This window comes from Nycticebus coucang, chromosome 12 (assembly GCF_027406575.1).
Source record: "Nycticebus coucang isolate mNycCou1 chromosome 12, mNycCou1.pri, whole genome shotgun sequence".
NCBI classification, from domain to species: domain Eukaryota; kingdom Metazoa; phylum Chordata; class Mammalia; order Primates; family Lorisidae; genus Nycticebus; species Nycticebus coucang.
Window position 1 is genome coordinate 61,559,105 of NC_069791.1, and position 70,531 is coordinate 61,629,635.

The 70,531-nt window shown below is 52.3% G+C and overlaps 1 protein-coding gene across 1 annotated transcript; it reads left to right on the forward strand.

Moving 5' to 3' along the window:
• The first annotated feature begins 1,726 nt into the window (after window positions 1-1,726).
• FAM20C (FAM20C golgi associated secretory pathway kinase) lies at window positions 1,727-58,687 on the forward strand. The gene is made up of 10 exons (XM_053556293.1): window positions 1,727-3,871; window positions 5,596-5,774; window positions 15,496-15,574; window positions 46,389-46,481; window positions 48,033-48,148; window positions 54,372-54,552; window positions 54,715-54,824; window positions 55,091-55,172; window positions 55,790-55,849; window positions 56,987-58,687. The coding sequence occupies exons 1-10, from the start codon at window positions 3,279-3,281 to the stop codon at window positions 57,234-57,236; spliced, it is 1,743 nt and encodes a 580-aa protein (XP_053412268.1). The 5' UTR covers window positions 1,727-3,278; the 3' UTR covers window positions 57,237-58,687.
• Window positions 58,688-70,531: the final 11,844 nt, after the last annotated feature.

Here is a 70,531-nt window from a genome sequence, read left to right on the forward strand (position 1 = left end):
CAGCGTTACCTCCAGGTGCCCTCCCTGGAAAGCCCAGCCTGGCCCAGTGGGGCCTCTGTCCATGGAGCTACAAGGCAGAGGCCTAAGGGCAGTCCCTGCCCTGTGTATGTGTCTGTGTCTGCATCCACGTGTACCACTGTGTCCTTGTGTGTGTCTGTGCGTGTCTCAGTGTCTCTGCAGGTCTATGTGTGTCTGTAACTACTTGTGCGTGTCTATTTGTGTGTGTCTGTGTGTAGCACTGTGTGGCTGTGTGTTTGTGTGTAGCACTTGGTGTCTGTTTGTGTCTATGTGTATAACCGGCTGTCTGTTTGTTCTCTGTGATTTCCAAATCAAATTATGAATTGAACCAAATCAAATTACTCCTCACAGCAACGTACAAAGGAGCCAAGCAGAAGATCTGGCCACAGGCACAGCTTAATTTCACTCTGTCTTTAGACTGCTGTCACATCTTCCCTTAGCCTGTTACCCCTGGTCCCAAGGTGGGTTGTGTGTGGCATGTGGTCCCTTCTTTGAGCGCCTGTTCTATGCCCAGCCACAGGCGTTATTGGAGGCTCCTGTCTCATTGAACTGCTTCCATTTTGGGAAAGATAATAAACAGGAATAGAAAGAAGTGTCTTTAGGCAGTGGAGTGGCAGGGAGGGAGGAGGCACCTCCAAATGACCTGGTTAGTTAGCCAATGCTGGTCCAAAGAGGACCCAAGAACTAAGCAAGGGAGCCCTCCAGTGGTGAGTGGAAAAGTCCAGACTTGATAGTAAGCACCCGGGGGGGGTCTCCTGAGGCCCCCACACCTAATGGTGATGGTTCATCCAGTCAAGCCACCCTACCGCTGGCTGAAGGACATCGGCCACAGCTTTGGTATCCAGGGCCTGTGGTCAGGGAGGGATGGGGGTACCTGGGGCCTACAGAAACCGGAGGCCAAAAGAGAGACAAAACCTGAGTAAGAGAGACACTTGCTGGGTTGGGGTGAACACAGGCTCAGACCCAAGCTCCTTCTTGTCACAGGCATCTGCAGCTGGTCTGGGTAGAGGGTGGGGGGGCTTCCTTCCCACCCTCCATAATCTCCTTGGTCTCTCTGGGTAACCCTATCTGCACCCAAATGTGCTTGCTGTCCACACAAGCAGACCGAAGAAAGGAAGGGCTGAACTCCACTCACCTGGGTGAGCCTATGTCCTCTGGGTGGCCCATTTCCAGGTCAAACTGACCTCTGCCCTCCCCCAACATCTCGCAGCTCCAACTCCTGGAGTTCACACTTCTTTCACGGACTAGCTGCTTGGGGCCCTTCCACTTCACTCGACAAGTATCTAGAGGGCACCTACTGAATGTCAGGCACTGGGCCAGGCACTGAGATCCATGCCAAGTCCACAGGAATGATATACTCAATGTCCTAAGTTCATGTAAGAGGAAACTGGGATGAGTGAGGGAATGCAAGAGAAGGGGCCCAGCTCCGCGCCCTGCCCTCCCAGGGGCCCCACCCTCTCAGTCTTGCTGCTAGATCCATGCTGGGTAGGGAGGGGCTCTTCACCCATCTGCTTTGGAAACCTCCAGCACACTGAGAGCAGAACCATTGTGCTGGGCGGTAGGTGTGTGCACGACCCCTCCTTTCAGCTACATTCACATTAATTAATATTCCTCGTTGGAGGCTGGAGATTCAGACATCGCAGAAGAGGCCACGTGTAGCAGCGTCTCTCCCCATGTTGCGGGGGGGGGGGCAGGCGGGGGGTGGGACCTATTTTGCGCATTGTGGAGGCAGATGAGAACACACACACACACACACACACACACACACACACACACACGGCCTCGCCCACAGCAAGCGAGGCGTCTCCCCCAGCACACACCGGGTACCTCTCAGCGTCAAGCAGTCCCAGCTGTGGGGCAGGCGCCGCCAGGCTTAAGGCGCAGGCGTGTCCCCTTGGGCTGGGGTGGGGCCTGCGGGCAGGGCCCTCTGGCTTTGGGCCCCGAGCCCCACTCCTCTGGCCCCTCCCGCGGCGGCAGCAGCCCGGTTGTCTTTACCGCCCCCTCTTCCTCGCCGGCTGAGGGGCCGCCGAGACCCGGCCGCGGGGCACAAGGTCGCCTCCCGGCGGGGAGCTCATCCGGCGGCGCAGACGCCCAGCGGCTCCGGGGAGGGACTTGGCCTGGGCTCTTGGCCTCGGCTCATCTGGGGAGGAGCCGAGAGTCTGCAGCTGGCGGCGGCCGGCACTGGGCGGGCGGAGGTCGGTAGAGGAGCGGCCAGGCCAGAGAGCCCTCCTTGGCAGGGCCCGCAACGCCGCTAGCTGCTTGCCTGCCGCAGAAGCCGGGGGCGCGGGCCCGGCGCTCTCTTGTCTTTCTCTCTGGGGTCTCTGCTGCTTCTCTGCAAACCACGGGAAGAAGGCGCCCTCTCCTTAGCGGGCCGGGAGCTGCAGAGGCATCGCGGGGCGCGGTTGATGGGAGGAGAAAGGAGAGAGGGAGCGGAGCCGGCCCGGGCCCAGCCGTGACTCGCGGGGCTGCGGCTCCGCCAATCTGCGGGCGCTGACGCGGGGGGCGGCTCCGCGGTGCTGGGATATCTGCCCGCCCGGGGCGCGGGGCGCCGAGGCTCGGCCGTTCAGGAACTGCGCTCCGGGACCGCCGTTGCACCTGCCCGGGGACCTCGCCGGCCGCCCCGTGCGCCCCCCTCCCGCTCCTGTCCCTTCCTGCGTCCCTGCGGCCCTTCACTCTCCTGGTCCTCATCCCCGGGCTACACTGTGAAACCGCAGAGCCCTGCCCGAAGGAGCTGCCCCCTCTCCGCCTGCCCAGCGCCCAGCGCGGCCCACCACTAAGCTCACGGAGAGGACCGAACTGTGGATTGGATCGCTTCGCGCAGCCCCTGCCACCGTCCCTGGACAGTCGCGCCCCAGCGGGGATGGGCCGCTGCGTCCGGCCCCCGGGCGCCTGATGAGCGTAGCCGCAGCCCGGGACACCCGCGCTGGCTGCTCTGTGCGCGGGGCCTCACCCGGTTGCTCCTTGCACTTCCAGCTCCGTGGAGCAGGGCAAGTGGGCCCGGCCGCTGAAGGCGCGGCCGCCCAGGAGAGACTAAGAGGGCACGGTCCAGAGATGGCCCCAAGAGCCGGCGCTTCGGTGGCAGGCGTCCTACACGTCGTGCGGGCCCAGGGACAGCCCTGGAACTGGTAGCTGCCTGGGCGCCGGATGGACCTTGACCCGCGAGGCAGCGCCGCGTTCCTGCCAAGCCGAAGCTAGAGGAGCGCGGGAAGAGAGCGCTGTAGGAGGCTCCCGGAGCCCCAGGCCCCATTGCCTGCGCGGCTATGAAGATGATCCTGGTGCGCAGGTTCCGCGTGCTCATCCTGATGGTGTTCCTGGTGGCCTGCGCGCTGCACATCGTGTTGGACCTGCTGCCGAAACTGGAGCAACGCGCTGCGGGGCCCTCGGGGGAGCCCGGGTGCTCGTGCGCGCAGCCGGCTGCCGAGGTGGCAGCTCCCGGATGGGCTAAGGCGCGGGGCCACCCCGGGGAGCCCCCGGCCGCCGGCGACGCGGGCTGGCCCAACAAGCACACGCTGCGCATCCTGCAGGACTTCAGCTCCGACCCCTCCTCCAACCTCACGTCCCACTCGCTGGAGAAACTGCCTCCCGCAGCCGAGCCGGCTGAGCGCGCCGTTCGGGGCCAGGGTCCCGGCGCCCCGCGACCCCGAGACCCTGCTCACCGGCCGCTGCTCCGAGACCCTGGCATCCGGCGGTCGGTGCCGCCCCCTGGCCCAGGCGGGGACAGCTCCCTCTTGGCTAGGCTATTTGAACACCCGCTCTACCAGGTGGCTGTTCCGCCGCTAACGGAGGACGATGTCTTATTTAATGTGAACAGTGACCCCAGGTTCAGCCCAAAGTTGGCGGAGAACCCGGACTGGTGAGTGGGAGCTAAGAGTCCAAGGCACTGTGTACACAGGTTGAAGCACACCCGTGACAGGAGCCCTCAGAGTAGAGGCTGGACCAGGGGAGTGTGTGCCTTTGGTTCAGGGCTCTGCCTTTGTCTCCAGCAGGACCCACTGGGAAGCTCTGGGAGCTGTTCCCGTGACCTGCACTGTGGAAAGCAGACAGGATCCTGGGAGCTAGGGCAGTGCCACACTCCATTTAGAAGAAAGTGTTGGCTGGTTCCTGGCTTGGGGTGTGGAGTCAGGCAGTGAATGAATGAGTTGAGGACTCGGGGAGTGAGAGTCGCCTTTCCCTAGGAAGATGCTGGGCTGCAGGCCTTTTGGGGACTTAGCAACACTGATCTGGGTGGACACCTCAGAGAAGGTCTGGGTGTGCCTGATGTCTTTTAAAACGGTCACTGAAAACAGAATAGTCAGGGGAATGTGTGGCAGCAGTAAGTACAAAGAGGTGCCCTCCCAGCCAGGGCGCAGACGGGTGTGCCCACTGCAGAGGGTGGTGGCTTCAATAAATGCTTTGAAGTCACCCTGGAAGCATCTTTTTAACTGTCCCGGTTAAATCCTTCCCCGGCAAAGCCCTTCCCACAGCTGCACAGATCAAAACAGGCAGATGCTGCAACCCAGAATAGTGAAATATTAACCACCAGCAAGGCCAGGATAAATAACTACCTGCAAAAGGTTACCCAAGCAACAGAGGGGAAGGCCAGACTTCCCAAACATCTCATTGGAAATCCTTTCTCTCCTGAAATTTGACCAGGCCCAGTGTTTTCTGTCTAAACATGCCAGGCTGTTTGGTAGCCTCTGAGCTTTGTCTGCTGGCCAGGTTCAAGGAAATGCTCAGAAACTTGAGAATCAGAGCAGTAGCCCAAGCCTATGGCTCTCACAGGGGGCGACGGGCTGCCCAGAGTGGTCAGGGAAGTGGAGCCTGGGAGGCTTCTAGCCCACTCTTCCTGTCCATTGCAGGACAAGACTTGAGCCAAAAGGGTCTGAGCTGCAGGGGAATTAGAGCTGTGATAAGATCTGCTTTTCTTCAGGCCAGCAGGCAGATGGAGGGTCTGTCCTTCCTCTAGAGCTGTCCCTTGTCCCCAGAGATGTGAGGGAAGGCCACGTGGGCGGCAGGCCCTTAATTTGAACCTGGGCTAAAGAGAATGGCTGCCTCTTTCCTCTCTCCCCACCCAGACTGCCCTCATTAAAATCAAATTTAGCCTCTTGCATCATTCCATCCCAGGTTGTTGGAACAAAAGCAGAGAGCCTGGGCAAGGTTTCTGACAGACTGGGTGTGTCTGTGGTCAAGACAGGTTCTCTTCTCTGCTCACAGGGAGGGCTGACAGGCCCTCACACCCCCAGATGACATCATACTTGCTGGACAGTTTTGGTGACCCCAGGACAGATGTGGCAAGGCAATGGCATAGCGTTAACATTTTGGGGTTAGTCTTGCTATATTATAGCTATCCCTGGCGTCTCCCAAGGGTAAATAAGAATTATAGGCCGTTAGCTGTGTTATTAGTTGGTAGAACAACAGCCACAGAAGAAAGTGCAGACATCGTGGGGCCCTCCCTGAGCAGAGGCACCTTCAATAAATCTGCACTTACTCAAACCTGAAGTTAAAGACCTTGGTGTCAATGATCAGCTCCCCTCATTCATCCTGATCTTGCTACGCTGTCTGTTTTTGTTGACTCTGGATCATCTTTCTTGTCTACAGGCCGCGTGAAGGTGCTGAAGGTGAAGGGCTCTTGTCCACTGGGGAGGCGACTGTGGACTCCTATCCTAACTGGCTCAAGTTCCACATTGGCATTAACCGTTATGAGCTCTACTCCAGGCACAACCCAGCGATTGAGGCTCTGCTACATGATCTCGGCTCCCAGAAGATCACCAGCGTGGGTAGGTGCCTGTGGTGAGCACTCAATGGGTGTGTGTGCTGGCTCCAGACAGTACCAGGGCTGTCTAGGCTGGCTTTTCTTTAGTGAGCTCTGGGAAGCCACTGCTGGCTACTGGATTATTGCCACTAGTGCAATTTGCACGGGCAGTGCGGGTTGAGGAGTCTGCAGGCCTCTGAGGAGGAATGGGCACTTCACATGCCCTCAGCAATAGGTGGGCTGCTGTTCCATTGCCAGATGAGCAAGCGAGAGATGCCACAACTGCCTTGGTATTGAGCTCTGCTTCCTCACTTGCAGAGTCGTCCTGGGCGGACACTGACAAGACCACAAGGTCTCCCCTCACCTGGTGAAGGAGTAGAGGGTATGTCTGGTGGCTGCACCCCTCTCTCAAAAGCCCGTGCACAGGGCTTTCTTTCTCCTTTTCTGCACATGACCTGGCTTGGTGGAGAGACAAGGACAAGAGCCAAGGGGGCTGCTTCTTGTGGCTACGAACCAGGTCTGCACCAGGGTTCAGCCGGGTGCTATGCAAATTCCTATGGACAGAATGTAAGCAGTGATCCACTCTGTGCAGGACAGAAGCCTGGATATCCAAGAGGGAGTAGTTTGAAGGCAACATCTCAAGTACTTTGCCATCTGCTGAATTGGACAAAAAAGGGCATCTAATTGCTGATTTCAGGAAAAGGTGTCAGCAGCAGTTTCACAGTGTGGAGGTTTGGTGCCATTGTTCTTGAGCTTGTGGGCGATTGTTTGTGAAGGTCCCCATTAGTCACCAGTGGCTTGGGGAGGCAGTGGTGGTAGGCTGTGGCCCTTCAGCAGGAAGAACTGCTCCCTCAGGCTTTGTAGGGAGCTGTACTGGCTGCACACAGCTTGGATGAGGGGAGGGGCCAGTAGGAACCCAAGGACAGCTCTCTAGTGCCAGGCACTGTTTTCATGTGTCTACAGAGTGATTCTGGTGCTGAGAGGGTTCCAGTAACCTCCGTTCTGTGCAGTTGCTCACACAGAGGAATGTTAGGTGCAACCTGTCAGGCCAGCAAGTAAGTTTCCCAGAGTTCTTGAGAAGCTATATGTGGCTCCCCCTGCCCAGTGCTGAGTGGTTTGCTGGGTGCTCACCTTGCTGTGGGAAGGCAGGAGGAGCTTGCAGCTTTCTGCCTGGCTCATGGTCAGGGTGCCCTAAAGGAAGAGCACTGGTTAGCATGAGGTTCACTTATACCTTCCCAAACCCAGGCCTCCCTGCTGCCCTTTGTAGGGTCCAGAGGGCTTTGGGCTGTGCTAGGACTATGCTGGGGCATCTCACACAGCTGCAGCCAGGGTGCTTCTTCTCTGAGAGTCAGCATGGACCTTAGGGGACTATCCGCTGCATTGACCTGCTTGCCTGTCCCTCTGGCAGGTTTTACTGGGTACCTTCTGCATTTCAGCCTCCTTCTGGGTAGTGAGGAGTTGAGGGTGAACCTGACAGTCACAGGAAGACAGGTGTCAGGCGCTTTGGAGAGGAGAAGGCCTCCACAGGGTGTGGGGATGGGGAAGCTCCCCAGGGAAAGGCATCTGGCATAGGAGGGAGGGGGACGGCAGCAGCACTGCACAAGTGGAAAGGCTGTTGGGGAAGTGCAAAAAGTGCCCCTGCTTGGTGTGAGCCTCTCTGCAGCTCAGTTTCCCCATCTGTTGGATGGGGTCATGCTGCTCCGGATCACAACAAGGATGGGGTGAGATGGGAAAGCGAGCACGCTTGTAAAACATTAACTAGTGTCTTGTGCCTTTGGCTTCCAAAGCTGTCTCTTGTGTGTCAGGAGCAGGGTCTGTGCACAGAGGGGGCTTTGTGGACACCAAAAGGCCCCTTGCTGGGCACTGCAGCATCCCACACCCCCCAGGGACTGGTCGCCTCCCAACACACGCTAGACATCTGCTCTGTGCAGAGGGAATTCTGTGCCCAGGATCTCAGAGAGCAGCTGCAGGGAGAGGGCAAGATCTTGGGGCAGCTTTGCTCACCATGGGGATCTTCTGTCTGTCCCAATGTGCTGGCCTTGGGACATCCTCCCCACTGTGGTCTGACTATCTAGGACTTTGATGCCTACACTGCCTGACTTCAAAGTGCAGTGCACAGAGCCTCTTGCCAGGGAATCCCAGCCCCAGGGCTCTGGCATGGCCTCGGCCTGGCCATGTGCCCTGGTTACGTCCGGTGCCTGTCTGCTTGCAGAGGGGCCGCCCAAGCTGCTGTCTCTTGATCTCCTAGATCACACCAGCTGGGTTGGTTCTCATCCAGCCTCCTTGGGGTGGGGCCCATCTGAGAACCGGCTGTTTGTTCAGTCCTGCTGCAGGTACCCAGCAGGGTTGGAAGGCAGATCAACGGATGGGGCAGGACCAGAGGATCTGCACCAGGGGGTCTGCTGTGCTTCCCAGCTCCACAAGTCACTAGCCAGAGGGACTTTGGGAAAATAGATTGGCCCTCTAGTGCCTCTGGTTTCTCACCTGGAACACGGGGTTGTTAGAATCTAGACTCTCAAACCTCCAACTTGCAAATCTGAAATCCCAACAAAACTCATTTGACAGCAGAACTTGACTCATCCTGAACTTATTTGGAGGCAAAACCTAATTGTCCAGGCTTGTTCTAAATCCTTATTTTTCTGTCTTGGAGTGAATCTCACACGTTCCTCTGAGGAACAGGCGTGTGTTTGATTATGGGTTTCTGCCCCAGACTCACAATCTGCAGTAGGCACACACCATAGTCCTCTGGGTCATGCCACATAGTTGAAATCATCAATCCTTCTGCCCCCAGAGATTTTGAAGAAGAGCATGAACTTGTGATAAGTGCTTCTCACAGGGTTATTGGGAGGCTTAAATGAGCAAATTGAACGAAGAGGCAAGAGCAGAGTCTGGCAGCTAGTTTGGGGGCAGCCTACCGGCTGGGGAAAGTCTCTGGAGGGAGCAATGTTCCTGGGTGAGTCAGGGTTGGGTGGACACCTGCTTCTTCAGGGTCTCACGCTGGACTCCAGGCCCTCCTTTTCCTATTGCCTTGGGACTGGGGACACTCACAGGTGAGTTTGATCCTCATCTATGAGCACAGCAGCCATGTCAAGGCCCAGGTCTCCTCATCTGGAGGCTGCAGTGTCCCCAGGGGACACAGCTGATCCGACTCTGTCATGACTGCTCTAAGGGTGAGTGTGACCATCCAGCTGGAGGTTTTGGTAAAAACCCGGCTGCTTGAGATAGGGGACAGGAGCTGTCTGCAGTTCGGAGGCCCCTGCACTGCTGTGACCCAGAACAGGTGGAGCCCTTAAGGGCCATCCCTGCCTTCCCACCTCTTTCCACAACTGGGAAACCCAGGCCTCCAAAGGAGAGCCACCAAGGCTCACACCTCCTGCTCTTGGCTCAGGGTTCTGTCCTTGGCCATCCAGCCACTGGGTGGTCACTTCAATCTTCAGTTATTCATCTCACTATTAAATGTGAGTTCAGAAATATTGTTGTAATGGAGAGTGATGCCTGTGAGGTTCCAAAGCCTTCTCAGAATGGTTCCATTAAATCTCCCCTGTTCAGAGCTACTTGATCCAATTCACGGAGCTCTGTGTGGTCTGCAGCACAGCCGGTATGGCCAGCAGAGATTTATTTATAGCTGGACTCCTGGCTGCCTGGTAACTGGTGCTGCTACCTTTAAAGAGGCTGAGGATATTATCTACCTCTATTCAGCTTGAAACCAGGCATGTCGAGCCTTCGGCTGGGGCTGGTGATAATTAAATCGCTATCATGCACAATTATGGATGCAAAGAATAAATGACACAATTAACTACTCTGTTCTTGGAATTACTTAAAAAAAAAAATCAAGTCACACAGGCCTGTGAGGATTTGGGCAGCCTCTGGCCTGAAACACAGACTTCGCAGTTGCTCCATCTAGATTGGGACAAAGCCGGCGATCAGGAGAACGTGCCTGAACAAAGAGAAAGGAATCCACAGGACAAAAGTCCCTAACATTAATTGATCTGCCAAAAGGGGAAGAATGAATCTCTCTAGAATCCGGGACTAATTGGCTCTGAGCTTGGAGGAACAAAGGCCTTCAGTGGGGCAGCTGCCTGTGGGTTCCTAGGGTGGTGGTGGTGGTGACAATGTCTAACAAATCAGAGGCAGGACTTCTTGCAAGGCAGTTCCAGCCCAGGGAGGCCACGGTTCCCTTCCCACTGCCATTACAGGCTGCGGTCCCAGGCCTGACTCCGCCAACCTAGAGAGTGAAAACTAAAGGTGCCCTATTACCTGGGTGCCGAGGGTCCACCGAGGACAGCGGCCACCTGGAAAGGACATGCAGCTTCCTTTTTAAGTAAATGTAACTTCCAAAATAAAAGGGAGCTGCCACAAAGAAAAGCATGTGATAAGTAACAATCTGGGCTGGAGGCAGTTATGGTGAAAGCATCCCAAGGGTGGTGTGTGAAGGTCAGGAGTTTGGGTGGCTTGACGTAGCCTCGAGGGGAGTCCAAGGCAGATGAACCCCAGCTCAGATCAGGTGTTGCTCCTGGTCAGCCTCTTTTGGCCTATTACATGGGAGCAGGTGCTCACAGCTCTAGCCTCTTCAATGCTGGCCCAGGGTGCCCACCACTGTGACCGGCTGGCAGATACACTCTTTTCTCCAGAACCAGGTCCCTCAATGGTCAAGGACAGTGGCCTCAGAGCCTGAGATAGTAGGCAGACTTCTTCTCCAGCCTGGGATGTGTGGGGTAGGGTGGAGAGGACAGGGTGACCTAAGTCCTCCTGAGGACACATTTTCCAAATTTGAACAAGGCTTGGGCAAGGCCCTTGTTTCTAGCCAGACACTGGTCCCAGAATAACAGTGTTTTATTCTGACCCTTAAGACAGTGGCTGTGAAAAACAGTCCTACCACCTGACCATGATCCCCAAAGACAGTTGTCAATTGCATTTGCAGATGAAATGACCAAGGGCAAAGGTGGCAGTGTTAAAGACCCCACTGATGGCTGGGCAGTGTCCCACCCTGGACATGTGTATGGTCCACAGGCCTTTAAAACATGGGATTAGTTAATTTAAAAGTCAGAGGATGGCTCGTCCAAATACAGGTTGAGGTTCTTGTTAGAAATAGGGAAATAGTGGGTGCTGGCCCGAGATCCCACTGGAACAAACGGTGAGTGGTAACTGTGCCCAGTGTCCCAGGACCCAGTCCCTCCTGCCCCCTTTCCCCATCCTACACACCTCCCGGCCATCTCCTCCCAGGGCCACTCTCCATCCTTCCTTTGGGGAATTCCTAGGGTATTGCTAGAGCTGTCTGGAGGTCAGGTGACTGGCCAGCGTCACACAGATTGGAACTAGACGCCTAAGCCAGTTAATGTTTCATAAGAAATGTCAGCATCTCCCAGGGTTCTTCTGAGGGTGAGTGCATGTCAGTGTCCCCTGTGCTGTTGTGTGTTCTGGGCAAAGAGAGCAGGTCCAGGTTGGAATGAAAGTATAGGGCGCTCTGTTAATGTGTGCCAGTGTGTCATGGTACTGCGTGGCGCCACCTATCATTGGTGTTCATTGGTCATGTCTGCTCAGGTCTGTCTGGGAACAGGGCTTTCCGGGGTGCCAGGGAAGATGCGTAGATGCTGTCTTTGGCCTAAAGATGGGGAGAGTGTCCTACAGGGGAAGAGAATTGGGAAAGCAGTAGGCCCCTTCCCGCATGCATGGAGCGGATATGTGGCTACAGCGTGGGATCACACCAAGGAGCAGGCTGGAGGTTTGCTGATGGTGGCTAGAGAGGCAGCTTGAGGAAGTGGGAAGTGGCGGAGATTCAGGGGGCTTGTTCAGGGAGCTATGTAACTTGGGGAGAGCCACGACAATTGCCACCCAGACTGGCTCTCAGCTTTGGTGGGATTGCCCCTCAGGTGGGTCACTCCCAGGCTGAGGCTGGCTAAGCTGTGACTGGCTAAGCTGTGACTGACTTCTGTCCACTGGAAACCACAGAGGCCCGTGGGGGCAAAGGGACATCTCCATCTGCGGGGCCTTTGCCTCCACGGCTGGCCTTCTCCCACATGATGGGGTGAGACGTCCTCCACTCATGACATTTGCTCTGTCTTTAAGAAGAAGGCGCCAAATTGTGCTCTCATCTTCATGGCCTGCCTGGCTTAGCCACCTGCCTGGACCCCTTTCCACAGTGGCAGAGTGGGGACCATCCACCTGGCACACAGGCTGTCGGCAGTCTGCACCTCCTGCCTACCCCAAGGAACACAGCCTCTGCCACACCTCAAGGCAGCTTGGGTGTTGTGCAGGGAGACCATGCCCAATTTTAGATCAGAACTCCAAATGTCTCCGGGCAGTAGACCAACTAGAGGACTTAATGGTGAGGCCAGGCAGGAGGTATGGTGAGTCGTTAGTCGCTGCAAGATTTTAATGCCCTTGCTACATAGCACAGGAGGTCAGGAGAGCGGCAGTGCAGATGGACTTGCTTCCAGAACAAGAATGACTACACTGCCCAGATTTACACAATATTTTGTTATTTAGCAAACTGGGATTACAAGCCAGCAAGGAGCTGATGCATCTTCTCCAGCTGTCTCAAGAAGGAACAATTGAATCCAGTGACCCCAGTTATTAAATGGGACATCAAACGGAGCTTAATTGGGCCACGAATTTTTAAATCATCACTTCCTTTTTTATCTTACCAAATATGTAGTAAGTGTTCATTATAGAAATTTAGAAAGCATAGATAAGGAAAAAACAGAAAAGTAGATTTTTTTGCAGCTCTACTCTTGAGAGAGAGCCATTGAGCATTAGGGGCCTGACCATGTATCCCAATTTTGGAACCCTGTGCACTTATATCCATGTTTTCCAGAAGAGAATGGTTCAGAGAGTATAAATGTTTCACGAACTGCCTTGCTTAATAGTAAAATCATAAGCAGTTTGCAGCGTCGTTAAGAATCTTTAGTGCCAGCTAGAAAGGCGGGCTAGCCTTCCACTGCACAGTTATGCACGTTGCTCGCCTGCCCCCCAGGGCTGGGCACTCAAGTTATTTCCATTATTCGGTGGGAGTGGAATTTGTGCTCTGGCCTCATTTTCCTGAGGAGGGCATGTCTCCAGACAGCATCACCAACAGACCTGGCCACACAGTGGTTCGGGGGTGCTGAGTCCAGTCTCCTGGATGTCAGGAGCAGTCCCGTCAGCACAGCATAGCGAGCTCCGGAGCAGTGGCCAGAGAAGATCCTGGCTAGAAAGGAGCAGGGCAGTAGCCTGGCCAGGGTCTGGACTTGCACTCGGGGCAGCGAGAGCTACTGGGAATATTGAGGGGACTTCCCACTTGTGATGGCAGCTGGCCGAGCACTACCGCTGGTCTAGGTGCTTTGCTTAGCCCTCAAGGCAGTCCTGGTACAGAGTGCGAGCACTGTCCCACCCTGCAGGCCTGGGCCAGAGGTGCTGACAAGCCCCACGATGCATTGCACTGTTTTGATTTTGACCCCACCATAACCCTGTGAGGAGGCTGTGTGGGTGTCTCGAAGAGGAGACTGAGGTTAGAGTGGGTGGGTGTCTAAAAGAAGAGGAGACTGAGGTTAGAGAATTCTGAGGGAATCCTTGGAGAATGAGGATGACTGGCAGCACACCCAGGCCCCCCGGAATCCTTCCTAAGTGCTGTCTCTGTGGCCCCAGACAGCTGCCATGTGAGATGGCTCTTCCTTTGGGGCAGTGTGTTCTATCCCGTGGAGGACAACAGGGGCTTCCTTCCACCAGCTCTCCTGAGACTGTCTGCAGGCAGCTCCCCCAACATGCAGTCTTTGCCCACAGGGCCAGCCCTCCCCAAGCTCTGTGCCCGCTGTCAGCACATGCAGGTGTCTGTGGGCCCCGTCACGTGGAGGAACTGGGAAGGGGAAGGGCATCTGATTCTCATCATCTTCAGCTTCCTGATGGGTCCCTGAAGCCTCTAGCCATGTGCCATGCCTGATCTGCTCCATGGCCCTTGCTGGGCACCCCCTCCCGGGGATCCTGCATGTGACTGGGGCTCCTGGTTGGACTGTTCTCATCTTCTTCCTGAACTCTAATTATTCGAGTGTTCCAGGCCTTGGTCTTGGGCCCTCATTCTCCATGTTATGCCCTGCATTATATCCCCACCCCACTGTCCCCAGACCCTTGGGCCTCCTGCCCACCTGGCACCTCCCCAGGAATCCCTTGGGCACTGCAGTGTCCAATCCTGATTGAGCTTGATCTTTGTCCTAGCCGTCCACTTGCTCTAGCTGAACAGGGCGACCTAGTCTCTTGCTTTGCTCCGCACCCTGCATCCCTCCACCAAATAGTTCCTCATAGCTCCAGAACTTTCTTGGGTGTTTCCTTTTTTTTTGTTTGCAGTTTTTGGCCAGGGCTGGGTGTTTTGATCTCGCCACCTCCAGTATATGGGGCTGGCGCCCTACTCCTTTGAGCCACAGGTGCCGCCCAGGTGTTTCCATTTTTCATGTCTATTCTCTTCCCAGCCCACTGCTTTCTATAGCTGCCTTGCCCCACCCCAAGGCTTCTACCCTTGGCCCCTGGAAGGCTGCCCACACGGCAGCCAGGGATGGTGTCTGCATACATCCCTGATGCTCTGCTGCCCAGTGCTGTCTGCTCTTGCCCTGCCACAGGCCCCTCTGTGACCCCTACTCACCACCCTCCCACCCACTGTGATATGTCGGCCACACAGCCCCTGCCAGTTTTGCAAATGTGCCAGTTGTCTCTTCCAAGGGCTGTGTGTCTGCTCCACTTCTGTGAAGGCCAAGTCCTCCTCTTTCAGAGAGCAGCTTAAATGTTACCTCCTTGGAGAGGCACTGCTGAAGCTGACCCCAGGACCCCCACATTCCCTCCTTTTTGCACCTGAGCAGCCAGAAGTTATCTTGCTACTTGTCATTTGCAGACTGGTCTGCCTTACCCTGTGCAATGCAGATTCCAGTGGGGATTTGTGGCTCTTGTTCATGCTTGTGATGTTAGTGTGTGACCAGTGGCCAGTGCCTGGCATGGACACACGGTGGGTAAACCCACCATGTGATCTGGGTGCAGCCGGTCTGCACCCCACTGCACGTCTTGGGTGGTCCAAGGCCAACACCAGCCTTCCCTGGTGCAAGGAAACACATGGTAGTCCTTTCCTTCTGCTCCATCAGCAAAAAAGAAAAGCTGAGGTTGGGGAAAGGGACGTCATTTGGGGAATTCTGTGCCCTTCTGAGTTGGTGAGCCGGACAGAAGCCAGAGTTATGCTTCCAGAGGCTTCCACATCCCCTGCGTGCTCATGGAGCTGACGGACCCACTCTCAGGAGAGCTGGTGTCCCTGGATCTCCTCATAGTGGCTCTGCCCAAGCTGCCTCTGGGACCCTAGATATGTGGGCTGAAGGGGCCTCTCCTATTTTTCCTGGGCCAGCAGTGAGGTGTTATATGGATGTGGAGATGTGTGTGTGAGTGTGTATGGGTATGCGTGGATGTGTGGGTATATGTGGGCGAGTGAAGGTGTACAGGTGTGTGGGGTGAGTGGAAGAGTGTGAGTGTATTGGGTGTGCAGGGGGCAGGTTTCGCCAGCAGATAAATGCACCTGGCCCTCCTTCTATAAGCCAGGCCTTCTGGTCTGGGGTCTGACTGTAGAAACTGCCCAGCTCCTACCTCTGAACACTGGGGATTTGCACCAGCCAGGGCAGGAGGGTTGTTGCAGAAAACTCCAAACTTCCTGGGCAGAATGGGGCCCTTCAGGCCAAACCAGGGAGCTGGCCTCACCTTGCCAGATCAGGTGTGCTGACCATTTCTCTCTCCCTCCCCTACAGCCATGAAGTCGGGGGGCACTCAGCTGAAGCTGATCATGACGTTCCAGAATTATGGGCAGGCCCTCTTCAAGCCCATGAAGTAAGTGCCTGAGTCAGTGGGATGGGTGCAGGGGATGTGGCCGAGCTGGGCCTAGGAGTGTGTGGGCACCAAACATCTGTCAGGAAAGCACCTCATTCCCTCTCCTGTCCCATAGCCTGTTAAAGGGCTGGAAACCCACTGCTGGGCCTCTCTTACCCACTGTACATAAGCATTGTACTTAAACCAGGAACCCGGAATATGGACGCCAAAGGGTGCCCTCTACAAGAGTGACCTTGTACCTTTCCAGCATACTCAGTACCTGCCCACGTTCTGTAAAGGGCCAGACAGTGGCTATATCAGGTCTTGCAAGCCATGTGATCTCTCTCAACTGTTTGGGGGACAGTCCTGGCCCCAGAGCAGCCAGGCATATGAAAGTGAGGGGGACCATGTGCCAATAGGCTGTGCTTATCAAACTAGGTGACAGGCTGGTCTGTCCTGCTCTGGATAAACAGAAACTATATCACCAAAATCAATGTGAAAGTGCTCTGTGGCACACAGAAGCTTGATGGAAGGAAAGTTTGAAAGCCAGACCACCCCAGAAACTCAGCGTGTGCACCTGTGGTATGTGACTCACTCTGGTGGTCCTGGGGCTCAGATGCCCCAGGGGTCTAGGATGGTTCTGCCGTTTTCTGTCAGTCCCAAGCCAGGCCAGAGAGTTGTTGCAAACCCAACACCCACAAGGACAGGCAAGTCATATAGGAGAGGCTGCTGGGTGGGGTGGAGCCTGCGGCAAGCTGCAGGGTGTGACCCCCCAAAGCGCCAACTGCCTCTTGGTTCACCAGATCTTGGCCATTTGTCCTGACTCCTGATTTTTAAGATAAGCTACAAACATGGATTTTTTTTTCCCTTGCTTAATCTTCAAATTTAAAAAATATGATAACTAATTAAGAAGCATTTAAAACATTTTGCCAGTCAAACAAAACATAGCTGCTAGCTTGCAAGCTGTGGCTGAAGGCATATTTCTGCAGCTGAGCTCTGTTTCTCACCTCCTATTTCTCTGGAAAGATGTCCTAGATGGAGCCGGCAGAGGGCAGGTGGCCTTGCCCTGGGCTGAGTGCATTGCCCATTCACCAGGTCTGGGGAGGAGCCAGGAGCGAGCAGAGGCTGGAGCTGTTGGCTGTTGGTGGCAGTGAGGTTGGGTCACAGGCACTTCCTTTCCCATTTCTGTGTGTGGAAGTGAAATTCATGCTCTCCTTACAAAAGTCTGTCCTAAAAGGACAGTGGACAGAGACAGTGGGCTTGACCTAGAAGGGAGTGGATGGCAGGACACTGCCCCTTTAACTGCGAGGCATGTGGGTAGCCGGCCTCCTAGTGGCTCTGTCCCAGGGTGAGATGGCAGCTTTCAGAGAGGCTTGCGCATACAGAGAGGAGCTATTTTAAGAAACCTCATTATCAGGACCTCGTATGCGGAGCTTGGGTGGGCAGGTCAGGCTGCTGGTGGCCAGGCCCTTTCAGTACGATGGCTGAAGTGACAGTGTCTTCATGTCCCCTTCAGGCAGGCAGCAAGGGCACAGGCTCAGCTTCAAGAGATGCTTTTTGCCTCTCATCTGGCAGATGCATTTTCTAGCTTTTTGAGCTGCCTGGGAAAGTTGCTGCTGGCCAGAAGGATGGCCCCTGCCGCCCTCAGGGTGTGTTGTGCAGACTCAGGTGGCCAGATTCCAGCTCTGATCCTGCCTTGTTGGGGTCCCTGTGTGAATCTCAGAGGCTCCATTCCCCATTTTGAGGAGCAGAGTGTCTGGCTGTGGTTTGCAACAGCAGCACCAGCAGCAACAAGGGCAGTAGGTGAGCACTGCTCTGTGCTGGGGCTTGTGTGCGTAAACCTCTGTGCATGACGCTGGGTTGGACCCAAGGCTCCAGAGGTGCCCAGACCCCCAGCCTCCCCATGCGGTCAGGTAAGCTCCAGAGGTGCCCCTACATCTCCCACTGGGAAGGCTTTGCCTCTGCAGTGGGTCCAAAGTCAGGGCCAGCACAGTCTAGGATGGGGCTATGCCAGCGCAGGGCAGCCAGGTGAGCTGTGGGCTTAGTGGGAAGGTTGAGGCCAGGTTAGTGAATAGCCACGCGAATAGGATTGAGAATCTTGCAGCCATTGGGGAAACGGAGGCCCAGAAAGGGAAAGGAGGTGTTCGGGACTGGCCAGACCCAGAGCAAGGCAGTGGCATCCAGAGGCCACCTGGACCCTCCTCCCCGACCATGGCCTGTCATTGATCATGGTCCTGTAGCTGCAGCTGTTTACACCCAAATGACCTTGGGGCTAGGCCAGGGCCTGGGGCCGCACGTTTCTTGCTCCCCAGTGGCTGTGGTTTCAATACAGAAGCAGCTGTGGTTTGTGACCATAACATTAGGAAATTAAAATCTATGATTAATTGTTCTCTTTAATAAAGAACTTTCTTCTATGAGCTCATAATAGCTTTATAAGTTCTTAATACACTATTATGAAATAATGAAATGTACACAGTGTATTTCCTCTGGGATCTTAAAGGATGATGTATGTGGAGGGTCTAGGGGAACAGCTACAGCAGGGCGGGGACCAGGCCCGGGGGCCCTGCAGAGTATCACTTATGTGGCATGAGGATGACCATTTAAAGTTGTAGTGGTTATGTATTTTATTTTAAAAGTGTTTTTTTTGAGACAGAGTCTCACTCTGTCTCCCAGGCTAGAGTGCACTGGTCATCACAGCTCACTGCAGCCTCAAACTCCTGGGCTCAAGTGATCCTCCTGCCCCAACCTCCCAAGTAGTGGGGACCATAGGCATGAGCCACTGCAGCTGGCCAGGGTATATATTTTGATAGACATGGAAAAATACATTTAACTAACACATTAGCCCATGACTCCTTGATGTTCTTGCTTTAGGGTTAAAGTAAGTGTGTAATTTTAACAGCTTTATTGAGATATAAGTCACCACAGAGTTCACCCATTTAAAGTCTGCAGTTCAGTGGCTTTCGGTACATTCACACAGCTGCTGCACACCCATCACCACAATAATTTCAGTCTAGTTCTCATCCCTCCAAAAAGAAAACCCTCACATTTAACTATTGCTCCTCAACCCCCAGCCCCTCTGCAGACAGACAACCACTTGTCTACTTCCTGTCTTCAATAGACGTTTACTCTGGATTTTCATATAAATGGAATTATGTGACATACAGTCCTTTGTGACTTGCTTATTTCACTTAACATAATATTTTCAAGGTGCATCTATGTTGTAGCATGTGTCAATACACACCCCTTTTTACTGCTAACTACTACTCCCTTGCGTGGATAGACCACATCCTATTTGTCCATTCATCAGTTGGTGGGCATTTGGATTGCATCCACTTTTTGACTATTATGAATAATGATGCTTTGAACGTGTATGTACAAGTTTTAGGATGGACATACGTTTTGCAGTCTTTTGGATATATCCCTGGAAGTGGTCCCCAGGAGCGCATCTCTAAAGTTGTGGTGTTACTACCACTTTAAGTGGTCACCCTCATGCCACGTTTGTGACACTCTTGGATATATCCCTATCATATGATAGCTGTATCTAACTGTTTAAGGAGCTGACAGTCTGTTTTCTACAGTGGCTGCGCCCTTTTACAATCCTACCAGGGATGCACGAGGGTTCCGGTTTCTCCCCATCTTTGCCAGCACATGTGGTAACCTGTCTTTCTAATTACAGCCCTCCCGGAGGGTGTGAAGTGGTCTCTTATGGTTTTGACTTGCGGTTCCCTAATGACTAATGATTGAGCATCTTTCCACATACTTCTTGGCCATTTGTATATCTTCCTTGGAGAAATGTCTAATCGCAGCATTTGCCGTTTTTTTTAGTTGGGTTATTTGTCTTTTTGTTATTGAGTTGTAACAGTTGTTTATATATTCTGAATATAAGACCCTTATCACATATGTGGTGTCCTTTGAAGCACAAGCTTTGAATTTTTAGGATGCCAAATGTATTTATTTATTGTTGTTGCTTGTGCTTTTGATATAGTATACTTAGGTTTTAATTTTGAAAAAATATATGCATTGGGTAAATAGTGGTGCAGGTGACATGGCAGTTAGAAGAGAGGCAACTTTGGAAACGCTGGTGCATCCACAGAGCACAGGCCTGAGGTAGCCATCCTTGTTATTTGACCTCCAGTAAATGCTGCCTCCTCTCCAGGACTCAGTTTACCTATCTGTAAAGAAAGGCATTGTAAAAAGAGGCCTCGAGGGATCTTCCAGGCATGACCACCCTTGAGCTGGTTTAAGGAATAGGGCACCGGTGATCCTGCTGCGTGAGGCAGGGTGGAGCAAGGGGAGGATGGAGCTGGGTAGATACAGGGAGCCCTGTAGGCTCTTGACAACAAACTCCAACCCGCTCCTTGGAAAGGAACCTTCCAGGCCTGCCCACCACTGCTCACAACACTGGCTCTTCCCACTAATATGCATTTAGCAGTTGCACTAACTGCTAAATGCATATTAGTGGGAAGAAATATGGCAGAAATATGCATTTAGCAGTTGCACTAACATTTACCAAGCTCCTGGGTCTGGCCTCATGCCAAGGGCTGATATTGCAGATGAGACTCATATTGGTGCCGTTCAAGGAGCCATACAGGGCCCAGACCTCTGGACTTGAGACCTACTCCACGTGTACACTGTGTATCCCTTACATCGCACTCTTGTTGCTCAGTGGGGTACACACAATGTGTGTTCAGTCCACGGTGTCCTAGGGAATGAGGGGCTGCATTCTGAGTTGGAGCCACAGGGTGTGTGCAGAGAGAGTAACAAAATTCACAGATGGGGATGAGCACACAACAAAATACACCACAGGTGAGAAGGATCCGACTGTCCATTCACCTGTTGATGGGGATTTGGGTTGCTTCCACTTTTTGACTATTATGAATAATGTTGGGGAGGACACCTGGGTGGTTGTGCTCTGTGGGTATTCAGGAAGGTGTCTCAGAATCTTTCCTTAGCTGAGGACTGAGAGCGTGAAGGTCAAATGAAGGTCAATTCTTCCTTGGCCAGAGGAGCATGTGGGTAAGACCCTATATTGGGGAAGTTGGTTGAGTCCAGACTGAGTGATTTACATGGTGCTGGGGCCTCACTGTCCCATGCCAGGGGTTCTATAGAGCTGGCCAAAATCCTTAAGGGGCAATCATACAGTGCAATAAGATGACATATAGCTCCCCTGTCTCTCTCACCACATTTCCAGTGCTTGGTGTCCAAAGATGCATGGTGCCACACTGGACAATGCAGATGGAACATGCCCCTCGCTGTGGAATGTTCTGGGAAGTCCTGGGTTTGAGCACAGCACATGAGAGAAGGCGAGGCACAGCTGCCAGGGAGGTGCAGAGGCCGGGGCCTGGGGCCACTGGGGCCCATGTGCTTGCAGTTTTCCCCTAGAGCCCCAGGGGATAGTGCCAGGAAGGTTGTTCCTCCTGCTGTGCAGAACAGATAGAGGCAGAAGTGGGTGTTCTGTGGGGTCCTGTGAGAAGATGGCGTGGGGCAGGCCAGGTGGATATACAAGGCTTTCAGAAGATGCACACCTGCTGGGCATTGGGGGGGGGAGGGGTCTGGGCTGCATGGACAGGCAGGCAGACCTGTGTGACACCTGAAGAGTAGAGGAAGGATGCTGGGTTACATCCCAGGTCCACTGTGTTCTTCTGTGCAGACTTGTCAAATTACTACCCCATCTAGGAGGCTAGAGAGGGAGGTCACAGGTCCCTGCCCTCCCCAGGCGTCACATCTCAGGGGAAGAAAGGTCGTGGATTCCCAGGATGAGTTGAGTGGTAGATTTGATGCGAACTCTGTGAACTACTGCGATTCCTTCACCAGAGGTAGTCCTGCTCTTTGGCCAAATGTGGACACACTCAGGTTTTAAGTTTCCATATCCACATATTAGTGGGAAGAGAACTGCTGGTGCCTTGGAGCATTGGCTGAGCAGAATTGCAGCTGTAAGCAGCAGGGATTGGGAGGCCCTGCTGGTGCACAGCTGCCTCTGGTCAGTGCCCAGCCTGGCCTGGTGGGTCTAAAGGCCCCCCCACTGCAGCCTCTTCCTTGGAGTTAAAACCCCCTCTGCATCCACGCATGGCCGGAGATTGAACATCTTTAGTGTTATTGAGGAAAGAAAGGCACAGCCATGTGCGTGGAAGCGTCAAGGGAAAAATATCAAGAACAAGAGCCTTGTGGCCTACGCTGAAAATCATGATCACCAACAAACGAGCACCAGCGCCAATGCAAAAATCACCATCGCCAACATCCTATATATCTGGCCTCACTTACAAAAGGACAAAGAAAAACCTGTAAGTCAGGTTCACTGAAGTTTGAAGAGGGTCATTTTGAGTCTGTTCAGTGAGCACCTACAATTCAGGGCCCAGGGAGGTAGCAGCTCCTGGAAGTTCTCTGAAGGCAGCCCTAGCCCACCTGCAACCTGTGGAGGTGTCTCAGCGCCCTAGAGGGGTTGTATGTGCCTAGGGATCTTGTGGAGCAGGAAGTCACAGCTCAGGCATGAGCAGTGGGGCGAGATCAAAGGGTCCAGTCTATTCCCTGGCATGAGGCTGGCTGACCTCATGTGCAACTGAGGTGCTGTTGTGTTCATCCACATTCCTCCCTCTTAGGCCTCAAAGCAGATGTGAACCAGGGACCACAATGTCTTTGTGGAGGTTGAAATGTGCAGTATTTCTTACCTTATAATGACTGAGGTCTGTGCCTGCATAAACACACTTGAATCAGTTCCCGGGGGCTGCTGTAGCACAGTAGACACAACTGGGTCCTTTATAGCAACAGAAATTTATTCTTTCACACTCCTGGAGACCAGAAGTGAGAGACCCTCTGGGGGCCCCAGGGAGGCTCCGCGTGCTGTGGGCATCCCTGGGTGTGTGGCTTTCTAACTCCTGTCTCCGCCTTGGTCTCCATGTGCGCTTCTCCCTGCACCTCTGTGTTCTCTCTTCTTCTTATGAGCACAGCAGTCACTGGATTTAGGGCTCATCTTAGCTTGACCAAATCTAATACCCTGTTTCCAAATAAGCCCATGTTGGGAGGTTCCAACATCTCTTTTTGAGGGACACAATTTAACCTATGACAACACCCCAATAAGACATATATTTCATGTATGCCCAACGCATTTTTTCACTGCCCTGGGCTGACAAAGGTAGTGAAGAGTCTCAATCTTCATGGTTAATCAATTCTCCCAGCAATCTCCCCTTGGGACCTCTCTTTCTGCACATTGCACAAAGAGATTGGATTACATAAAAATTAAATATTGTAAGTGTTGCTAAAATCCAATAAAATTTTAATTTTACCGACATATAATAATTCCACATCTCTTCCTCTTCTCTCACCTTTTAAAAATTTACATTTCTATTGAATTATGACATTCATATGGAAATGTGCACAAATCATACGTGAACAGCTCAACAAATTCCCACAACCTGAGCATACACATACAAGCAACAGAAACCAAGACTCCAACAAGCCCCCTGGCGCCCCTGCAGCCCTTTCCTGGTCATGCCCACCCCAGGCTGAGCTCTCTGATGACTTGCTGCAGCATAGGGGGCCTGGCTAGCTTTTGTCCCTTAGAAAATGGAGCTCTGGGCTTTCTTTTTTGTTAGGCCCCTCATGCTGCATTGAGGGTTTTTTTTTTTTTTTTTTCAGTTTTTGGCTGGGACTGGGTTTGAACCCGTACCTCTGGCATATGGGGCTGGTACTACTCCTCTGAGCCACAGGCACCGCCCCGCTGCATTGAGTTTTTTATTCTTATATATTCCCCTGTGTGAATATGCCCGAAGCTATCAGACCATTCTCCTGTTGATGGGCATTTAGGTTGGCTTTTGGTTTGTGGATGTTATCAGTAAAGCTGATAGGACCATCAGCTTCTACTTTGGGAGCAAATAAAACAGGAGTAAAGTGCTGGGCCATAGGGAATGAGTGTGGCCAGCTGTGACTGGTCCTGCTGAAGTTGTCCCAGGGCTAGACCAGGCCACACTCTAGCAGCACGGTAGGACAGACGCAAGACAAGGTTTATCGTGGGGGCTATACAGGGCTTTGGGGGGCTTTCCACAGACAGGTGAGAGTGTCATCCACACAGCCTGGCTATGATGTGGATCTAGATACATCCTAGGCAATGAATTCTCACCCTTAGTCTGGTCTTCCTGACCATTATAGCCCTGGGTCATTGTTTTCTGTGGTAAGGGGACACAGTTTCACCTACAAAGGCCAGCACCTGCCATGCCACCTGCCATGCCACCTCTTCTGGGTTGAGATTGCCCATGTCTACATATCGTGGTGGGCTTGCTGCAGGTGCACACACTGGCTCCTCCCACCACCAGCTTCTCCTCCCCTGCTTTCCTTTAATGCCACAACATGGCAGGTGGAAGGATGTCCATGCTGGGTTGGTCTCGAACTCTGCCCCTGCTGGGGAGGCAGGCCCCTTGAGAGAGCTCAGTTTCCTCGTTCTGATGTCTTTATCAGGAATTTACGGTTTCTGCTCCATCCCGGTGATGACATTGGGTGGCTGTAGACAGTGAGTGGCTGGGAGTGTTCAGTGGCTGGGAGTGTTGGGTGGCAGTAGACAGGGACTGGCTGTGGGTAGTTAGGTGGCTTTGGGTGTTGGGGGGGCTGTGGATGGTTTATAGAGCTCTTTATCACACATGATGTCTTTGACATTTGACATTTATAGGTATTATTTTTATTATCAATGCTCCTCACAGAGGAGGAATCTGAGGATCAGCAAGTGTCAACATCAACACTGAGCAGCTTCGGGCCCGACCTGAGCCCAGGGTGCCTGACTGGGTCCGGGCCCGCTGGGGGCACATTACACTTAGGCCAGGCCAGCCTAGGGCCCTGTGTCAGATGCTGTGCTGGGGGCGTCATTTCTGAGGCGGCTCTTGCTCATTCTGCTCCTTCCTGGCTGGAATTTCTGGAACTGCTGCCACCGGGGTTGGGAACTTAGATATTCACATTTGGCTCTTGTTTGCTGAGCTGGCTGAGGGTGGCCAGGGAAGAGTTCCCGCTCTGTTCCCTGAAGATCCAGGCCTTAGGCCCTCATTGGTGTAAACTCAGTGGAGGGTTTACAGGGAAGTCCCTGCTGCTGTCGTCTTTTCTTTCCTTCTGCAAAGAACGGAAACATGCAAGTGTAAGTGTGTCTGTGTCTCCCCAAGAAACTGCCCAAGAGCAGCTGTCCCCAGCGCAGGGTTCCTCTCAGCCACAATGTATAAACAGAGGCAGCTGCAGAAAAAAATTGCAGGCCAAGACAGTATTTCTAAATGCAGAAAACTGAACCCTCCTTCCAGGCTCTGACAGTAGAGCAGGAGCGCAGCAGAGCAGGAGGGCAGCTTCAACAGCCTCACCCTGTAATGTCTCAGGGCTTTGAAGAGGCGCCTTGTTGGGTCTGAGTGGCACCTGGCCAGGCACAGCTCTGGGGTCATAGCCAGATGCCTCGCTACTGAGTTGAAGGGCCCAAGAGGAGGGTGGTAGTTGTTTGGCCCCGGTGGGGAGCAGGTAAAAGGTTTGGAGATTCAGGAGAACCTGCTCACAGGTTCCACACATGCCCTGGGGCCACATATGGGACCATGCATGGAGCCTCTGACAATCACCCCTGCTGCCTGCAGGCACTGACAAGGCCTGTGAGAGAAGCTGACACAGCCTGGGCCTGGCCTCCCTGGACTGATATCAAGTTGGGGTGCTATTTGGGTCAGATGCTCAGGCCCCTCCTAAGGTCAGCCTCCTGGCTCCATGCTTCTCTGGGTTAGTGATGCAGTGGTCTGCAGACAGGCTGTGCCTGGTGCCCCATTGCACAGAGGGGTTGCACAGAGGGGCCTCATCAACTTGTACCCAGACCTGGGGTAGCTTATTTTCTGAAGCCAGGCTGTGGGAGCTACTCCGGACTATAGGGCAGCTGTGCCTGATATAATGGACTTGGGCTCAGTGGGGGATTAAGTTTGTCCCTGGAGGGATGACTGATGGAAGACAGCTGCCCATTGCATGGAGGCCTTTGGGAAGTTCTGGCTGTCCTTGAGCCTCCTCATCCTCTCTCATGGCTGAGCTTCTGGGCAGGCAGAGGCTCTGCTAGGGTTCTCTGTGGTTTCATGTGACCACCCTGGTGGCACAGGCCTCTGGGGAGGGTAAACATGCACTATTAATAAGAAAGAGGGCTGTTGGTGACAGGGCAACCCGTTAGTACAGACAACGTGCACCATTTTGATAGGGAGAGAACTTGGAGAGGTCAGGTGCAGTGGTGCAGTGTTGCAGTGGTGCTGGGGTTGGACTGGCCTGACCTCCATGGCGTTGGGAGAAGATGAGGTGGGTGGTCTCAGATTTAATTGTTCTATTGATGTTCTCATTAAATAAGGCATGATGGAGCCCATGCAGCAGGGACGGGGGCTGCCCCTACTGGCTACTGAGACACTTTGCAGGACATATGTGTGAGGCAGAGCGGCAGAGCGGTAGGGCTTATAGCTTGGCAGCTGCACCAACTCAGCAGCGAGGCATCTGGCTATGACCCTTGTGGGCTGGCTCTTGGACTTCCCAGATGTCAGTGTCCTCTGTGTGAAATGGGGCACATAAGTCACAAGGCAGGACGTGCATTCATGGGCAGCTCACATCTAGTCACGCTGGCTCTCTAGTCACAGTTCCCTGAACTGTGATACTATTTAAGCTGAACAGCATGGTGGAGCCACTCTGGCAGCTCTTCTCCCCCTGGCCTGGTCTCATCACTTCCCTGACCACTGGGACCCAACTCTGGATGCCCCGTGCTCACACCCTGCAGGGCTCCCACCATGGCTCCTGCACGGCTCCCACCATGACTACTGCACATGGACTTGGTCCTGTGATCTCAGTTAAACTCACTGAACCCTCAGTGTGACCCTTTGACATTCTGTGACATGACCAAGCAGAGCTAAACGGAACCTCAGACTCCTAGAAGCTGGAGAAAACACATCCAACCACCCATCTACTGGCTCCAGGGGCCTGGGAGGCAGTGGCTGCCATGGCAAAGGGAGGAGGCGCTGGGTGTAGGTGCTGGAGCCCTTGAAGGCTGGCATAGATTTCCTGTCCAGGCATGGGTGGGCTGAGGAAAGGGCAGAGTGGGAACCCTAGGCCCTTGAGGGCTGTCTAGGGAGTGAGAAGAGCAAGAGGCATCCAGTGTGCTCCAAGCGTCTGCAGTGCGAATGCCCTTTAGGAGATGGGTGAGTAGACCTTATCCCCAAACAGGAAGGACCAAAGAGGTGAGCTGGGAGGCGATGCAGGCAGCTGGTGTCTGTCCTATCTGGGGGGCACTGGAAGGGTGTAGGGAGGCCAGGGACACACAGACCAAACTCTGAGTGCGTGTGGCTCAGTACATAGACCTGAGAAAATGCTGTGACCTGCTAGAGATGCAAAGAGCAAATAGCCTGGCAGTGGATACAGCTGGCACCACTTGAGCCATAGAATCCTCTGTGAACCTTGCTGTCCCGGGTCTGGATATAAAGAGAGAGAGCTTTGGTGGACACCAACTTGGCAGAACTTAAACCACTGGCAGTGAGCCCATTCCCAGCACAGAAGGGCCCCTCCAGAGAAACAGGGGCCTCAGCCCTGAAGATGGGCCCTAGATGTCAGGGTGTGTGCTGTAGGTGCGAGAGAGACCCCAAGGATGGGCCACTTCGGAGGATGAGCCACTGATTATAATAAGAATCTGTGCTGGGCCTGCTCCTGTGTTCACTGAGCTGGCTGCTGAGAGTTGTCCTGGGCACCCCTGCAAGTGAATGCTCAGGCAGGAGGGTCACTGCAACCTGGAAGAGGCAGCCAGACACTTGACCTGGGCTGCAGATGAGGGGAAGACATGTAGTCAGGTATTTGGGATGCTAAGAAATGTGAGAGAGGAGCATTGAAAGGGTCCTGGGTGAGAAGGAGCATTTCAGAGGGTTTTGAGTTGAGCAGGGGTTGAGAGGGACTTGGAGTGAGCAGGGGGCCCTTGAGAGGGTCTTGGGGTGAGCTGGGGTTCTTTAGGGGCTGCTGTGGTAGAAGCCTTCTAGGCACATGACCCTAAGGGGAAGACTTGGGAAGTAAAATGGTTTTGAGGATCGGTGAGTGAGTGGTTTGGAATTTCTAAGGATTTGCTGTTCTGCTGATCCATAATTCATGTTTTCTATCCTCTGTGCCCTCACCAGCCCCCAAAGCAAACAGATTGCCCAAGAGGCAGTCATAGGTGTGGGGCCATTAGAGGCCCGGGCCTCACCAGGAGTGGACAAGAACCCCTTTGTCTACACGCTGGGTGTGAGTGACTTCTGAGCCAGTTCCCCACACTGGTCCTGGCTGGGCAGAGCCACTTGGCTCTCCTGAGCTCCTGCGTCCTCTGTGTGGGACCAACTGCCCAGGACCCTTAGACCCCAACACACTCAGCAGGAGGCTGCCTAGATCCCAATATGCTGTCCAGCTGAGTGCACTTCTGGCCCAGAGCTGTGGTCCCAGATGTACAAGGTGTCTCCTTAGTCTTATCTCAAGAGCTATTCCCTGACAATCCAGGCAGCTGGGTCCTCTAGCAGAGGCTACGTCCCTTTCTCCTCAGCCCTGCCCAGCCTGGTCACTACTGGGCAGCTAGGATTCCAGTGACTAGAGCACACAGGGTCCCACCTTGCATGGAGCTTCAATTCCAGCAGAGACAGCTAATAAACACAGAAACAGGTCAGCAGGAATACTTCAGAGAGGAGCCATCCCAAGAAGCAGATTGCAGCCCAGGGCTGGGTGGTGGGCGGGCTGTCTTCTGAACTTGCTCCTCCCCTCTGCAAAGTGGTTGCAGCATTTCTCCGTGCATGAGCCTCTGGGAACAGGGCACTCAAGATGAGGTCTGAGCAGGAAGCCTGGGGAGGTTTGGAGCAGGACATCCCTGCAAGGGGCCTGTAGTACCTGAGTCAGAGCCCCCTGCAGGGCCTGAGAGGCCAGAGGCAGGACCCACAGGGCAGGAGGCTCTTGCACAGGCCACCTTCTTGTTCTCGTGAGAACAAAGAAGCTTGGGTGGCTGGCTTCATTTATTCTGGTGCTCCCTGGACACCCTCAGGAAGCAGTACCAGCCTAGGAAGTGAGCCGCGGTGGTAGGCTCACAAGGGAGTGGCATGCTCAGAGGGTGGGACTGCATGAGAGCATTTGGGTGAGGGTTGGTCTGCGGTGGCTGGAGCTTAGAGCCTATAGGGGGAGTTGGAGGCTGTGCAGGAAGTCAAAGGGAGAGAGCTCTTGGGTTGGGTGTGAGTGCCAGGTCTGAGGGTGGCTCTTCAGTAGTCAGGGAAGGCTTGGTCCAGATGCTGGCGATCAGAATGGCGGAATAGGGGAGCAGGATGTCTTGAGAGCAGCCACTGCCACCTGTAGCCTCCCATAGGGCCCTGAGTCCTGCAAGTCCTGGTGAAAAGAGCCCTCTGCCTTGGGCTGGTACAGGGAGCAGAAGGCCAGTGGGGTGTGGCCTAGACGCCCTCCTGGGGCCTGGGCTTAGCACTGAGAAGCAGAATCTGCTGGGACCTGAGACTCTGGGGCCCAGATCCCAGTGGGAGTGAAGGAGGGGCCCCGTGGTCCCAGCCAAGGGACAGAGAACAGCCCAGTATGAGGGTGTACGGCAGTAGGTGAGTGGTGGGGGTGGAGGTGCATGTACACATTTGCACGTGTGTATGAGTGAGTGTGCGTGGGGTGGTAGGTATGCACGTGTGTATCCTTGTGCATGCACATGTGCTTATGTGACATGGGTGTGGGAGGCACACACGTGTGTAGGTGTGTACACGTGTGTGTGTGTGCATTCATGCCCTTGTGTTTGAGTGTTCATGTGGGGTGGATGTGCACACATGCATACATGTTTTTGCATGCCTGTGTGCATACACATGTACACCTTTTCACATGGATGTGTGTAAACACTCGTGTGTGTTCGTGTGTGGTTGTGTGTGTATGCCTGTGCATTTGTGAGTGTGAATGTATGCTTGTGTGAATATAGGATGGGTGTGTGCATGTGCGCACGTGTGTGTGTGTGTGTGTAGGAGTGTGAGCCTCCATAGCAGAAGTTAGGACAGAGGCTGGTCACCCGAGATGCTGGGGTTGTCAGTTTATGGTCTTGTCCCAGTTGTGCAATGATGGAGACTTGGAATTTAAAAGTTGTCTGACTGCTCATAAGGCTGTGAGCTCCAGGGGGCAGGTGCTGAGTCTTAATGTGGCTTCACGTTGTGTCCCTGCATCAGCCACGCAGCCGGCACTCAGTCACTGTGAGTGGGGGAGTAAGTTCAGGCTGGGGGGTGCGGGGCGGGCCTGGGGTTTTGGGGCCACCCTCTTGCCCTGTGGGCTATCCTGGCTGCTGTGGACCAGGCTGAGGTGGCCACTGAAAACTAGGCAGCAGGAGCAGGGGTGATGCCCAGGTCCAGAGTGGGCGGAGCAGATCCCGTGGGGAGGGGCAGGTCCCTGCAGGCGACATTTGCAGAGGGGATCATTTGTGTTAGGGGGTCTTTCCAGCTGCTGCCTGTACTCATCCCACGCTGCTGGGCAGGGGTAGACTCTGGACAGGTGATGCTGTCATTGCCTACTGGCCCCTGGGGCAGGACACTTGTGTTGTTTCTAGCTTCATGGACTATTTTTATAGTTAGAAAAAAAAAAAATGAACCTTATTAGTTCACAAAACAATTAAACAACAATCCTGAAATGAGTTTTTGAGGGATTCTATTGAGCCCTCTCCAGGCATCTAGGAAGCGGGAAGATTCCAGACCTGCTGCAAAGGGAAGGCTGAAGGGCCCCAGAGAGCACCGGGGACCCCGTCTGAGCTGCGCAGCCCCCTCAGATGACAGCTGTAAGCCCTGCAAGCACCATTGTCACCAAGAACAAATTGGGTTTCAACAAGCTCGAGGAGACAGGACAGCAGCCGAAAGTACCTGATCCTGGGGCAGACCAGGGGTTGGGGTCTGGCTGTCTCTGCCAGGGCATTTGTTGCCAGGACAGCTATATGGCGGAGCTATGGAGAAGGAGCTGCTCCCAACCTACCTTGTGCAGCCTGGGCCACCGCAGCCTGGGCCACCACAGCCCTTTTTTCTGGTGTCCCACTGCAAGGGACACAACTTTCTACTTCTGTAGCTGAGCTGAGTCTGCAGAAAGGGCTGGCCAGGAGCTGCCCAGCTCAGAGTCTTGGATCCTTAGGTGGGAGCAGCTGGGAGAACAGTAACAGTAATAAAATCCCTGCTGTGCCCCGCGCTGACCTGGGAGCATGTTATAAGGGTTCGGTTACTTAATCCTCACAAGAGGCTACAGGTAGGACCCAGAAGTGTAAGGAGTGGGTGGGTTGCTGCTCCCAGCCACCAACTGCAGAGTGGGAGTAACCAATCTGGGAGTGGCCTGACATCACACAGTGCTGAGAGCTTGCAGCTCTCCCAGGGCTCTGAGTGACAGGCACAGGCACTCACGCCCCCTGCCTACTCACAATGGCCTGGATTGTCTGGCAACTGAGGTCACTCTGGATAGTCCGAACACTTCATTGATTTACTGAATTATGTGAACTCAGGCCAGGATTATGTGAACTCAGGATGACCACAGAGGCCAGCTGTCTTCTCCTGCCCTTACTTGGCAGTTGGAAATTTCTTTTCTTAATAAGATAAGAAGAAAAGGAAGTTATTGACAACAGTTTCAGAGAACAGGGAAATGAATAAAAATAAAGTAAAACATTGGTAAAACCTTTAAGGAGCTGCAGGCCTGTTTTACGGATGGGGAAGCTAAGGCTTGTTCTGCCAGCACCATGGCAGTCAAGCAGAGCCCAGCAAAGCCAGGCCCCTCCAGCCTCCTCATGGCTCTTCTTATGAGACCTCCTCAGCCTTCTTGCATGGCCCACTCTGGCCAGCTGGATGAGTGTGTCCTGGGGGTTGCTTGTTGCAATTCAAAGCCAGCCAGTCCTGCTTTCTAAAAACATCCTTCTGAACAGCAATATCAAGAGTATCTTTTTGTGTTTTTCTCTGGCTCTTAATGGTCATGGGGTGCCTGCTAGGGTATGGGCCAGCATTCTAATTGTCAGATTGAAAGGAGGGGAAAGAAAATATGGTCTTCATTTTTCTGGCACCAGGGAGGAAACAGAAGTCAGGGGATTTCATTCAAAAGCAGTTTGATCATGTCTGGTTGCTTTTAATGCCCCATAAGGAAATTTTGCAGATTTAAGATCTCCTTAAACAAGGGGCGAACAGGCTGAAATGCAAGCCCCTAACTCTGGATTTAGTTTATTTTTCCTACTGATCTTTTTTTTTTTTTTAAAGATCTCAGGCTCCTTGGAGGAAAAACAAGATTACAGCAGTAACCTTGGTGCTAAATATTTAATCTCTGGTTTAGTAGTTAGTAGCAGCTTGTCTTTTTATTACCTTTAAATAAAATGAAGAGCCGCAGGGACTCCAGCCCCGAGTGGTGTGCGTACCTGCGTTTTGGGGCTACGGGAGCATGTGCATTTCCATTTTTGTTGTGTCCCCACAGGTGTGGCTGGATTGGCTGACAGGTATTTAAAGGTAGGCTTTTAACTTTCAGGCTTCGAAATCAAGTCTAAACCATCACAATTATTTTTAAGTGGAAATGACTTCAGATTTTCCTTACAGTTACAAATCATTTTAAAATTGATTTTGTTTAAATTGACCATAAGAGGTGAAGATGCTCTTAGTTGATTTTCCACCAAACCAAGGAGGTGAGATTTTCTCCTTTTGTATCTTGCTTTGAAGAGCTGCCCGGTGGTTTACTGTGTGGTCATGCCCTGGGCATGACTGTGGCTTGGTGCCTCCCAACCCCACATGCTCTGGAGAAAGTGGGTTCATTGAAAAAGCTCAGAGATCGCTGAGTCCTTACATATTCTGGGGAGCTCTCAGGTCAGTGTGGCCTGTCTTACACTCAGTGAGGACTCAGTCCCCTCTGCTGGGGTGGAGAGACCTCCAGAGTCTGTGCTGGGGTAGGAGCTTGCCACCTGGGGCTAGATCACAGTTCAGTGTGGGGGATCAAGCCAGGTCTGTGTTCCTGTTCCCAATCCTATAAGATGCCCAGGGAGGCCATGGGAGGATGGGGGTGAAGCATTCACAGCCAGCTTTCGGGAGGGCAGTGGCTTCCACAGAGCTGGCGTGAGGCAGGGAACAAAGCCACCCCAAGGCCAGGGAATGAGCGGAGGGTTTGGATGACCTGCTGCTGGAGCCGAGATCTTTGGCATCTTAGCAGAGCTGCCAGCCTCCAAGGTTCCCCACCCTCACCCCAGGTCCATCCTGCTCCCTTCTGCAATTCAGGCACTCCTGCCAAAGCACAGCTGGGGTCCTGGGTGGCCTTGTCAACAGGTTCATAGTCCTGATGTAGAATAGCTCTGTGCTGGGGATGCCTCACCCTAAATCTTGGCCCTGGAAGCTGCTTCTGAGCCCAGCTGCCAACCTTCTCGTCTGCAGATGGGTCAACCAGGTGAGCAGCAGCACCGTAAACGTGGTCAGGCCACATGCTGCCTCCGTGGCCAGGGTGTCAGCCCCAAAGAGTCTAATCCACCACAATGATGGGGGACACTGTCTGCCCTCAAAGAGGGCTCCCTTCACAGCTGGATTAGAAGGTCTCATTATAATCTTCAGAACCTCTGAATTCATGTGAAATCAGTCTTTTCCAGGCTCAGGGTGTGGTGAGTGAGTTTTCTCCTCCTGTACTCTCCACGAGGACTCTGTCTTTTGGATTCCTCACTATGGCATCTTCTAGCTGGTGTTAGATACTCAGGCACGTCACTGCCCTTCTTAGTGCCAAGTCCCCTGTGACTTTCGCATGCAGTGAGTGAGAAGCAGCCCCTGTGATGGGTCGACAGGCTCCGCAGGGTCCTGTCTGTGACTGCTGTGGCGGGGGGTTTGCGCAGAATGGTCCAGATCACAGTTGTAGCCCATCATGAGAGACATGGGTAGGTGAGTGAGGTGCCATACACACAGGGTCTCACCCCATGGGTCAGAGGAGGGGATGTCAAAATTAGCACAACATACAGACACTACCCTCCAGCACTGAAAGGTTGTGCTGAAGTCACTGCTAAGAGAGCCCCTCATTTTCCAGAACATGTCCCGGCTGAAAACCTGGTATTAAATAGCTTAATATATCTTGTTAATGACAAGGTGGTTGTTTTCTGCTGTGTGAGTGATGGGAAGATTACCAAAGATAGAAAGGCTAAATTTTGCCTCCCACCTTCATTTGGTGAGTCAGGGACCATGTGTGTTTAGGAGGAAAAGAGAACATCTATCTTATCTGGTCTCCTGAGGTTGGCCTTGGTCCCTTACGTGACAGTCTGGGTAGTTTCTCCCAAGTTTTAGGTTCTAATCCCTGGAAGCTGTAAGCCTACCTTGTTTCGAATAGGCGTCTTCGGAGATATGATTAATCACTTGAGACAAGGAGATCACCCTGGGTCACCTTGGTCCTAAATGCAATTCTGCGTCCTTGTAAGAGGGAGGCAGAGGGAGGTTTGATCAGAGGAGGGGGCCACGTGGAGATGGAGGCAGAGGCTGGAGCAAGTGGCCACAAGTCCACGGGAGCTGGGCAAGGTAGGAGGGACCCTCCCATGGAGCCTCTGGAGGGAGGAGGTCATGCATTACCTTGATGTTGGACTTCTGGGCTCCTGTTGTCTTAGGTTATCCAGCTTGTGTTCTTTGTGACAGCAGCCCCGAGAGACTTGTGCATGGACCTTGCATGTTCCGGTGCTAAGAGTGCAGGGAGCTACTCACCAGGTTCAGGCAGAAGACGGTGGGCTAGTAGAGGAGAGAGGGGTCCAAGTGTCCAGCCTCACTCTGCCCAGTGACCTTGGGAAGTCCCTAACTTCTCCCAGCTTCAGTTTTCCCATCTGTAAAATGGGTCTAGGAAAAATGTCTTCCCCATAAGGTCATGATACTCTGTGAGTTGGTATGTATGAGGCACTGAGAATAGAACCTGGCACATTGAAAGTTCTGGGTAAGTTTGCTATTATCAATAATACGTCAATGGATGGAAAAGGGCCACACAAACTAGGCTGCAGTGTGGACCCACTGCCAGACCCACAGGTGGTCCAGGTGGGGGGCAGGCTGGTCCCAGTCCAGGTCTTCCTGCCCTCTAGCCAGGCATCACCATTGTGTCTGGCCTGTACCAGTAGGGGCCCAGAAAGGCTGTGGACATTCAGCCCTGTGCCCAGACCAAAGCTGTGCCCAGCAGACACAGCACAATTTGGTGCCTAGCAGTTGGGGCTCTGAGTATCAGCCAGTGCTGGTTAATTTTGTCTGTGCCTCTTGCTGGTCTTGGGCAGATTACTTCATCTCTCTGTGCCTGTTTCCATATCTGGAAAATGGGAGAAAAACATCATGTTCCCAAGTTACAGGTATTTAATGAGACAAAGTCAGTGTTTAATAGGTGGTGTTATTACTGTGACTGTGACTGTGACTGTTACCACAATTTAGGTATCTCCTGGGGATTTTCTTATAAGCCCTGTGGCCCTGCCAAGAGTTACTGGGATAGTAGGCCCTACAGTTTATAGTCACTGTAACTGATAGAAGATGTTCCCAGTGTCCATCTCAGAAACAGTGAGCTTTTCATTGCAATTCATTAGGACCCACGTTCTTTGATGGATCAGTTGGTGGGAGTTGGCACCCTCACAGATTTTGACAAACATGTATCGATGTTCATTCATTCAACACACTCACTGGGCACCTGAAAGCCAGTGATTAAACCATAGCCAAGGACAACGTGTAATCTCAGAGATTGGTTGCTGCTAAGATAAAACCAGGCGATGGCTCAGAGCAGGTCAGTGTACTTCTATAAAGCATGCAATGATAAATGTCAGTTTCACAGGGCAGATGGTCTCCGTCACAAGCACTCGACTCTGCCATGGTGGCACAAAAGTGACCACAGACAAGCAAGGCCATGCTTCAATGAAACTTGACTTATAAAACATCAGGCCGGATTTGTCCTGTGGGCTGTAGTTTGCTGACTCCTAGCCTACCCCTGTGAGTGGGGGCAAGTCTGTTCATTGGGAAAGATGACCAAGAGAGATAATGTGGAAAGACCTGGATCAGAGCACTCCAGGCTGGGGGCAGCAAGCGCCAGCCTGTTCCTGTGGCAGGAACACACAGGTCCCAACAGCTCCTCCCATTCAAGGAGCCATAGGCTGGTGTGGTCAATGCCCCACATGATGGACAAATGGCAGAGAAGAGGGTTGAGTGGCAGCAAGAGCCACACCATGAGAATGGATTCATTCCAGTATAGAGGAGGCCCCTGGAGGGTGTTGAAGGAGTGGCTTGATCTCGTGAAACCTGGAGTGGTTAGGGCCGGAGACAGTAACTGCTGGACAGATGGTAGGGTCCCCTTGGGAGGAGAGTACCAGGAGAGGTCATCCACCAGCCACACTGCATAGTCTGGGCTGGCAAGGGCATTCCTGGTAAGCAGGAATTCGCCTGTCTGTTTAAAAGAGAGTGAGCAGGTGGCCCTGGGTTTCTGGCATGTGGGTGCCCAGCAACATGTGCAGACTCCCAGCTTATGGTCTTTTAAGTTCCTGGTTTTCTTTCTGCTTGTCTGCAGTGGTTTAATTCGGCAGTGGTATCCTATGATGTACAAGATGTTTTTATGTGGCCCACTCCTCAGTTTCCCGTCTGTGCCCAGGGGCATTGGTAGTCCTTGGCTCAGGCTGGGGCCTCTGGTGATGGCCATGGCAGCTGCCCTTTCACAGAATTTGGCCTTTGCTGGTTTCTGCTCTGGTCCGTGGACCCTGTCCAAGTGGCCTCACTGACCATCCTTGCTGTGTGGGAAAGCTGACCCTGGTGGGCATTTGGCTCCCCCATCAGACCAGATGCCCCCTTCTGCTCGGCCACAAGCCTGGTGGGGCAGGCAGCTGGGAAGGAGGACAGCCTGTGGCTCTTTGCTTCACATGGAGCGGGTAGCCTGGAATGCCTCACCCACGATGCTTCTCAGAGGGACCCATGGGTTCACCTTGCCATGTCAGCCTGGCAAGGACATGACCCTGATCCCAGCCCCTTCCAGGGACACCGTGAGGCTCTAAGAACCATCTGGTGACTGGATGGAAGCATGGCCTCAGACCTGCGTGCACAGCCCTCCCTGGGGCCTGCTGTGTCCTGGCTGAGTAGCATTTGGACAGCTGTCCTTGGTCTATAGAGCAGGTGTCAGGAAGATGCCATGAGTTGATTCACAGAAACTGTTTAGCAGAGTATCAGCTCAAAGGAAGAGGCCAATGCATGTTGGCTTTTATTTCTTCATAGGCCATGGTAATAAGCAGCCAATTCCATTTTTAACCAAAACAAACATTTTCTGTTTCCCCACAAATTAAGGAATGTCAAAGTGTTTGCTAATAGCAACAGTGAGGAATCCATGAGTGACCATAACTACTGGCAGAGGCACTGTATCTGGAAGGCATCCGTGGGCTCACTGGCCGCCTCTGCTCATGCCGGAGGAACCAGAGACCTTCTTGCAAGGTCTTGGACATAAGGAGCGCTGGATACTGAGGAAACAAAAGCAAACCTCTCAGAGCCAAGGCCCTCCTGGGGAGGGATGCTGGAGCCAACTCCAGGCTGTGGAGCCCTGGTGCTCAGGGGCCGCCCATCTAGGAGGAAATACATTCTGGGCTCCACGGGAGCCCATGACTGACCATTGGGAGCCCTGAAGGAAGAACACAGGTTTCAGAGTAGAAAGCTCTGCCATCTCTCACTGTGTGATTTGGCAAATAGCATTTCCCCTCTTTGAACCCCTTATTTTAATTTAATTTAATTTTTTTATTTTTTTGAACCCTTTATTTTTAAAATGAGGACAGCAGTCAGATCTGGAGGCCTCCTGTAAGGGTTAACTTCTGGCCCAGGGAGGGCGTGTGATGGCTATTAGATTCTGCCTCTCTTTGACTTCTTTGCAAAAACAGTGCCTTCTCGGGTGGCGTCTACGGCTCAAGGAGTAGCGCTCCAGCCCCATATACTGGAAGTGGTCAGTTCAAACCCGGCCCTGACCAAAAACCGCAACAACGAAAAAAAAATAGTGCCTTCTCTCAAAATGTTCTGCATTTTTTTCTTTTTTTATTTTCATTTTTTGGAGACAAGGTCTTGTCTTGTTGCCCAGGCTGGAGCACAGCTCATGGTCACTTGCATCCCTGGGCACAAGTGATCTTCCTGCTTCAGCCTTCCGAGTAGCTGGGACCACAGGTGTGAGGCACTATAGCTGGCCGCATAACTTCTTAAAAGTTTTGTAAATTTTGGCATTGATGGCAGGATTAGATTTGGAAGGAATAGACTGGAATTTCATAACCTTTCCTGCCTGGGAGCTAAATCTCTGCCCATTTGTCTTGCTTTAGTGTTGCCAAAGAGTATATAGTTCCTTGTGGCTGCCCTAACAAATTACCACAGACTGGAGGTTTAAGACAAAACAAATTTATTCTTTTACAGTTTGAAAGTCAGAAATCTAAAACACAGGGATACCCTGTATAATAGTTCTACAGGCTCTGTTTCCTCAGGAGGCTCCAGGAGGACTCTGTCTCCTGGCCTCTCCTGGCTTGTGGAGACAGCCACAGCCCTTGGCTGGGGGCCCCTTCCTCATCCTCAGGCCGGCAGCACAGTACCTGCTATGGTCACACCTCCCTCAGTCCCACTCTTGCGATCATCCAGGAATATACCCAAACCCATGTGATCTGTGACTAAGCCATCTCTGCAGAATCTCCTTTGTCATGTAAGGTACAAAACTCATAGGTCTGGGGTTCAGACTTGGGCATTCCACCAAGGAATGCCTGGGAGAGGTCAGCTTGGTAGTCATTCTCACTTTAGTATAATAACCACACTGGCACTTAACTGTGTTTTCTCTGGAGCTAAGGGAAGTCCTTCCAAAGGAGGAGCTTTTCGGTGTGGTCAGCTCTGGGGAGGAGAGATGATTGTGCATGAGGGAGCTATGGGAGGCTCCTGAGAACTGGTCCTGAGCAGCCCCTCTAAGAGCATGGATGTCACAGGTGCTTGGAATACCCTGAGCTGGCCTTCCTTGTCTGCTTTTCTAGTGGTCTTTGCAAAGTTTTGGGGGATTGTCCTGAGAGAGGAGGAGTGTTAAAGAGCCTTCTTGGGAGCTGGCCTTTCCCAAGCTCCTCACTGAAACAGCTGCCTTGGAGCTCTGTCTCACCAGCTCTGCTGGTGCCTTACGAGGATGAGTATTGCCCAGTGGGCAGTTTTGAAGGCAGTCTTTAAACCTCTCATTTTGCTGCCTGCTCAGGACTTAGCTAGCTGGGTGGAGGGAGCAGGTGGGGTCAGGTATAGTGTGCTCTGACCTCAGAGGCCATAGTACAGGGCCCTGAGGGCTCCCTGTGTAAGGGTTGGTGGGCCTAGGGTCAGCTTCAGTGGGCAGGACCCAGAGGATCCTCCTGACAAGAGTCTCCCCAGGTTTTTGTCAAGTCTGTGTAAGATTCAGCCCACACCATCCCTGGACCCCCTGGCCTATGTCTGCCTGGTGACCGTTGGCACACGGCCCCTTTATGCACAGTTGACCTACAAAGAACAGAAAGGTGGTGTTATAGAGCCTCCTGCCAGGCTCTCCTTCTTCCTGGCAGAGCTACATGAATGCCACGTGGGCTCTGGGAAAGTGAGTTTCAGAGCAAGTGACCAGCCTCTCTCCTCTGTGGGCCCATGAGTGCTTGCCTGTGAGGCTGGGGTGTAGAACCCGGACCTTCCCCAGAATGAAAGAAGGAAGCCCACGGAACTCTACCCCCAGACACCCCAACTAGCACCCTCCTGGGGCCGTGCTGCAAGTGGGCCATGCCAAGGATGAGCCATGGCCAATGCCATTCGATTCTCAGAGTTTCCTGGTATCAACACTGAGAGAAATGTCAAAGCATGGCAGTATGAGCTGGGTACATTTAGCACGTTGGTGGCTCTGCCCCGTACAATCTGACATATCTGCCCCTTCACAAATACAGAGTGCGCGTGAACTGCCAATGTGGGGGGCTATGTCCTGCATCCTGGGGGAGCCTTGTGCCCTGCATGTGGCTTTGGTTATGTGAGATTCAAAATAAGTATCCCCCCAGGGGCCCTGCTGGAGGATTCTTATTATGTCCTCCCTGAACATAGTTGATTTGTTGATTTATTTTTATTAATTTCCTTCTCTGAACTTGATGAGGGCATCCCGGGCAGGCAGCTCCTGCCTGGGTAGGTGGCTCCTTCACCTCCTGCTCTGGGCAGCGGTTAACAGCATCCAGTGACCCAGCAGCCATCACAGCTCTGGCTGGCTGGTCAACCCAGCTCGCTGCTGTGAGGGATGCTTTGTCTGGGTTTTTGCTGCCACCTGTCCCCTCCCTCCTTCCCTCCTGGGACACTGACCATGCTGGCCAGGACTGTGACTTCTGGGCCTAGGTCCTGAGTTCCTGAGAGCTTGGATAGACTATCTCTATTCCAGGAAATGTATGTCCTCAGCTGCCCTGTCTCCCCCACTCCACCCCCACCTCCAGGGTCAGGGCAGTGGTGCTCTGCCAGCCCACAGACCAGATAGCATCTTCCTTCCTCATTTCCATTCCCCTGCCTGCCCTGCCTTGCCCTGCCCTGCCCTGTCTGCCCTGCACCTGCCCTCCTCACCTGGGCATACCTTCCATCTGGATGCCCCAAGAGAGGAGAGGCTGCCAGGTGACTGGTTTGGCCAAGTCCCTCCCCTGCCTGGTCTGGTGAAGTCAGTACTTTTACAGCATGTTCTCCCCAGTGGCTGGCAGCAGCTGTCCTCTACACAGAGAGGAGAGCAACCTACAGGCATCTTGGGGTACCCCCTTCTCTCGACCTCCATCCTCTCCCTCGCTCCTTGTAGGTGTGAGGAGAAAAGCCCCAGTCTCCATCTCCCCAGGCCACTCTTGCTCAGCAGCCCAGGCTGAGGAGCCGGCATGGCTCGGTAGGCATGACTCTGAGCCAGCGCCCCTCCTGCTTTAGCAGAGACACAGCTCTAAGACCCACAATTGTCTTCTCAGATGCCTCTTGGTGCTCAGATGGTTGCATGGAGGATGTCATTTCATCACATTATGTGGGCAATTGAGGACTCTGGCTCATGTAGTTGGCAGCTTTCAAGCCCCTCATTTATGTTGGTGCAAACCTTAAGCAGTGAGGAGGAACCAGCCTCCTTCTCCAGCACCCATGCACAGTCTCAGCTGACCCCGAGCATGAGTGTCCAGGCCATGCCTGCCCTTTGGGGTTTCCTGAGGCTGTGACCATCTGGGGCATCAGGAGGCTCAGCAACTGGTCAGCAACCTCTGCTGGGGTTCAGGGAGGAGAGTGGAAGGATTAATGTCTCACCTGGAGCCTTAGTCACTCCCATGGGCATGTGTCAGGCCATCACACTGTCTATACCTAATATGCACCCTACAAACAGAAATCTTCACAGGCTCCCTGGCCTGTGGATTTGTAGTTTGCTTAAAGTCCAGCAGGGTCTGGTCCACATGTTGGCAGGGGATGGGTGGCTGTGCTGGGTGGGGGGTTGACAATGTGGGATATTCACCTGGCTGCCTCCCCTGCTGGGTGGGGCTGGGCTTCCGGATGGCCACGAGGGCAGGGGCTGGGACACAGTACATCCTGCCACACCAGGCTGCCCTGACAGGCCAGTAGCCACCAGTGACTGTTAAGCCTAGGAGTGGCCACATGAGACCAGATATCCAGAGGGTGACCTGGTGGCCAAGGTTAGCCATGGTCTCAGCTCACTGGAGTCTGCTGGCATCACTCCCGGGTATTCTTGGGCATGACTGGCCCTGGGAGTTTTCCCATTTCCCCCAGTAATTCCAGAGCATCCCTGGGGTGAGTAGGTGCTCAAATATTGAAAGTACCCACTGTGTGGAGGCACACACTGAGGCTCAGGCCCCTGCAGACCAACAGCAGCATCACCTGAAGATCGTCCTTCGGAGGCCTTGGCTACCATAAGAGGCATCTGATAAGAGGAGATGAAAGTGGAGTACAAAGGAGTCCTTAGCCTCAGAGCAGAGGCCCCAGATGCTCTCAGGACAGAATTCTGGCCAGAGAGGGCAGCCCTAGGTTCCAGGCTGAGGTAGACAGCAGACAGATAGGCTTATAGGATACCCTGCTACTGGAGGCTGCCTGTGATATACCTGATCCTGTGGGAGCCCATCAGAGAAGCCTCAGCAGAATTCAGTGCTTGGTGGGGCCCAGGGCAACCTGGGAGCAGGGCAGCAGCAGTCAGGGACCCTGGTCTGATGGCACCTGGTCCTGGAAGCTGGGGGTCTCAACAAGTTCTGTTCTCTGTGCCAGGGAGTGCAGCGTATGGCTAATACCCTTCTGTGGTGGGTAGAATGTGCCTGTTTCACATCTCAGTGTTGTTTTTAGAACAAATCTGGAGTGCCAAGGGCAAACTTTGGGCTATGTGACTTGGGCCCAGGTGTCTGACTTGCTTGTGAGAATAATAAGATGCATCAGAGGGTCAGAATCCGATGCCAGGAAGTGTGCCCAAGGACATAGGTCATTTGAAAGCCCCGAGGTGTGAGATGTGGGAACAAGGAACTGTTCTGGAATCAGATCATCCTCCAGGAAGTACCTAGACACTTCTCAGAGCAGCAGAGCTTGGAACCACCTGGATTCCAGGTGTATGAACTGCTCAGAACATTAGATGGGGGCAAGGGAGAGAGAAACCAAGGCCAAATCATTGGCAGATAGAATTACTAACTTTTTAGCAGAACAAATATTTCCATCATCCATCTGGCAATAAGAGCTCAGTATGAATTCATGAGAATATGGTGGCAGTGACTAAAGAGGTGATGGTGGTCGTGGTGAGGATGGTGGTAATGACGGTAATGGTGTTCATGATGGTTGGTGGTAATAGTAGTGATGGTAGTGACAGTGGTGATGGTGGTGATGATGTTATGGTGGTTACAGTGGTGGCAGTGTTGACAGTGGTGATAGTAGTGATGGTGATGATAGTGGTTATGGAGATGACGGTGGTGATGGTGGTAACAGAAATGGAAGAAATGAGGAGGCTAGCGTTTGAGGCTACAGGTAGATCTAGGCCCTCTCTGCATTTCTTCCATCAATTCCTCATTCATTCATTTATGAAACACCTGTTCTAAAGCAAGCCCTTGGCCGGGCACATGATCTGGAGGACAAAGTGCACCTGCCCCCAGGCCCTTCCCCTCCAGTCCACCAAACAATGGTGTCCAGTGTAGCATGTGCCAAGTTCCCCTGGGGAAGGAGCCACATTCAATGTCAGGCTGCCAGGGAAGGCCCTGCAGAGGCTGAGACAGACCAGGACAGAACTGGAGGGGAAGTACAGGTGGGGGCTCCTGTGGGGCCTGGGCGTGCTGCCTGTGTCCTCCCTGGGAAGGAACAGCAGGATGCGTTGGGAGGGGGAGGTGCTGGAGCTGACTCCTGTGCTAGAGGGAGTAAGGAATAGCCCCAGCGTACAGCTGAGAGAGTGAAGGACGCTGCCCAGAAGGTTTAGTTTGTTGGAAGCCTCTTTCTTTGTCTGCCTTTAGAGCTGGCCCCTGCCCACTCCTCTCCTGCCTGGGGCATTGGGTCTGCCTAGGTGGCCTGGGCCAGAGCTGTGGGGGCCTGGCCCAGAGCCAGGGGTGAGGCTGCCCCCAGATTCTCTGCCTGCTGCCTTCTGCCCAACAGCTGAATGTGGGGCTGGGCAGCAGTTGCCAGATGGGGTGTGCTTTAATAACTGGATTAGAGCGGTTTACTCAAGTCAGCAAGTTACTCATCTCCTGCCTGAGCTTTGAGTCTCTTTTTCCAGTGAGGAAATCAGACTCCATCCTTTCCCGGCCATAAAAGGCTCTGCCCCAGCCCCTCTGCAAGTCTGAGATGGAGAAGAATCAAAGGATCTGGGTCCTAATCCTCCTCTTGCCAGGACCCCTTCTGATAGCTCAGAGAGCAGAGTTTAGCTCTGTCACTGACCCTGCCCAACTCCAGATTCCAACCAGAACAGCTGCCTCCCAGGGCTGCCGTGGACAAGGTGTTCGTGCACGTTGCATTCATGTGCAGCCGCACCCGCTGTTACCGGCAGCCTGCCCTACACACTGCCCACCCTCTATTCTGTCCATAGTGAAAACGCATGACAACAATGACCACAGACTCAGTGGGGTCACCGGGGGAAGTGTCCTTTGTTCATTAGCATGCCATCTGTACTTTATTCTTATATGTACCTGGAATGGCCCTCTGGCCTCACAGAGGGCCTGGGCCAAGACGAGTGTGACACAGGATCATGGCACATGGTCTGTTCCCAGCATGCCTGGCATCCCTAACTGGTTCCCAGAAAGGCTGAGGAGGACATTTTTTATTCACCTGAGTGACATTCAGAGAATACGGAGAAGAGCTGGCAACAGCTTTCTAAGAACCCCTGCGAGGAAGAGAGCCCCCAGGTGACATACGATGTTTCAGCCTGAGGCCTGGACGTGGTCCTCCTCCTGGGGACACTTACCTTCCTGGGGAAGGAATCCACCACTTGTACCTGTGCACCAGCTGAGTTGTTTGGCAATAGTGTGCTGGGGTGCTTAGGGGTGTGGAAGGAAGGACCCAGGGAAGTCCCTGAGCCTTGTTGCTCTATACCTCAAATAGGAAGCTGGGCGGGATCCTGGGTTCTGCCAGTTCCGTGTTTTCCAGCACCTGGAAAGGTCACCGGCCTTTGATTCTGGTAAATTCTTGTTGGCTCAAGGGCTGAGTTCCCTCTCTGGGCCTGGCCTGAGAAGACCTCCTACTTCCTCCAGGTGGAGGCGGGGAGTGGATGCAGGCTTCACGCAGGAAGCACTTTTGCTGTCAGACGTAACTTTGGACAATGATAGGCTAATGTTTCCAAGCCTTTAAGGGCAAATGCTTGCATGTATAGAGACCTAAAAGTGTCTCTTCCCTGCTTCCTTGGGAATTTGTTGAACATTCTGGAGTCTGAGATAAGGGAGACCTTTAGGGTTTGCATAATGATGCTGGCCTTTTAGAAGCCGTTCTGTGTGGCTCCATAACCCCTTGCCTGAGGAGAGGGATAGGGAGGTACCACACTGCCCCCTCTCCACGAGGCTGTGGAAGGTCACACAGAAGGCCCAGTCCACATCCTGCAGGAGCTGGAGGCCTGGGGTGGGCATGAGGAGACCCCGGCTGGTATGGGAGAAGTCTGTGAGCCACTCTGCCAGACCCTCTGGGTCCACCATCCCAAAGACTCAGGAGCTCTGAGAAGAGAAGAAGCTTTACTCACCTTATAGATAAAGAAACTTCTCAGCAGACAGAAGTGGCTCCATCACTGTGGGAGGTAGAGATATCCCCACTGTAGCCAGGGCTAATGTAGCCTGAGGGTCTGAATAAGCCCCCAGTGAAAGACTGGTTAGGACTGGACCAAAACCTGTGTGTGTGCATGAGAATGTTCTCAACCCGTTGGTGAGAAAATGCACTGAGACCAGGCGTCTGCTGGCCTGTTTTCCTGATTAACAGCACATTTCCTTCCCCCTGGGTGCTGCGCTGGCCGCTTCCTTGCCCACCCTCACTGGACAGCCCTGGGCTGGCTGAGCCCCACTGACATTGTCCTGCTCTGCGTGCGGAGCCCCCGGCCCCCGGCCTCCGCAAGGGAAGGCCTGGGTGGAGAAGGGCGGTGGTCAGACACCCAGCTCAAGTCTCAGTCTTGGGTGTCCTGGCTCTCCCAGCCCAGGCTCCCTCAAGTCCAGAGACTGTAAGCAGGACCTTGGTGGTGGGACAGGAACAAGGAGAAAGTGACATCCAGGCTGCCGTCCCCTGTGTGGGCTATGGCCATGGGAGTGACAGGCACCCAGCTGTGTGACTGAAGGGCAGTACCTGGTGGGCAGGAGCCATTCTAGACCAGCGGCCTCTGAAAATGTCTTTCCCATCCCCCGCAGGTTTCCTCATCACAGAAGTGTCCCCACAGGTTTTGAGGCCTGGATGTTAGAAGTGAGAATCCCATGGGCATCTCATGGGGCAGCTCCAAGAAGAGCCAGCTCCCTCTGAGAGGAGGTCATGGGGTCATGCTCCTTGGCAGGGCATCCGCCCGCCCTGTTATGTAGGGACTCCCTGTGTGCTGAGAGGTCCTGGGCCAGCATTTTGTGGGACACACATTTGAAAATGCTGACTTGGCCATTGGAGATGTGACAGGAAGCTCATCCAGGAGGGTGGAATGGTGTGAGCAGAGACAGGAGCGTGGAGGAGCAGTGACAACTGTGGGAAAGAGCAGTTGGCCATGACTCAGCCTGGGAGGTGGGGCCAAAGGCAGTCTGAGCTGGTGACAGCCGGGCATCTGTATGGCCAGGACTCAGGCAGGCATGGACACTGGTTCCTCTTGTAGATGTCCGGCATGGGCAAAAAACTCTGGCCTCCCTCGTATCCATGCCAGGAGATGGCCAATGGCAGGTTTGAAGGACAGTTTGTCCAGCCTGGTACGGGCCTGGCGCACTTGTGGCCCAGCTCAGGGTGACTCTCATCCTCTCGGGTGGCTCATGCTTAGCTGCGTCTCTGGGCACTGAGGCAAGAGCTGCTCTGCCCAATGGCTTTGAGGGGAATTGGGCTGGTAGCATGAACCTGGCAGTGGCTGGTAAATACGTGACAACCAGCTCCCTAGGGAGGGGGAGCCTGATCCGTGCAGTTTGCCAGTTTCTGTGGGATCAGCCCTTTCTCCATGGCTGGCGTCATGGGCCACTAGTGCGGAGACAGGGAGAGGCACGCTGCAGCTCCACCCTACAGATGGGAGGGACAAGCTAGTTAGGAAGAGAGGAGATTTAAGTACCTATTACTTTTAAAATATAATGTATTTAATTGTAAATTTTCACAACTTCATGTTTAATGACTATTGTATTCAACTGGTGAGCAGAATTCTTGGAAATGTAACAGACAAGTCTTAAAAGCTGGTACCAGCTGGAGCCAGCACACCAGGGCATGCACTCTTCAACTGGAGGTTTTCTCAGTAACAAACCCCTCTGGTTTTGTCCCATTTTCTGTAGGCAAACCAGGGAGCAGGAGACACCCCCTGACTTTTTCTATTTCTCTGACTACGAGAGGCACAATGCAGAGATCGCTGCCTTCCACCTGGACAGGTGAGCCCTTCCTCCCCTCGCCTCCCCCTGAGGACCATAGCCAGCTCAGGGATGTCATGCATTTGCTCACTCAGACCCATTCCAAGATCCTACTTGAGCCCCTGAACTATAGGCTGTTCTGTGAGGGGGGTACAATAGCACCCACTAACAAAGGCAATGTGAACAGACACTTTCTCCCTGGTTGCGTCTCTGTTTGGGGCCCCATGTGTATCTCCGTTCCTTCAGCCATCATGTACCCTAGAGGTAGACACCATGATATCCCCATTTCACAGATGAGGAATCCAAGGCACTGTGAGAAACTATTTTTGCAGAGTCCCACACTCCCCACCATACAGCTGAGAAAGGGGGAAGTGTTGAGTGCCGTGAATTTCAACACAGAGAACAATAGACACAAACTTCTCTGGAGATCAAAGCAGGCTTCCTGGAGGCAGTGATGTTGCTGTGAGAGGGCCCAGCCAAACCAGAATTCATTTTTAGGCTCCACTTCGCCCTTTGCTTGCAGGGGAGGTGTGGAGGGTGAGCAGCCCTGCTAGTTAGATTTTTCCACATCTCCTGGGGCTAAGTATTCTGTGCCCTCACAGGGCATTTTACAGGCCTGACCTGGTTCAGTGGGGTCCGGAGGGTTGAGAGACCCTCCACAGCCAGGTGCAGTGTAGGGAGAGACACCCCTGGCCTGTACCGTGGGGCCCTGATGGGACAGTGAGTCACAGCCCAGACTGTGGCCAAGGGCCAGCAGGATTAGTGGCTCCTGGGGTTCAAGAGAATGCAGAGTCCTGGGCTCCACCCAAACCTCTGGACTAGAATCTGCATTTTCACAAATCCCAGATGATTCCTGGCACACTGAAGTTTGGGAGGCCTTTTTAAAGATCAAAATCTATGTGGTGACTACAGAAATTCCCAGAAGTAAGATTTTTACCAATTTTAACTATGTGGAGCAGCCTAAACCCAGAAATGGTCCCTTCTGTATAAAGATAAATAGTGGCCATGAAGCCAGTGAGGGGCACCCCTTAGGATACATGGGTCCCGTTGGTGGGCTCATGCATAAAGCAGGGACAACTTTACACCAGTGAGCCTGCCAGTGGGAGGAAGTGACGGGTGCTCCATACAGAGGTCTGGGTGGACCCTGTGCCCTGAGCCAAGGGTGGACAGCTACAATCCTGCACACCTGGCCACCCTCCACAGAAGACCACTGTGTGGGGCCATTGCGACATCCCATATCTCCATATAATTAAGCAAGCAGCGACATGTGCCGTGCCATTCAGAAAGACTTCCATTGAAAGTGGTCATTTAATTTAATTTTAAATTCAGCACTGGAATGGGGGCATGTTTTAGTTACATGAACGCTTGACATAGGGCCAATCAGTGTAGTGTCGCCAACCTCAGTCCTTCTGGGATGCATTTCTTCCCCATCATGGAGAGTCCCAGGCACAGCCATGCCCAGAGCCAAATTTGAACGAAGGTGGGGTGAGGCGTGATTGCAGAGAGACATGTGGTGGACCCAGAAGGCGCTTCTCAGGATATAGACTCCCTTTTCTGTCTCCTTCTTGCCAGGATCCTGGACTTTCGTCGGGTCCCTCCAGTGGCGGGCAGGATGGTCAACATGACCAAGGAGATCCGGGATGTTACTCGAGACAAGAAGTTGTGGAGAACCTTCTTCATCTCTCCAGGTAGCCTTGCATGGGGGCCGCCCCAGTGGATTACTGAACCATGGGTACTGTGGGCTGTGATGCCCCTTTAGCCAGAGGCCCCTTTAGCCTGCCAGTCTCCTGTGGGGAGGCACCATGTGCCCTTCCGTGTTCACACGTGGCTGTACACACAGGCTTCAGGAGCTGCTGGAAATGGTTGTGCTGCCCTCATTTAATCCTGTGCTGTCCAGAGAGGTTATTTCTACCATTTGTTTATTTTAAAAGGCAAAATGATTCACTTTTGGAAACTCCTAGCCTCTCCAATGAGTCTTCTGCAGGTAGTGTGGCCAGAGGAGACCTTTGTCCTTTGAAGCCTTCCCCAGACTTAACAACACCCCGGCAGGATCCCTCTCACTTAGAGACTGGGCCAGGTGGCCTCCCCTTCCTCAATTCAGCAGCTGGGCGGTGGGTGCCCCTGGGTGGGCACAGAGTGTGCTGACTGTTAGGTAGAGACATACATGTCACCTGGGTGCTGATGTTCATAGAAACCTCCCAGACTCGACTGGCACGCCTCGGCACACACGTAGATACAGCAGATGTTTGCTTAATTACCTGCCCCAGTTGCTTTAAACCTGGCATTTGGGCCCCTCCAGTTGGTCCATCCCTCCTGCCTGAGCGCCTTCATCACACCAGGCCTGTGTCTAGCTATCACCGGGCCTGAGCTCCGGGAGCCCTTCACTCTGTCCTATACTTTTGTCACTTATATTCCCTTTTGAAGGTGCACATGTGGTTCCAGCAATGCCAGGCCAAGTGGAACAAGGTGACCCAAAGTCACCAGGGTGGGTCCCTCAGGAGTGATGCCGTTTGGGCTATGTGCTCACAACCCAGGAGGGACTCAGCCCCACTCTCCACCGACTCTGTCTAATTCACACAGATAAAATCCAATTGAGGTCCCTGATTAGCTGTGTCTTCAGATTTGCTGGCATATAAAAGCTCGACCTAAAAGCTCATTTTTTGTAGATATTTCAGGTGGATACATCATACTCTGCACTTTTTCTTAACTACATTCATAAATTTGTCAGAGCCAGGGCCTGTGAACCCACACTTAATTAGGCTCCATTTCATTACACAGAGCTCGCTGAGATCCTTTGTGTGGTTTCTTCCTTCCAGCGTCCGTTAGTAAGAGAAAAATAGGATAGAAATCTCCCAGAGGTGGGGAGAGCTCCTTGTGCCCGGCCTGGGATGACCAGAAACTGAGGGGCAGGAGGAGAGCCCCTGTGTGTTAGGTCTTTGGGATCCCCTGGTCAGTGGAGCCTGAGCCATCGGCAGTGCCTCCTGTGGCAGGCAATTTGTTTGGATGGCCTGAGCTTTAGGAAGGTCCAATCTGGGGTCCCAGAGCTTCCAGCTGGGGTCCCACAGACATATGATCCCCATGGGGGGTTAGAGGTCAACCCCAACTCCTCTCCCCCACCCTCAGCACCTCCACCATCCAGCCTCTGCCTCCTGCCCCACTGTCCACAACGACTGACCACCTGACAGTGACTACCATGGCTGAGCCCCACTGGCCGTGCAGGGTGCCAGGACACTTACTCATTTCTGTTAGTTTCTGTTGCAATTTCTATGGTGATTTATTGCATTCAGAGGATGACATCTCCTTCTCGGGTGCCTACACCCACCTTAGCAATCGCTAACACTCTTCTAGCTCAGACTCGATTCTCTGCATTTCTGACCAGGCCTGGTTTCTGGGTCTGTCAATTCAGGGCCAGGCTGAGAAGAGCCAAGATGCCCCTGGTACTGCCAAGAACATGCCCTGGGGGAGGCCATGCAGGCTGGATAGCGTTACATCATGCCAGGACAAATACATTCCCCCACAGGGCAGAGCCCGCACCCTCAGCATCCAGGGGTTGGGCAGGAGAGTGGCCCCTGCACCAGGCTCCATGGACCCAGGACCCGGCTCCCCAAAACCCCTCACAGCCAAGGCTCCTGCCAGGGGTGAACAGGGTTGGGGGAGAGCCCTGTTGGAAAGTCTTTCCTCGTGACAAGGAGGGAGCTGTGCTCTCAGTGCCCCCATCATCGTACCAGCTGGGGGCTTCTCTGCCACACTGGGAAGGATCCTGGTGACAGGACTGTGGAATCTTGAGTGCCCCCCAGGGTTTGCTGAGCACATCTCTGGGCTTCCGCCTCTAGCTCTAAGGTCAAGCCTGTGGGGCAGGTTGCATCTTCCTCTGGCTTCTGAGCTTTTATTGAGGTGAGGTTATACAGTGAAAGGCATGTGCTTTAAACACAGTTTGACAAGTGTTGATTGCTGTATCAGTACACCTGTGACACCATCACCACAGCCAGGACACACACGAGTTCTGTCCTTGGGGTCATTTTCTTTACCTATACTTTACACTCCGGGTGGCACATGGTACCCGCCCTTAGTGTCAGCTTCTCCAACTCAACATCGTGATCTTGAGATTCTTGTTGATGAGCATTGCTCAGGTGGGATTTGGTAACTTGCCCAAAATGAAGTGGAGGGGTGGGGTTCAAAAACTCAGGAAAGGGAAACCAAGAAGTTTCCGCACTGAATTTTCCTTCCTTTGACATTAGGGGCCTCCTGAGAGCAAAGACAGCAGCCTTGCATTTGGGCTGTCAGGAAGGAGCCACGAAAGGCTTCTGTGTTCCAGAATTTTCAGAACTGGTGTTTTAGGTGCATTTTGTAATAGTAAAAGATTGTGGATCCTTTTTTCCTATTTTGTTTTGTTTTTCTTGTAAACAAAAGACTGAGTTGACTATTAGTCTAAGCAGGTGAATCGAGACACCTCCATTTCCCATTTTGGTTGACATTTGGAATTTTTCCCAGGTGGGGCTGTTGGTCACAGGTATATCCCAAGAACTCCCAATGGCAAGGCCACTACACTAGCTGCTGCAGTTCATGTCATGCCTGAAATCTCTTTCCTTGTCCCTCTGATTAGCCATCTGCCAGCCTGACCCCTGCTTCTGGTGTCTGGCATCTTCCAAGCAGCTGCAGGCTGGTCCCTAGAGCACTAAGGTCTTCGGCCATGTGAATGAGACCAGCCAGGCTCAGGCCCAGCTCTACCAGCTGCATCTAAGCATAGAGTCCCTGATCCTGCTTCAGCCCAAGTCACCCACTGCCCTGCCAGCCTTTGGGAACATGTGGTTTTGTCTAGAGCTATAGGGTCACTGGAGCCAGCATTGATCATTTTAGAAAATGAGATCTGTTAGGGTTTATTTTTATCCTTTTAGCTTTGCTGTCACTTCTGGACCTACTGATATCACCATCACTACTTTACTGGAAAGCAGGGTGCATGTTGGAAGGCCAAGTCCACTATGCACAGCCCTCTGCTTTGGTAACCTGGATACCTGTCCTCTGGGTCAGGTGAGACAGAGAAGTACTCACTGACCAGTGAAGAGCTGAGAGCAGAGAAGGGGACCAGCAGTAGCTGTGACTAGGGCCACGGGTAGCAAAAGGGTGAGTGGCAGGGGCACAAGCAGTGCTTGGGCCAGCTACATCCTTGAGAGCTGCAGGCAGGCCTTTGTGGCAGAGGGTTGTGGATCCTTGTCCAGAGAGGGCATCTAGCTCCCAAGACCACACAGCCATGGGGAGGTGGCGCCATGGTCAGAGCCCTAGACAATGTTGTACAGTCATCACCCCTATCTAATCAAGAACATTTTCTTCACCCCCACAAGGACCCCTGGTCCTGTGGCACTCACTCCCAATCTCCCCTCCCCGAGCCGCTGGCAACACAAATCTACTTTCTTTCTGTCTCTCTGGCTGCACCTGCTCTGGACATTTCATACACGTGGAATCACACGTGATGTGGCCTTTACTATAGGGCTTCTTTCTATGAGCACAATGTCCACAAGGTTCATCCACGCTGTAGTGTGTGTCAGAGCTTCGTTCCTTTTTATGGTTGAAAAATATTCCATGGTGAGGAGATACCACATTTACTTTACCCACTCATCTGTTGGTAGACACTGGGTGCTTTCTCTTTTCTGGCTGTTGTGAGTAGTGCTGCCACAGCATTCAGGTACAAGTTTTTGTGTGGACACAGTTTTCAGTTCTTTTTGGTAGATTCCTAGCAGTGGGGTTTCTGGGTCTTCAGGTAGCTGTATGTTTTGTGTTTGGAGGAAACAAACTATTTTCCAAAACAGGTGCACCATTCTCCATTCTCACCTGCAGCACACGAGGTTCCTCTCCACATCCTCATCAGTGTTTGCTATGTTATCTGTTCTTTTAATAAAACCCCCTAGCAGGTGTGAGGTGCCTTCTCTTTGTGAATTTGATTTGGGTTTCCCTGATGACTGACGGTGTGTCAAGGGTCTTTTCGTGAGCTTTTCGGCCATTTATTTGTCTTTGAAATGTCTATTCAAGTCCTTTGTCCATTTATGCTTCAGCTACTTGTCTTTTTATGATTGAATTATAAGGATTCTTCATCTATTCTGAATGCTAGAGGTTCATCAGATATATGAGGTCTGAAAATTAAGTTTGGGAACTTGGCACTGTGTACGTAGGTTGGCAGCACTATACAAACAACTTGGTAAGGGTCTACAACCCTTGGTATATCAGCATCTCACAGCTGTGTTGGTGTTGACGTGGGGTGGTGTCTTGCTGTGTGGCGTTCATTATTTTTGCATATTTTTGTGTGCTGTTGTGAGAATGTCAGAGTTTGAATTAGAGCAATGACCAAACATTAAATTTCTTGTTAAACTTGGCAAGAGTGGAAGTAAAATCAGGGACGTGTTCGTCTACATTTAAGGGGATAATGCCATGAAGAAAACATCAGTGTACAAATGGATTAAACATTTTTCTGAGGGGAGAGTGTCATTGATGAACACTGATGAACTGAGGTCAGGGCAGCCAGTAATGAGCAGAACTAATGAGAACATTGCAAAACTTCATCAAATTGTGCATGAGAATCTTCAGTTGACTGTGAGAAGCATAGCAGACCAAGTAAACAGAGATAGAGAAACAGGAAACTAAACATCTTAACTAAACATCTTGGCATGAGAAAGGTACATAAAAACATGGTCCTATAGGAGCTCACCAATGAACAAAGCAAAGGAAAGTCAAAGTTTGCCAAGAGAAGCAAGACCAGGTTTGGGGCCATTTGATCACTGGTGATAGAACATGGGTGTACCAATATGATCCTGAAACAGAGTGTCAAAGTGCACAGCTAATTCTCCACGACCAAAATAGTTCCATCAGTCCAAATCAAGAGTTAAAATTATGTTGCAAACATTTTTTTGATATCAAAGCGATTATTCATTATGAATGTGTACCAAATGGAGAAATGGTTAATCAAGTTTACTATTTGGAGGTGCTGAAAAGGCTATGTGAAAAAAAGTTAGATGAAAATGACCTGAACTTTTTGCCAGCAACTCATGGCTCTTGCATCACAACAATGTACCAGCTCACACAGCACTGTCTGTGAGGGAGTTTTTAGCCAGTAAAGAAATAACTGTACTGGAACACCCTCCCTACTTACCTGATCTGGCCCCCAGTGGCTTTTTTCTTTACTCAAAGACAAATAAAATACTAAAAGGAAGACATTTTGATGATGTTCAAGACCTCAAGGTAATATGATGACAGCTCTAACAGTTCTGATAGCCATTCCAGAAAAAGAGTTCCAAAATTGCTTGGAAGGGTGGACTAGGCTCTGGTGTCAGTGCATAGTTCCCAAGGGGGAATACTTCAAAGGTGACTGTAGTGATATTTAGCAGTGATGTATGAAACACTTTTTCAGGAACTTAATTGTCAGAGCATGTATGACTTACATATGTTTTCCCCTAGTCTGTGGGCTGTCCCTTCATATTCTTTATATTATCATTTTTAAGCTATTGCACACTAACTCTAGAATTTCCATAGATTCCAATCCCTGAATTTTGGGGGTTAGTAGAAAAAGCAGGGCTCAGGCCCAGCTCTGCCTCCTTGTGGTGGTGTGACCCTGAGGGGTCTGCTATGCAGGGCTTCATCTTCTGTAACCCAGATTGGTGATGTTTGCTAAAATCAATGTGAGAGCTCTGAACAGGTCCTGACCTGAGAAGCACCAGGCAGAGCTCTGGGAAAGTGTGGGGACCACATGGCCCTGGGAGAGCATGAGGGTAGCAGGACCCAAGGAGAGCACATGCGGTGGGTACCACAGGGCCCTAGCAGAATGTGGGATGACATCAGCAAACAGGCCTGGCCTGACAGAAGATCTGGGGAGGGGCTTCCCTGAGTGGCCCCAGTGACCTGACTGACCAGCAGTCTGCCCCACAGCCAACAACATCTGCTTCTACGGGGAGTGTTCCTACTACTGCTCCACCGAGCACGCCCTGTGTGGGAAGCCAGACCAGATCGAGGGCTCGCTGGCGGCCTTCCTGCCTGACCTGTCCCTGGCCAAGAGGAAGACATGGCGGAACCCCTGGCGGCGCTCCTACCATAAGCGCAAGAAGGCCGAGTGAGTGTGGGGACCATGGGGGCCCCAGGAGGGCCAGGCTCTGTCCCTCTGCAGTGGGGGACAGGGATGGGAGAGAATCAGCAGCGGCCACAGCAGGAAGGTGGCAGAGAAGGTGCAGGTGCTACGCTGCCTGGTGCAAGGGCCTCACGCAGCTCCTTGCAGGTGGGAAGTGGACCCAGACTACTGTGAGGAAGTGAAGCAGACGCCTCCCTATGACACCAGCCACCGCGTCCTGGACATCATGGACATGACCATTTTTGACTTCCTCATGGGTATGTCCTGTGGCCACGCTGGCCACCCATCAAGTACAAGGCGCAAGGGTTCCCATGGACCTGCAGGGACCAGGTGACACACCGGGCTCTTCAGTGAAAATGCTGCCTGGCTGTCCCAGCATGGTCCTGTGTTCCCAGGCAAAAGGGTGGGGTTACTGCTTTTATGGTGTTAGAACAGCCCAGAGGTCGTGTTTTGGGAAGAAGGGAAGACACTGCTTTTCAGAGAGCTGAGGCCTCTTGAGCTGCAACCCTGCTTGTCTCCACAGGAAACATGGACCGCCACCACTATGAGACATTTGAGAAGTTTGGGAATGAGACATTCATCATCCACTTGGACAATGGAAGGGGGTGAGTGTTCTTGCTCTTGCAGACCCAGTGAGGGGCTGGCCACTACCTTGTCCAGAAGTAGGAGGAACAGGCCTTGGCAGGGACGGGCATGCACAGCTCCAGAGGACCCTCTCCATGTGAGATGCAGGCAGGGCCACCCAGGAATGGAGCTTCACAGTAACCCTGGGGAAACTGAGGCCTGGAGAAGCTGCTGGCTCAGAAGAACAGGACTGAGCTGGGCAGATGGTGTCTCTACCTGCACATGGGACTTGGAACCTGATAGCCATGGACAAATGTCCTCCCTGCCCTTGCCTGCAGCCACTTCTAGCAGTCCTGGGCTGCATCCTGAGAGCCTGATGGTCCCAATTAACAAAGCAGACAAGCAAGTAAACCAGGCAGGAGGATATCCATGCAGGGCTCAGATGCCTAAGAACTGTCGGCTTCAGGCACCTGGACAGTTTATGCCTAGGCCACCTTGTGGCCCGCTTAAGAGAGGCTTTTATGCTGTCTGGACACAACTGCCTAGAACCCTTCCTTTGTATGTTTTGCCTCAGAAAAGTGATCAGAACCCCACATCTAGGGCTGGGCTGGGTATGCTGGTTGGCCGCACCCTTCTGACTCTGCTTTTGTCTTGGCAGGTTTGGGAAGTACTCACACGACGAGCTGTCCATCCTGGTGCCCTTGCAGCAGTGCTGCAGGTACAGCCCTCTGGGCCCTGCCCCGGCCCCCAGCCTCCGCCCCGCCAACCAGTTCCTGCCCCGCCCCAGCTATCACACCAAGAGAAGAAAGGCGCCTTCACCTCTTTTATGAGGTTCATGTGCCCCAGTCCATCCCAGTCTCCAGGACAGTCATGTCTGTCCATGTGCAGGGAAGACACCCAAAGATCCTGCCCTCCTAGCATAGCCACCAGACTCTGCACCCCGCTGCCTTCTGAAGGGCTCCCTGACCCAGCTTCCCCCCGTTGGGCTGGGGACACAGGGTTGCAGGACTCTTGGTTTGTGATCTCTAAGGAGACACCTGCCAGACAGAAAACCAGGCTAGGGACAGTCTCCTAGGTGAACAGGAATCATCCTCACTCCTTCTGCTGGCCCCTTGGGGTGGTACATAGGCCTCCTGTTCCCTGCAGAGCAGCACTCTAATCCCTCATGCAGGCAAGAGGCAGGGCCCAAGTAGGCCCCACAGCTCTGTGTGTCTCTGTCTATCTCCCCATCTCTCCCTCCCTCCCTGTCTACCTCAGTCTTTCTATCTCCCCCTCTCTTCCCTCCTGCCCTGTCTCCCCCTCTCTTCCTCCCTGTCTCCCCCCTGCTCCCCCTCATCTCACCCCTCCTCCCCCTCTCCTCCTCCCCATCTCCTCCTCCCTGTCTCCTCTTTCCCCTCTTCTCCTCCCCATCTCCTTCCTCCTCCCCATCTCCCCCCTCCTCCCCTTCTCCCCCTCTCCTCCTCCCCATATCTTCCTCCCCTCTCCTCCTCTCCCCTCCTCCCCATCTACCCCTCCCCATCTCCCCCTCTCCTCCTCCCTATCCCCCTCCTCCTCTTCTTCTCCCCTCCTCCTCCCTGTCTCCCCCTCCTCCCCATCTCCTCCTCCCCGTCTACCCCTCCTCCTCCCTGTCTCCCCCTTCCCCTCCATCTACCCCTCTCCTCCTCCCCATCTCCTCCTCTCCTCCTCCGCGTCTCCCCCTCTCCTCCTCCCCATCTCCCCCTCTCCTCCTCCCTGTCTGCCCCTCCCTCTCTCCTCCTGCCCCTCTCCCCCTCTCCTCCCCCCGACCTCCCCCTCTTCTCCTCCTTCTTTCCCTCTCATTTCCGATGGCCACGCATCTTCCCTCTCTCCTCCTCAGGATCAGGAAGTCTACCTACCTGCGTCTACAGCTGCTGGCCCGGGAGGAGTATAAGCTGAGCCTGCTCATGGCAGAGTCTCTGCAGAAGGACAGGGTGGCGCCCGTCCTATACCGGCTGCACTTGGAGGCTCTGGACCGGCGGCTGCGTGTTGTGCTACAGGCCATCCGGGACTGCATCGAGAGGGATGGACTCCGCAGTGTGGTAGAGGATGATCTGGACACCGAACACAGAGTCTCTTCTGCAAGGTAGTGACCCACCGCTGCCACTCTGCCTGCCTGGACAAGATGAGGAGGGAGCCAGGGCTCAGGGGACCCCATGTACCACATCGTGAATTCAGTGAATTCAGAGACTGGACAGACAAATAGTCCCCAGGTTGTGAACTGCGGCCCCGGAAGGCTGAGTTTGTTCCACTGAGGGTCTGATGGGACTTGTGTTAGTTTTTGAGCCCAGAAAATGTTGGGAAGGAAATACTGTCTGTGTTCACCCGACAGAGGCAGCTGTGGTGGGGGTGCTCTGTCCTATTTATAGGGAAAAGAAGCCTTCCTTTACTGTTTTGTATTATAAAGGTGGATATGAGTATAAACAGGCATACACACAGACACAGATCACCTACCCAGCTAACAGGAGGGCTGTCCTCCCCTCTCGGACACATCTAGCCATTAGTGCTTTCACATTCTGACCTGATTTGAAATAAAGACGACTCTTCTCCATCCCAGAGCACTCAGAGGGCTGGAGGGTCTTGTCTGCAGGTGGGAGGTGGCTCCTAAGGGACATTAGGCCTGTGTGTTGTGGCCAAATCCACAAATGTGGGTTTCAGATGATGTAATGGCCAGTTATTCTACTCATCTGTTGCAACCAGCAGCCTCTGACTTCCCTTTGGACAGTGGTGTAATCACGTCACACAGGGTCCACAGCGCATTGAATAGTAGGTTTGCCTCTACAGCATTTTTGTGGAATAGTTTGCAATGTGGTAAATGTGCAATAAAGATATGGCAAGTGTGTGTTGGCCGCACTGGGGCGGGGCCCTCAGACCCTGGCACTTGGCTGCCTGCCCACCCACCCTCTGCAAGAGCAAGTCCTGGCACCAGATGTACCCAGGCCCCTGGCTTCCAGCTGCCCGTGGTGGCTGGAGCCCGAGGCCTGCTGGGGCCATGGAGGGAGCATCCCCCTGAGCCCTGGTGAGCAGGCTGAACAGGCCTGAGCTCTCCAGGCCTCATAGGGTGCCCAGCAGGAACCAAGCAGGGGGCAGCAGGGGCTCCAAGGAGAGCTTGTGGCTGTGGACATACCGCAGACCTCAGTATTCTAGAAGCACAAGAGTCCCTGGGGTCAGAGTGCTGGAGTCACAGCCCCATGGTCATCGGGTCCACGTCGTCCCCCTGTGATCACTTTGTGTGCACCAGGCCCCCTGCAAAACAATCCGTGTAAATCATTACTGGTCTCTAAAGCAAAACAAGGTCAATTTGATTTCCTTCATTTTACAGATGGGCAAAGTCACTCAGCCTGTAAGTCAGTTTAGGTTCCTGGAATGGCAAGCTAGTGGGAGAAACGCCATCAGCCAAACAGGGTGCAGAGGCCCCACCTTGACCCTAGCCCCCAGGGTTAACTAAGTTCAGGATGAGGCATGCTTCCTGCACAACCAAACCTAAGGAGATTGTCAGACTAGGACAAATCACGAAAGGAAATAAACAGGCAATGTGATAGAGTGTTCCTCGAAGGCTATCTCTAGTGGCTCTGTCTCTGTACAGGGCCCGAGTTCTCGGGGGCTGGCTTGGCTCACTGGGTGGCCAGGGCCCCCTTCCCGCCACCTCCCAGCCGAACTGGCTTCACACACATCCCAGAACTGCTGGCACACTTGCTCCACCTCTCCCAACTCTCCTCCCCAAGGGCTCCCCCCCTTCACCCTTTCTTGCCAGGGAAGGGCTAGAGAGAATGGGGGTCAGGCATGCAAGGGGCTTTAGTCTCCATCACCCCCAACACTGAGAGCGAGACGGAAGCAGGGCCGAGTTCAAGGGCTGTGTTCAAGCCCAGGGTGGTGCAGAGGAGCTGTTGGCCTGAGTGTATCAGAGGGACCCTGGAGCCCCTGTCTTAGGCTGCCACCTGAGCAATGTCACACAGCCCAGGAGCTCCTAGAAATCAGACTCAGGGAGCTCATCCATAATGCCCCACCTGCTTTCCAAGACCCTTCATTCTTCACCTATCCTTCAAGGTAGATACATTGTGCACCAGTTATGTGCCAGGCTGGGGCGCAGAGGTGACCCAGACAAGGCTCTGTCTTCATTACACCAGCACAATAGATAGAAATTAATCACAAACACGACCACTGCCTACGGCAGGCTGTCCGGGGATAGAGGACACCCAGATGGACACTGTGTGCAGGGCAGTGAGAGAGGTACATAGGCCTCCCCAAATCCCACTATGACTGTGAGTGGAGGTGACTGAGGTAAACCAAGGTCACTGGGGTGACCCCAGTCCCATGTGGCCAGGGTTCTCATAGACTGGCAATTGCCCACAGACACACAGGAGGACAACCACATGACATAGGCAGAGACACCACTTGCCCTGCTACCCCGATCTCACACCTAGCCTCCAGGTCAGAGGGAGGCTTGTGCTGGCCAACCCTCGTATGTGGAGCTCTGGGGCACCCCCGCTGACCAGCATGGGAGGCTCTGAGGGGTGTTTCTCAAAGCCTGAAGCACAAGGAGCCACTGGGATGCTGTGAGCTGGGGTGGTGAGGAGAAGGGGGAAGCACCAGGTCCTCAATGAGACCCTCAGGCCTTGGGAAGGCAAGACCTTGGGTGCCTTTAATTGGGCAGGGATGTCATTAAATTAATGAAAAAGCAAATATTCTCTGATATTCTCTGGGATTGAACTGATTGAGGTTTGGTGCAGGGAGAGCAGCAGTGGACGACTGTCTGCTACCTCCCCAGCCCAGACAGCAGCAGCAAATTGTGGGGGGAAGCCAGCAGGGTGAGCCCAGGTGGGGAGAGGAGAACCACATGACTCCCAGAATTGCCTGGACCATTCGAGGGGCTCCCCATTGTGAGGAGGGTCAGTGGCAGGGCCAAGCCTGCAGTGTGGCCAACTGGTGTCTGTCGCACCTGTTTGGTGTCAGGTGTAATGGGGTGACTGACAGAGGCATCTGGAGGGCTCAGCACAGAGCCAGAGCACAAAGCCATAGGAGGACCAGCCCATGTGGCAGGGAAAGGGGGTCCACTGTACGCAGAGTCCAGCTCACCACAACACCTGAGGCCAGATGGAGGGTGAACCTGAAAAGAAAAGAGATGGCCAGAAGCCAGGGAAGCCCAGGGGCAATCAGAGGTGACTAATCGTGCAGACCACGTGTTTCCCTCCTGTCAATCACAGGAGGAGGGACAGGTAAGAGCCATTGCACGTGCAGGCTCCAGCAACATGGTGCCATGAAAAGAAGCAGCCTGAAGATGTAAACAAAGGCAGAGCCCTGGGGACCCCAGGGACTTCTGAGGACCCTGGGAAGCCCTGGGAATTTGGGGAAGCTGAGGATCCACACTAAGGGAGGAGTCCTGAGAACATTGATGCTGGAGTATCGAGGACCCTGGAGAGCCCTGGGGCCCTGAGGATGTGCATCCTGGCAGGAGCCAGCCCCTTGGAAGAAGCAGGGAGCTAACTGAGGGGGAGGGCTGGAGGGCTGGGGGGTTAATGCCCAGGGGACGGTGTGGGAACTCACACCCAATAGAAAGTTCAACAGAAGGAACAGGGGGTGAAGTTAAGGAAGACTCCAGAGAAAAGCAGGGGAGGTCAGAAGCAGTGGAGCAAGAGGACAAAGAGTGCAGATCAGAGGCTCAGTCCAGGTGGTCAGTGGTAACTAGCAGGGGAGACGCATACGAGAGAAAACGCAAGTGAGGAAATGCACAGGAAGAAACAGAAATAAATGAAACTTAGCATGAACAGAAAGACCTAAACCTGCAGATGAAACTGTCCATGTTTCCAGTAGAAAAAAAGGGAGAACAGCGGAAAGGCCCAGACACCACCAGGAAATCTTAGCACACTGGGGAAGGAGGGCTCACACCCCCAGCACACCAAAGCTCTGGTCGGGGCTCAGGGCTGGCTCCTCGCCTGCTTCTCAACAGCAGCACTGGAGTCTGCGAGGCAGAGCTGCTCCCCGCAAACCCCAGCGAGCAGGTGCTGCATCCAGCCCCAGGTAGCACAGGGGTGAGGGTGGGCTAGAAACACACCCGGCACACAGTCTCCAGACAGAGGTGGCCCCCTCACCCCCGCCAGGATGTGGTCAAGAAGGAATAGGTATCACCAGAGAAGGCCCCAGGTGGTGAGGGGGCCCCAAGGACACTGGTGCCCTGGGCTCCCCAACAGAGCCAGCTCCAGGGGCTAGGACTAGGAGGGTGTGGAGTGTGTGCAGAGTGGTTGGTGCCTACCGTAAGTGTGGGACACCACAGCTCAGCCCTGAATGATGCTCGTGACGCTCACAGATACACAGTAATAGCAGCAGCAGCACCATCTCCAAAGAAGACAGGCTCCATCACCGTCGGGGGAAGGGGATGTTTGGGTGAAGGGATGTCTCCCAAGAACTGAATCCTCCTTCAGGGCAGAAAGTTGATGAATATTGTACAAAGCCTAAAAATAAAATGTTGTCACATAGCCTGTTATTTAGAAACAGGGAGGTAAATACAAAAGCAAAATAAAATACGCCCAGCAAAACATACAAAGAGGGATTTTCCCTGGGTCTTTGCCACCTGCAGGAGGGAAGGCCACTGTTTTTCCTGATTTGACCTGTGGTCTCATTCAAGACTTTTGAACTGCTATTTTTATTGCTGTCATTAAATCCAATGGGGGTGATACCTATGGCTGAGACCCATCAGGCCCTGGGACATCAGTGCCAGGCCCAGAGGGCTCTCTCCTCTCTGCACCTTGCTCCACGGTGTGGTAGAGGGGCAGTTCACTACCCCATGGTGCCCACTTCTTAGCTACGGAGACTGTGTCTCAGAGGGTGTGATGACTTCCCAGTGTATGGCACACGGGCCATGCTATGTTCTTCATCCCAGAGTCTTCATCCCCGTCTTCTCACCCTCAGAATCAATGTTGGGCACTACCCTGCTGGTGGCGCAAACCCACTGGAGACGCCTGTGGATCTGCAGTGCTGAAACCCAGTAGAGAGCTGGAGCCCAGGCTCTTAGTTACGTCCCTCTAAGTGAGAGTCTGCGGCCCAAGTGGGCCAGGCCACCTGCCCTACCCAGAAGTAGGACAGCATTTGACTGGAGGGGCCTATGAGAAATGTGTGGGTTAGAATTCAAACATGATTTTTTTTTTTTTTAAGCTGGGAGAAATAACAAAACACAGACCTCCGTGGGTCGGCTTGGGATTTCTCTTGGACAACAGAGGGGCTCCCTAGGGCTCCTGCCAGAGGATAGGCTAGAGCTCAGGGGGCAGGGGGACACTGCCAGAAGCCTGAGGGCAGCTGAGGCAAGGCACATGCTCTGAATTAAAATACATAAATGAACAGAGTGCCTGGCCTCTTCTCTTGCAGACTACAGGAACAAAATGTGTGAAATAGGGCCTAGGAGGGCAGGGGGGGGGGCACCCTAACTTCTCAGGCCCCCAAGAGAGCACCAAGGCCACTCTGTGGAAGAGGGACTGCTGGTGCCCTCGAGTGGTCCCAAAACATCGCTGCTTTGTAGATACCAGGAATGAGTTCAATGTACATGTTCCTGGGCCAGACCCCATTCATGGTGCAGGGACCCCATTCTGTGGCTCCCAGGTGGCCTGGACACACGGGCCCCCAGGAGACCCTTTGGGGGCTCACCACTTGGCCCCATCCCCACCTCCAGGATGCTATACCTGTGTGGCTCCCAAAGCACAGACTTGCCCTCAGCACAACCTGTTGAGTCCTGCCAGTAATGGCAGAATGCCCCTCAAGAAGACCTGGACCAAGGCTGGGAGAAGAGAAGGCCTGGGACACCCTGGCCTGACAGGTTGGTGTGGGGGTGTCTTTCTATGCTTAGGAAGGGTCTTTCACACCATTTGCAGAGCTGCATTCAGAAGAAAGGGTTGAAAGGCCACCCAGGAGCCATGCCTCTGAGAGAGCATCCCGGCAGGGGTGGGGTCTGCTCCTGGTCTCTGCCTCTGTAGCAGCAACGTCCTCAGGTAACCCCTGGGATAAAGGGAGGGTCAGAGGCCCAGAGGAGGGACCTTGCCCGGAGCCTGCCTCAGCCCAGGTTAGGGGCAGCCCAGCGAGATTGCCATGGGGGCTTGGGCCAGCCAGCCCCTGTCCAGAGCCCTGTCTCTGTGGGTCCCAGGACAAGGATGCTGCTCCCTCAGCCAGGCTCGCTGTGGTCAGGTGCATCCCAGCATTGTCTACAGAGGAGCACGTTCTCCAGAGAACACCTGCTCATGTCTGGTGCCCTTGCGCCATCTAGAGGACATCTCAGGAAAAGCAAGTACCTGGCTCAGGCCCACACCACGGGCTGGGCCCAAAGACCAGGCTACCTCAGCCCCAGTGTCCAGGGGTTCAGGGTGCATCCCTTCTCCCGATTCCACAGCCTGGCCAAAAGCCCCAAGCAGGATCCCTGTGAATCCTGCCTTCTGATCTCACCCCAGGGCCCAGCAAAATCCTGGCATATCAAAGATACCTGTTCTCCAGTATGTACCTTCTAAACAGGTGCTGAATTCAAGCTTTGCACACCCAACACCAATAATGTTTGTGACGCTCTCCTTCAGACAGAGAACAAGAGAAACGTTGGAATTCTTCACAGAGGCCCTCACCAGGCATACAGTGAGCAGTGCCCTGGCCACAGCACCATGGGGTTCCACAGAGGCAGCACCCTGCAGAGCCCCCATCCCACCCTGTGGGCAGGCAGCGGGCAGGCAGGCCAGTGGGCCGCACAGCTTTCTTTCATCATCTCAGTGCTCCGTCATGCACTGACCCTCTTCCACATGCCGTGCAGCCCCCACAGTCAGCGTTGGAGGCTCCCACTTCCCTGTGTGTGGCATCTGCCCTCTAGCTGGCCCCCAGTCCACACCTCCTGCTATTCCTGTCCTTGTGAGTCCCTGGCCTTGTTGCAGCCATATCAATCTGTGAGCCCATTGAACACAGGTAAGTGACAGCTCAGCCCTGCCAGAGGTGTAGAATGCTCGTGCTTGCTTGGGCTCTCTCTCTCCCCCCCACCCCATCTCTTGCTGAGGGGAAGATCAGACTCCTGTCAACAGCTACATGAGGGTGCCATCTCTCCCTCCCCTCGTGATACAGCTCAATCCTGACTGCAACCTTGTCAAGGTCCCCAAGCCAGAACCACCAGCTAAACCACCCATAAATTTCTAAACCTCAGAAACCCTATGAGACAACAAATGTTTGTTCATTGTTATTTTAAGCCACTTAATTTGGAGTGGTTTGTTGTGCAGTAATAGATAACTAATACACTGTTGAGACTTACATTACCTGCAAAGACTTTTCCATCCATTAACAGTCGCTTCAAGTTCACCTGTTAGGAGCAGATGATCATTCAGACTGCACTTCACCTTAGCTACCTCTGTTTCTAATGAGCTACTGCACAGGTCCATGCAATGACTGACATATAGCACAGTTTGTTCTCTTTCACTGCACACTCCAGCTCAGTGTTTTTCGACTTTTTTTTTTTTTTTATCTCACAACACTCTTAAATCTATACTTAAACTTCCATGGCACACTTAAATTATGTTCATTAAAAAAAAGAGTAAAAAAAGAATATGATTACTGTGCTTTGAACTTCTTTCAAAAATTTAATTTATGATCTTTAAAAATTTCTGTGGCACATCTAAGGTCTTCTCACAGCACACCAGTTGAAAATCACTGCTCTAGAGGCACCCTCCTGCCTTCCAAGGTAACAGCTTTTGTATTAGTTTCCCAGAGCTGCCATAACAAATGGCCACAAACTTGCTGGTTGAAAACGACTCAAATTTATTCTCTCACAGTTCCAGAGACCACCAGTCTGAAATCAAGGTGTCACTAGAGTTGGCTCCTTCTGGAGACTCTGAGGGAGATTCTGCCCAGGCCTCTCCTCCAGCTTCTGGTGGTGGCTGGTGATCCCTGGTGTTCCTGGCTTGTGGCAGTGTCACTGCAGTCTTGGCCTCCATCATCACTTGGCCTTTTTCTTCACATCTCCTTCTCCTGTTTCTGTGTGTTTCTCTGAGTCCACCTCTCTCTTTCTCCTTTTCCTTATACTGTTAGTCCTCAGGCTACAAACAAGATAGGTTCTGTAGGTTTGTTCTTAAGTTGAATTTGTACGTAAGTTGGGACAGGTGCATTTACCTATCACCTGTAGTAGCTTCTGTTTGTAAGTGTGAGTTGCACATAAGTTGGATGTTTGTGACTCAGGGACTGCCGGTAAAGATGTCAATCACTGGATGAGGGCCCACCTTAAATCCAGCATGATTTCATCTCAAGATTCCTCATTAAATCCATCCATGCAAAGATGCTAATTCTAAATACAATCACATTCTGAGGTTCTGGACGGGAATGAATTTGGAGGGCACACTGTTGAACTCACTACTGCCCTGTCATCCCGATGAATGTTATTTCTCTTTTCAATTCTTAGTCCATTCTGTTTTTAAGCCTGCTGTGAGTGTTAACTAGGATAACCAGGGCCTTTCTCCATTCATAGAGAAATCACGATTTCATTCACAGGAGACACTGTGCTTCAGATATAGAGGCTCAAAGATGTTTGATGAAGATGTGTCATAAACACAAACTGGCTCTGTGCATTGCAGCTCCCATCCACACGCTCCCTGCGGGGAAGCTCCCTGCCCAAACTATTTGTTAGCTTATTAGTAATGGAGGGATGGTGGCTTTCTGACTTTGCCATCCAGCTTTCCTATTTTCCACAGCCCTGAAGAATACAAATACAAGTATAAAGCATCCCAAACAGAGCGCTGCTCCCTGCAACCCAAGGTGAAGGCCGCAGCTGCAAACCTGAACACCCCCTGGGCCCCTGCAAGTCCTGCCTGGTTCTGTGCTCACGTGTTTATTTATTGACCATGTGCTAAAATTCTGTGGTGAGTGAGAGACACATCTGCCATCACACATGGGTACCAGGAACTCCTGAATGCACAAATAGGAACACGGTCCCAGGGATATGGCAGATAGGACAGGGCAAAAGCGTGAAAGCAGGTGTCATGGTGTCTGCAACTTACTTGGAGACATTTCAGCAGAAACAGGAATTCAAGGAGGCACCCGAATTCTACTCTGGGATGAAATTATACCACATAGTATAATTTTTAAAAAGCATATTCATGCAAATGACTCTTTTCTTCCTCCAGGTAAATGAGTCAAGATGTTAACTGAACTCTAGAATCAGCAGTGTATATTGGGTGTATATTGCATGATTCTTTCAGCTTTTGGGTAGATATAAAATTTTACACCAGCCTTCATGAATTGTCCAGAGGAAGAAAATATGTGAGCACAATTTGCAACCTTCTGTAGAGATGTTTATCTGCTGCCTGCTCAGCCACCCCCTCCTCACTTCAGCCAGAGGCCACATGGGGCGCCTGACAGAGAACAGATGCTGAGGAGGGTGGGCAGCCACAGGTCTGGGCCCCACACCAGGTCCAAGTCCCCTGCAGGACGGAGCACACCAGATCACTTCGACCCGTGTTCCTGTGCCCCACATTTTGTCTTCTCTGAGATGTCTGGCAGACACCCCAAGTTTAACCTAAGCTGGTCATACATTGGTCCCCCAGGAAAGACCCTGCCAGTGCCACCTTTCTGTTGCCATCAGCAATGACCCCCACCTTCCATTGCTTAAGTTTCCCCACTTGCCCTCACACCCACAGCCTCTCAGCTCTACCTTTAAAAAGCCTACAGAACCAGCCACCCTAGCCCCCACTCCCCAAACCCCAGTGCTCTTCTGATTTCATATTCCATGGACCCCTGCTCCATACGTACACTCTTGAGAGTCAGTTCTCAGCATGGCAGTCCGTGGGGTCCTGTGAATCCTCACAGTAGCCTGTGCGGCCCTCACAGCCAAGCCTCTGTCCACTTGTGAGTATCATCCCCCTTCTCTTCCTCTTACCTCTTCTTCTTCAGCCCCATAGGCCCTGGATGCTTCTCAGTTGATGGCTACACACCTGGCACCGCCCTCGGCTCCACTACTCTCTCACCTTGGGTGTCCCCACATGTTCGCATCACTCACACACTCCCCTCTTTCCAGTCATTGCTCAGGTGTAATCTTATGGTGAAGCCCATGGTGACTAATCTATGAAGATGTTCACATGCATACATGTGCACGTGCATACAGAACACATGCATGCACACACACGCACACACTCGCACGCACACGCACACATAGACGAATGTGTGCAGGCACACAGCACCCTGGACTCCCAACCCTGCTCTGCTTCTTTTACCATAGTACTTTTCTCCACTAAATTATTGTATCAATCACTTTTTTATCTTCCCCAGCAGGATAAGTGTAAGAACACATAAGAGGCCACAAAGGCAGGGCAGAGTTTTTGCCAGTATTGTTCACTGATGAACATTGTAACCCAGATAAATAATGAAAATGACTCCAGGGTTCTGAACGACAGGAAGAGCCACCCTTGGGTCAGAAGGAGCCAAAGCCACACATTTATTCAGCGAATGAGTCATTTCTTCTTGCTGCTTTGAAACATGTCCTTGGCCCTGGACAATGTGATTATGTGCCTCAGTGAGGATCTGTTGAGTTTATCTTACTTGGAATTCACTAGGCTTCTTTGATGTGTAGATTCATATATTTCATCACATTTGTGACTTCTTGGCCATTATCTTCAAATATCTTTCTACCCCTTTCTCTCCTCTTCTTCTGGGTTTCCTATTATACATAGTTAGGGTGTGTGATGGTGTCCCACAGGTCTCTAAGGCTTTAGTTTTCTTCATTATGTTTGCTTTCTGATCTTTAAACTGGATTATCTCAATTGACCTACCTTTAAGTCACCGTTTCTTTTTGTATGCCTGCTCAAATCTGCTGTTAAATCTCCCTACTGAAATTTTCATCTGTTAATTTTCAGCCCCCAAATTTTTGTTTGGGTCCTTTTCATAATTTAGATCTCTTTATTGATATTCGCTATTTGTTCAAACATTATTCTACAGGTTTTCTTTTACTTTCTTTCCTTTTTTTTTTTTTTGTTGAGACAGAGTCTCACTATGTTGCCCTCAGTAGAGTGCTGTGGCGTCACAGCTCACAGCAACCTCAAACTCTTGGGCTTAACCAATTCTCTTGCCTCAGCCTCCCAAGGACTATAGGCACCTATCACAATGCCCAGCTATTTTTTGTTGCAGTTGTCATCATTGTTTAGCTGGCCTGGGCTGAGTTCGAATCTGCCACCCTCTGAGTATGTGGCTGGCACCATAACCACTGTGCTACGGGGAGCCAAGCCTATTCTCCAGGTTTTCTTTAGCTCTTTGCCCATTGTTTCCTTTAGGTCTTTGAGCATATTTAAAGTAGGTGATTTAAAGTCTTTGTCTAGTAAGTCCAATGTCTGTCTTAGACACAGGTTCAATTAATCCTTTTTCTGTAAACAACATATATACCATATTTTCTTGTTTCTTGTATGTTTTCTTTGCATGTAATTTTTTGTTAAGAAGTAGACATTTGGAATATTATAATACAGCAACTATAGAAATCACCTCCCTCCCTAGGATTTTTTTTGTTGCTATTTTAGTTGTTGTTTACTTATTTAGTGACTTTCTTGTTAATTTTATAAAAATTGTATTCTTTGTTGTATGTGGTCAGGGAAGTCTATGTTCTGTTACCTTAGGGGTCAGCTAATGATTCAGCAAAGATTTCCTTAAACACCTAGAACACAACACACATGGGCAAAATACCTCCCAGTATTTAAAGAGGGTCTTTGTGTGTGTTTGGGTATGTATGTGCAACACTCAGCCAGACAGTTAGAAATCTGCTTTAGCTTTCATTTCCCATTTTCATGGAGCCTGAAGGCCAGCCAGACGTGAGAGCTTAGAGCCTTCTCAGGTATTTTCTACACTTGTACACAGCCCTAGGTATGTGCCTTCTCGATTCCCAAGGATATATGGGAGCTTTCATGTGTTCTCCAAAGTATCTTAGTCCCCAGTCTTTTCTCCCACCCTTCCTGGTTAATCTCTTATTTGTCCAAACTGTCATCCCTTGCCCCATGCAGCAGTGACTAAAACATTTGACCTCCAATGTTTTGACAAATGGCCCTAGAGTAGACACCTAAATCCTTAGAGAGTTCCAAATTATGTGAAATAAAGGCAAACCCTTTGAACCAGCCCATCAGGGAGCCGTCAGACAGGTCAAAACCACCACCCACAGTTCTTTGAGAATGAGGTCTATTCTGCTGCTGTCTCCAGGTACTAGGTACTCGTACCAGGAATGTGCACTGTTGTCTTCAGGGTCTCACCAGGCTGGTGAATGGTAGATGGGTCCAAGACAAGGTAAAATGCCACCAAGCTCTTTTACGTATTTTTTCTTGACTATACATTCCCCCCGTTTGCTGCAAGCTTTTGATTTGTGTGCAGAGTTCTAAGAAACTTGGTTCTGATGGTTTTTGCCAGTTTATTTATTGCTTTTGTGGACAGATACATTTTGGGGTTTCCTCCTGCATGATTTTCACTGATACATCTATTGTGGAGTTGTGGAAGTTGTTTATAAACTCTAAAATGAGGTTGTCTATAAATTCTAAAAACAAATTCCCTATCAGATACACATGCTTTTCAAAGATTCTCCTAGTTAATGGCTTGCCTTTTCATTCTTTTTACAGTGTCCTTTGAAGGAAGACTTTTTAATTTTTATAAAATCCCATTTAGTAATGTATTCTTTTATGCATTGTGTTCCTCCTCTTTCTCCACTGCCCATACAGTCTTATTTCACTTTGTGTGTCCTAATTTTCTTTTCACCTAAAACTAGCTATTTGATTCACTTATTGTTCTCTGGATTTTAAAAATGATTTGTTTTTTTCCTATGGTCTTTTTTCCTCTCCTTTCTATTTTCCTAAGTGTTGGTATTTTAAGTATTAAAAATGCATATTTATATGTACATGGACATATTTTAGTTCACTGTTTAATGTTTTATTATTTAATAATAAAAGCATTTACGGATCTGAATAGATCTTTGATACAAAATATTATTATTACATTTGATAAAGAGCTTTAGATTATATTTTAATTAACTACTTAATCCAAATGTTGTTTAGCCACGTATTTCTTGTTTGATTAGGCATTTTTTAAATTCAATTTTTATCATCAATGTCTAGCCCAATTGCACTGTAATTTTAAAAGGTAAGAAGTCTTGTTTTTGCTTCTGAGACTATTTAGGTTGCCTGGTTTTGTCATTTTTGGTGATTTAGCCTAGTGTATCATCTAATATTCTAACTATTTCATGAATTCTTGCAAATACTGTCTATTTCCTTTGTAGGTGACAAAATTTTCTACATACCTATAATTCAACTTCCCATAATTCTTCCTATAATTCAACACTAAGAAATGTTCTGTTTATAAGAGACAAAGTTTTCTGTATGCCTATTTATTCAATTTTATTAATTATTCAAATAATCCAATAATAAGT

Excerpts from the sequence above, each read along its gene's own strand:
- FAM20C (XM_053556293.1), top strand. The coding sequence starts at position 3,279 with ATGAAGATGATCCTGGTGCGCAGGTTCCGCGTGCTCATCCTGATGGTG. Across the intron at positions 5,775-15,495 it reads CCAGAAGATCACCAGCGTGG|CCATGAAGTCGGGGGGCACT; the intron begins GTAGGTGCCTGT and ends CCTCCCCTACAG. Across the intron at positions 15,575-46,388 it reads GCCCTCTTCAAGCCCATGAA|GCAAACCAGGGAGCAGGAGA; the intron begins GTAAGTGCCTGA and ends CATTTTCTGTAG.